The following is a 72,089-nucleotide window of genomic DNA, read 5'->3' as shown; positions in this document are numbered from 1 at the left end:
TAATGGATGGTTAATCTTCTTCCAGGGAAGCCTGTTGGAGCTAGCCAGCCTCTCTAGTAGGATAATACATATAAAATACATAGCAGTACAGGAAATGATTCAATAAAACAGGCAACAAAAGAACATCAAATAGCAAGTGACAATTATGCAATGCCTGGGAACGCTTCTCTGAACAGGATGGTCTTCAACTCCATTTTGAAGCTGGTTAAAGAAGTGATGGCTCTTGCTCGCGGGGGAAGAAGGTTCCAGGAGTGAGGGGCAGCGAGTGAAAAGGGGCGAATCCGAGATGGGGCAGAGGAAATCCTGGGCTAGGACAGCAGACCTTGACTACCAGAACGGAGGGCCCTGGTGGGAAGGTGGGGAGAAAGAAGGTCTGATAAGTAAGGAGGGGCCAGTTCATGGAGGGCTTTAAATGAGACAGCTGTGAGACAAGACGAAACTTGCTGTTCAAGCCTTGGAGAAAGGTCAGGGGTGGAAAGATACAACTGGGTGTCATTGGCGTACAGATGGTAGGAAAAACCAAAAGAGCTAATGAGTTTACCTAAGGACAGTGTGTAGAGAGAAAACAGAAGGGGACCCAGAACAGAGCCCTGGGGAACTCCAACAGATAAGGGAACAGAGGACGAAGTCTGACCGCCTGCAACCATGAAGGGTACGTACTCATATGATAACTTCTTTTGCACTTGCACTACTTTGACTTTGGGCTGGGCACTGTGTTCTTCTGTGTGTTTGACAACCATTTGCGTAATAGCATCCATTTTTGAATTGGCCCTACTTTCTTTTTTCCCGAAATTGGGAGACATTCCTCCCGTGTGATATCGTCCGTAGTGGCTTTAGCATTTGTGAAGGTATGTCTCTGAACCTAGAAACATGTGGAGGTTCTGTAGGTCCCCCGCCACTCCTGCTGAGCTGGAAGGGACCTCTTGAGACCACCTTATTATCTAAAATAAACCTTGCTGCTACCACCCAAGGAATTACCCTCTCTCACCTTAGCAACCCATCGGGGGTTTACTGGGGGAATTCACAGATACTTTCTCTTGCCAACTTAGGAAAGAACTAGCCAAGCCAAGGCATGTGAAAAAGGAGTGCAAGGAGGCTTTAATCTAACTAAAGGAGATCTAGAGCAAAAGGTTGTCACTACATGAAGGACCAACTTGCCTTCTAGGCAGGAACAGAAAGTGGTAGTTGCAGAATTGCAATCATTTCAGCCAAGCCTGTAATTCTAATGCCACTGACTAGTACATGGTCCAGCTCAGATGGGATTTGTAGTCCTTGATGTTTCTGGATAGCTGGAAGCCTGAAGTCCATTGTCCAGCTCAACCAGCTTCCTTATGGTTTGCTTCACGAGAGTCAGAGACCACCAACGAACAGGCAGGCAAGCAGACCCACACAGACAGGCCCCAGACAGACAAGTGAAAGCCTCGTGTTGCACCCACGCTTTTTAAAGCCTCTCTCTCAGAACCATCTCGAACGTTTTCGCTTCTCCCCAACTCCTGATCCCATTGGACAGTTGTCATCTCATTAGCTGTGATCTAATCCCTCATTAAAATGTCCCCCCCCCAATATTTAACCTTTTGTTATCTGGGAAGAAGGCTCTGACAAATGGAAGGGGGGGGAATTCCCATTTATCACAGCATTTTATTACAACTGTGGAGACCCTGCTCAGCTGTTGAAACTCTCCAGGTGACCTTGGGCAAATCACATTATTTCAACCTCAGAGGAAGGAAAAGGCAAGCCCCCGTCCCCGGAATACGCTTGCCAAGAAAACCCCATTGTGGTTTTGCATTAGGGTCACCATAAGTCCGAGACTATTTGAAGGCACACTTCATCAATAACAACTAAAAATGAAACCTAATGGCCAGTAGCAGAAAGACAAAGCTCTGGAAACAAATAATTTTACTGCTGTGCTTGTTATAATTAATGTTGATTCATTAAACTGCCAACATTTAGCATATCTTCTGATTAAAGCAAGTTTAAATCACTGTCATCGTTATCATTGTTATAATCATCTATAAAAGGAAGGTTGTTTTTGTTAAGTTATGACTCATGAACAACTGAGTAACCTGGAAAGTGTCACCCAGCCTCACTCACCAACCTAGGAGCAGAACATGGAATTTTTTTTTTGAAAACATATCTTCATGAAAAGAGCAACTCTAGCTGTAGAATGCTACAGAAGCTTAGATTAAACTCTTGTACACACTGACTGAAAAACTGTATTAACACCCATGTAACCAGCATATAATAGCTCTGACCTGTACATTTTACCTAGAAGTAAATCTCAATGTTTAACAGGATTTATTATCAGAAAACAGTACATAATAGTTGTGGTTTCAAATTGCTATTCAGTGTTTTCCATGCATGCTTCTTTGGGAATAAGTCTTCTGGGTCACACACAGTTAAATTTCTTCAAAGTAGTTTGGATCCAAGGAAATTCTGAATTGGGAAAAGCAAAAATGGATTCAGAGTCATCTTCTTGAAAATAAAGAGGTAGCTTCCTACTCTGTACCACCTCAGTTTGAGCACTGGATCTTAGGGCTTTACCATGCAAGGCTAAAAAGAGGACTTTTAACAGAATAAAAGTATCTTCGGTTGGTGGTTAACACGTGGCGTGTCTATTCTGCTGCCTTCCTGCATTCCATTTGTTACTGTAGTGTACCTTTTCATTGATGGGCAATGTTTGTAAATGTCGTTATTATAGCACAGCTACACAGGTGCAAAAAGCCTTTTCACTTCAATTCCAGCATTACAGCAACCACTGAGTCTGATTCTTTTCCTCTCTCCTTGTCTCACTCACTATTCCAAAGTAGGCTAACTGTGGACGTTATCAGACAAAGGAAATTGGAAGTATAATCCAATGGCAATCCGAACGCAATCATGGGGTTTCACGTTATTGCGTGAGAGGTGATCACACACAATTTTGGGCAATGGCAAACTATTTTCAGGCAATGGGAAGTCAGTTCAAATGCAACTCGAATTCACGTAAATTCGCTGAACTAGCGAATTCATGTGAATGTGGTCTGGCCCCACTTTCTTTTCATTCAAAATTAAGAGAAATTCCTCCTGTGTGATAAACTCCTGTGCCTGTCAGGGTTTTTGGTGTTGTTTTTTTAAAATCCTTGCTGTGTTTGTATACTTACAGTAAAACAATAAAATAAAATAAAAATACAGTCTGCTTTCCTTATCCACAGATTCTTTTATTCAACCAAACATGGGTTGAAGATATTTAAAAAAAAAGATAAATTCCAAAAAGGCAATCTTGATTTTGCCATTTTAGTACACCACTGTATATAATGGGACTTGAGCATCCATAAATTTTGGTATCCATGCTGGGTCCCAGAACCAAACTTTAGTGGGTACCAAGGTTGCATTCTCATTTTTAATTGTTTTTGCTGCAATCATGCAAAAACAACAAAAATTAAAAAATAAATAGCCAAGCCTGCTTAATAATAATGCTTAATAAACAAGCATTAGCCTGGTTTTGAATAGTGTATTGCAGGGGGATAGAGGGGGAATATCAGGCCTCCTCAAGGCACTGACTGCTATAATGCAGGAACTGCAGCAAAGAGATTTATCACATGGAGGGCAGGCGGGGTTGAAGCATTTCAGTCATATTTAAGAAGGAAGGGTGTGATAAGAAACATTTTCAAAGCTGTATGTTCCTGTTTCTTTTCATAACACAATTGCCAGGAGACCTGAGGCTGGTGTAATAATGTTTTCAGAGGCCAGAATGCACAAGATGAACAAACTCTGTGTAAAGTTTATCATACTGCAAAAAGAGCAACAAGCGGGCAACTTTTTAGACAGTGACAAAAATACTTTCAAGGTTTTCTCTCTGCTGCCTCAAACACAATACAAATGACTAAAAAATGCAATAAATTTCCTATCATTTTATTTCCCATATAAGCTTCTCTGACCGTAAATCTTGAAATACCATCAGAATTTTTTTTAAAACTTCATTTCCTTTTCAACTGGAATTTTAGAAGATTAAACTTTTTGTAACAGAGATAGATTATCCTGGTATTAATAATAGTGCAGGCGAGCAGAATAAATGATTTTCAGCAGTTTGTTACAAGTTTTAAAAGTTTTATAGTTAATGAACAGCAATAGTGGAAACTGAAACTTGATTTAGTATTTTCCTCTAGATAGGCATCAGTCTATTATTTGAAGCACAGATAACATGCCTTATACAGCTCCTATTTTCCCACTGCCTTTTCTTCTTCTTCAAAGTAGCTGCTTAGTATAAAATGAGTTTTGGACATACAATTCAGTATTCAACATTTAGAGAGTGTAGATCACAGTAATCAAGGTGAACATTTAATAAATGTTTTTGGGTCTCAAGAAATGCCTTTCAATATCCTCTCCTGATCTATCTCCCAAGTTCTCTTATCAGTAAGCTAGGAAAGAAATACATATATCATTGCAATTGAAGAAGGAAAAACAAAGGCTGAGGTGGAGTCTGGAAAACAATTCACAGCCCTGCACTTTTAGTACTGCTGTAAATCTTCTGCTGGAAGAATACAAAGGCAATTGCAAAACTATTGAGGGCAATATGTTTGGATTGTGTCATTATAATATAACAGGGTATAATGAGGTCTTATTACATTATTAGTATTTCTGGTGTAGCAGCAGGTGATGCAGATAAAGCAGAGAGCCCAACTCTTTCTGCCCCCTCACTGTTTGCTGGCTCAATGGTGAGAGACTAGTAAACGTGGAAAGTGAAGCCTCTGGCTGGCCATACTGTTTCCTAATCCCAGATGTGTGTCTATTTGGTGATGATTTTAAAAATGTTCCATACACTCCAACCATATTAATTTGGCAGGGACAGCCATAATTAATCCTCTGTCCTCCCACTGCTTTTAAAATGTCCCAGTTGCTCTCTCCTCCTCCCACTTTTAATAAAAATAATAATAATAAAAGTTTATTTCTATCCCGCTTTTCCAATTCAGATCAAAGCGGCGTACAAATCCAGATAAAATTACAATAAGACAATTTGTCCTTTGTCTTCAGATTACTTCCATTGGTGCAAACTGAGTTCAAAGTGCAAAAGTAGTTTGCACTCTGTTAATTTAGCCAGTGAGAGGGAAGGGGAGTGGGAGGAAGGTTATCCTTCCTCATAGAATGGATGTCTGAACAATCATACCCCCTTCTCTGATACTTAGTGTAATGCAGTTCCTGGAGGTAACATAAACCTGCTGTACCCTCTTTCAGTTTGTCTGTACTTTCTCATTAATACCTTTGGTCATCTCAGCCACACTCTGCTCCTTGTCATACAACAGTTTTTGAAACTCCAATCTGAAGCCATTCTGGGCCCAACCATGCGAATTCACGTTATTACGTGATAGATTATCACACACGATTGCTTTCTATGGGGAGTCATTCCGAGCCTGATCTTAAGTCAATCCAAAGTCACTCCTGATGTAGGTGAATAATAATAATAGGGATGGAAAGAACTGAAGCTGCATTCTGATGTGGCTGGGAGGAATGACAGGAATGATTCATGTGAGGTTAGCATTCACGTGAAACAGGAAACAGAAAGTAGCCCCCTTCTTCACTCCGGAAGCGTAAAAGTTCTTGATGCATTCAGAGCCCCACTGAGCATGCGCAATGGTGCCAAGTCGAATTGTTGAATCCGCATGGTATGTATCAGTGTGATCATTTATTTTGCACTCGCTCCACTTTGCCTCAGGAATGAACACAATTTCACTATTCACGTATGATAATTAATCACATGAATTGCTTTGGATTCAAATTGACTCTGCTTCCCCTTCCCTTCGGAATGGCTTTGGATTGGAGTTCCAATTTCACGTGTGATAAGGGCCTCTGATATTACCTGTCCACCTATGTTCTAGGCTTCATCAGTGAAAAGTTGGAAGGTTCTGCACCATTCAGTGCTGCATTTGAAGAAGTAGGCCTATATCCACAAAAGCGCATGCAAAAATGAAAGCCACTTAGTTTTAAAGGTGCTGCCACATTTCTTCCTCCCTCTCTCCCTCCCTTTCTTCCTTTTTTATGATGCAAGAGACTAGCACAGCTACTTCTGTGACATTTATTAATTGATTATTATTTTATTTTTACTGATAGAAATGGGAAGAGGTGCTTGGGAGTCTTACTGCTTCAGAAGCTACTATCTTGATGGCTTAAGTATTGGAGTTTATCAGAGAAGGGAAATTGGAAGTATAATCCAATGGCAATCCGAACGCAATCATGGGGTTTAACAGTTCTCAAAAATCGCCCCTCTGGAATGGATGGGGAATGGAGCGAATGAGGGACTTTGCATGAAGTAAACTGCGTCCCGCACTTGTTCCACACTCGCTCCTGGCCCCTTCTGTTCCGTTCTTGTCCTGTGCCAGCAGCCTGTGGTGTGATAAAGTCCAAAGTGTCCTGGGCCAGTGTGGCTTATGAAATTTACTTCTGCACCTCCTCTCACTATATCAAAGAAGGCAGATGAACAAGTAGGAGCACCTGCAGAATGAGACCATGGACTCAAAATGGTCATAGATTCCCTCTTGGCATTTGATTCTTGGCAGATGTTTTGTACTGTTGACTTCTGATACCAGCTGGTAATAGCTTCTGCTAGAGTTAACCTTTGGTTAGCATCTTTACAGTGCCAGGAGTAAAGAGATCCAGTCCTCTCTGTATTTGATCCAGAGCTTGAAAAAACTGCCTTTTATGAGCTATATCTCCCATAATCCTCCTGCCAGTAAAGTAACTTTCCTTCACTTTGATCTAATATTTTGCTAAGAAAAGCTGTGGCTGTCTGGAGTACAGCTTTACATGGAAAGGGATATTGGAAGAACATTTGCCAGCATTAATTATATTTTACTCATCCACATACCTCGGTATGTCATATAATAGAGTGACTGTGCTCGATTCTAATTTTGGTTGGAAGACATTTTGACAAGGCACACACAGCTGTGGTGAATCAGATTCATGATCTATTGTGCTATTGGTTGGAAGATTTAAAGAATAATCTTAATTTTTACAGGTTTGTACATTATTTTTCAAAAGCAGTCTAAGCCAGCTAAACAGAAATGAGAATTTATATGGTAATTTTTCCATGTACTTTCATTACAGTATTATAACCTTATTATCTACAGTTTACATTTTGTATCATTAGCCCATATTGAACTATTATTTTTGTCTAGCCTGTTACTGTATTCTTGTAACTTGTTGGTTCTTATTGTGTATTGAGAGTTATTGGGCTGATCTGAAGCCTATTGTCAGCCCCAACTAGAGCAGAGACACTAAACAGCACTTTGAAGGAAAAGGTAAGTTATAAATAAAGATAATGATCACCATGACTGTCACCACCATCATCATTAATGGTATTTTCTTAGATCGTTGACTCATCATGAAACAAGGGATTGAATGTTCTGAGGGTACATGTGCACTGTAGAAGTAATGTAGTTTATCACCACTTTAACGACCATAGCACCATCCTACAGAATCCTGGGACTTGTAGTTTAGTGATGCACTAGCACTCTTAGAGAAAAGACCTTGTAAAACTACAATTCTCAGGATTCCACAGGATTGGAGCTACAGTACTTAAAGTGTTGTCAAACTGCATTATTTCTACAGTGTAGATGCACACCCACCCACTCTAGTTAAGACTAACCAATAGGATTCTGGCCTTAGTATGGTTCAAACATTTCTATTCTTAATTGTAGAAAGTCATTGCTTTTGTCATTGTTTTCAAGAATTAATGCAGTGAAAAGTCTACTATACATTTACTTTATAATTAATATAGGAAAAAAGACGAGCAATGCTGAATCAGACTGATAGGCTGCTTAATTCAGATTTCTATTCCCACAGTGGTGAATCAGTTGCTTCTGTCCACAAGAAGGATCTCAGCTGGTATATATAGTCATTCTGATTAGTAGCCAATACCATCCATTAATTTGTCTAATTTTTTGTTTGTTTTTGAAGCCATCTAAGATAGCAGCCATAGAAGGAGAGGAAGACCCTATGCTTAGGGAGGTGACAGGTATGAATTTATAAGACCTGATCAGAGCAATGGAGGATAGGGGGCTTGGATCATTTGCTGTGAATTTGTCTCATCCACAGGGATGCCATGAATTGGGGTTGACTTGAGGGCAGTTAACAACAACAACAAGGTGAATCTATCATGGGATTTTCTAAGTAAGATTTGTTCAGGGAGTTGCCTTTGCATTCCTCTGAGGTTGAGAGAATGCATCTTTCCCTAAGTCAGCCAGTGGGTTTACCTGGCTGAGTGGGAATTTGAATCCTGGGCCGGTTACAGACTGGCACTTGGGACGTCCGCAGGACGTCCCATTTTAAGAAAGGGGCGTCTCTTCTAGACGCCTCTGGGTCTAATACGGACTCTGTCCGTACAATATGGCGCCGGCCGTTCCACATGGCCGGCGCCATCTTTACGTATCGGACGCATAGCGTCTGAACGTGTCGTGGGGCCTATGACGTCGCGAATGCGCCAGCGGCGCCTTGCGACGTCATAGAGGCGCCGCAAGAAGGAGCTCCATTTTGAAGCTCCTTTTTTGCTCCGCGCGGGAGCCGCGCGGTGTGGCTGCTGCAGCTCCCGCACGGAGCAAGCGGCGGTGGCGGCAGACCGCCTCAAAGTGGCGGTCTATAACCCGCCCCGGTTTCCTTATGTCCTAGACAACATTCAAACCACTGCACCATGTAGAGACTTCCTGACTCTACATGGGTAGACAATAGCAAAGTCAGCAATAGCATAGTCAGCAGTAACATGATATCTGTTGCTTGCCCAAAACAACTGAAGCAGTGGAGACAGGTGGCTTCCATCCCAGCAAGGTAATGATCCTTTCAGAGTTTTAGTTTGAACTTTAAACAGAGCTATCTAAGATGCTGAGCCTCTTTTGGAGGTTGGGTTTGGCAAGTTGGGTAGCTCCCTTTGAGTCTGGACTAAAACCCAGAATAAATTCACTTTCCCACTGACATGGAAGTTGCCAACTACCACTGGTCTGAAATAAAATGCAAGCTGGTATAACCTCACCATTCAGTGTAAAGAAACTGACCGGATGGGCAGCTAACTCTTATTGCAGTTCTGTTGGCAGGACAACATCCTTCGCCATGCCTGAAGATGAGATGCCAGCTTGGGAGGTGCTCAACAGGCTGAAAGGCACTCACCTCTGTTCATAAACACCTCAATCTTTTGTGATGAATTACTCCTACAATCCTGTTAGTTAAAGAAATAATAGCATCCTAGATGTGGGATAAAGATGGGATATAAATGAAATTCATAAATAATTTACAAGTAGCTTATACATTACTGTACTGTACTTGTATTGAGGGGGTTGACTGTGGTCTTGGGGGGGGGGGACACAGAAAAAGTCTTTTCCATGTGTGAAACCCAGGCAGGGTGTATTCTAAGAAATACTGCATGCATGACCATTTCAGGACCTAGTTACTGAGTCTTTTGTCTCCAGGCTTAATCTCTCACATCCCATACTCTCCCCTTTTCTTGTTGATGTGTGCTTTCAAGTCATTTCTGACTTATGGAGACCCAAAGGTGACCCTTTCATGGGGTTTTCTTGGCAAGATTTTTTCAGAGGAGAACAAACTGTAAATCAACTCCCAAGCACCTGCCAGACATGAATACCAGGTAAGATTTTCAACAGGATGTTAATGGTATTCCAGGGAAGATCCAGAGCCCTCTCTTCCTGAGCTGTGGTGGCTGTCTGCATGGGCTTCCTGCTGGGATGCCCGGCATGTCTGCTGCCACTGCAGGTCACTCGCTTCTGAAGTCAGAAAGAGCCACTCAGCAATGGTCACATGGCCAGCTGCCTTGTTTCAACCTCAGTATGAATGACCTGTGGTGTGTCAGGTCAGGTGGCAGAAGTGTCAGGTGGCCCAGTGGGATGCCTGTGCAGATAGCCATCACAATGTGGGAATGGATGCTGAGGTAATAAGGACAGGTCGGGGCAGCTGAGGAGGTGACAGAATGCCCTGGGTTGACCCCCCAGAATATCCTGGCCAGTGCAAACAAAGCCAAAGACAGCCTCCATTTGTCTTGATTTTCAGGAACAAAAATGCTAAGGCCCAAGTACCATTAAACCATTCCAAAATTCAAAGCCTGTGGCCTGAGAAATTGGTCAAGTCCCCTCTGGTGTGAAATCAAGGGCAACCCCTCCCCATTCTTCTCCAGGGGACTCCCCCCCCCATCTCCTTTCCCCACTTTATTGCTGCTGGCCTTGATTTTCTTTGCTAGCTAAATCTTCCAAACTCTACAGAGATTCCTGCTCTCTTTTTCACAATTGCACTTCTTGGGTCTATCTATCTACCCACCAATGCCCCATTTTTAGACAACCTAGAATTTTTCACTGACTATTAGCTTGTGTGGCTGTTTTTAACCCTGTTAATTTGCTAATGTTTGATGTCTATTATCATTTAACATTGTTTGATAAGCCATTCAGTTAAAAACAATTATGTTTATAGTGAGTGAGAATGAACACAAACCTATTAGCAGTTGGCTTGAACATTGGCTCTCATTCTATAAGAGAAAGTATCAATATTTCAGTGAAGGGGACATAAGATTATTAAACCACTGAGATAATAAAACCCAACAGTAATTTGCTGTGTTTACTGTGCTCTTTCTGCTTTACAGTATCTTTTTCTCCCTTTCCCTCCCTTCATCTAAACTAGGCCTTCTCATGTACAAATTTTAAAAGCAATCTTTGATTATCCCATAATTCCAGGGTAAAAGTATTAACACCAGTCCAAGGATGCCACCCTAACTCAAGATGGTAGTCAGCCAAATGAACCAACAGTAGGGCAGCTGAAGCTGTGTTGAATCAAAATCCTTCTCAGCTTTGAAAAAAGGATGAGCATCCATTCTAGATTGCTCAGAATTTGTTAGGACTACCCTAATCCAATCCCCTCCAACTGCCCCAATTTGTCATGGACAATCCTGATTAATCCTCTGTTGTCCCATTTTTCCAGCTGCTTTTAAAGTATCCAAGCTTTTCTCCACCTCCCACTTCCTCATTAAATTAAATTTGATTTAATTGCCACCTTTCTCCCACTACAGGATCCAGGGTGGTGTACAATGTTTTAGAAGCACAATACAATTACAGCAATCTCTTAGTACAAAATTTAAAACACAGTTACACTAAATCTCTACTGTAGAAACACAAAAACAGACACTTAAAAGATAATAAAATAAAATGCCACCCCATTAAAGGCACTAACTGCTGCAACAGACTAAAAAAGCCTCCTTAAATAAAAATAATAAAATAATAAAATAAAAAAATGATGACAAAAAGACAGCAGGAAGGCTAACCAGACCTGCTGGGGAGGGAGTTCCACAATTTGGGAGCAGCCACTGAGAATGCTCTCTCCTCACTAAACATGCCTGGGATGGTGGTGGGACTAGAAGAAAGTCTTCTCCCACAGATCTTAAATGTGGGCAGATTCATATAGGGAGATAGAGTTTTTCAGATAGGCTGAACTCAAGCCATGTAGGGTTTTAAGGGTCATACCCCACACTTTGAATTCTGTCCAGAAACAGATGGGCACCCCTGGAGCTGTTTCAACAAGGGGGTAGGGTGGTTTCTGTGCTCTCTATAACCTGTCCCAGTCAGCAACCTGGCTGCAACATTTTTGACTGCTGAAGTTTCTGAACTGTTTCCAAAGCCCAATGTAGAGTGTGTTACATTAATCCAAAGAAGATGTATTCAAGACATGTGACACTGTAGAGAAATATACCAGGGAACTGGTGCACCAGTCTTAGCTGTACAAACACATTCTTGGCCATTGCCAGGGCACCCAGTGGTGTCACTAAGGGAGTGCAGGGGGTGCAGAATGCACCAGGTGACACCACAGAGTGGGGCATACTACTAGTGGAGTAATAAAACCTGTGTGGGGCTAGTGTGGCAACTGGATGAGTGGGAAGGGACATTACAACCCTTTCTCATTTGCCCACACAAGACCTGAAACAGCCATTGGAGGCCCAGGATGCCCTTCCCAAGCAGCATCCATTGCTCAGGGGGCAAGCAGTGCCTTTCATCTGGGGTCTGGTGTGGCTGCTCTCAGGAGCAGCTGGGCCAGATCTCAAATGGCTGTCAGAGGCCTAGTTTGATCCTCCTGAACCGTGATCAGCAGCACAAGCACTGGGTGACACCAAGCACAGGAACACCACTGAAGTCACTCTAGCTCAGCTCAAGCTGTGAACCTGAGATTTCAGGAGGAATGTGTCCCCATACAGCACAGGCTGAATCCCTGTCCTTTTTCCCCACCTTACTATTGCTGCAACCTGAGTTTAAAGTATAAAAGTAGTTTGTACACAACTCAGTAGGGGGGAGAGGACAGAAGGGATGGAGTCTTGACCTTCCCATTAGGCTCAGGCGAAAAACAAACTGCTGCAGCTTCTCTTAGCTTGTTTGTTCTTCCCCTTTAATAACCTTTGCTATCTTGACCAAACTCTGATGTTGCTTGACAACATGTGTCTCTTTTCCTCTGTGAAATATTTGAGGCTGTGTGACCCTGGCCTAATATTTTGTGCCAGTATTGTGTTTCTGCCCTGGCTGACAGAGGTGGCATAACTAAGCTCCTCCTTCACTCTATCCCTTTTCATACTTTTCTGGGTTCTTCTGCTGGCTGACCACAACTAGCAGAGCAATTGTACTGACACATCCTTGGGATGGCTGATCTCTGAGAGGATTATGCTGTCAGAAAGGCTGTTCATCCAGCAGAAGGGTCATTCAGCTTTTGCAAGAGTCTTCTACCTATTTCCAACCCAGTACAGCCAGCAATTCTGTGATCCAGAACAGCATTGTAAGCCGGACTCATTGCCTAGCTGTTGCTGATATTGTGTCTCCAGTATTTCTACATGGCTTCGTCATGCACTGTTATTTACCTACAGAAGGAACCACCTGGTTTTAGAAACTGGTGCAGTCTCAGAAACTGAGAAAAACTCTCTTTGCAGTTTTTCCTTTTTTTACTGATGTATACAGATATGCCTTGGAGAAGAACATTGGGTTTGCCTCTCTGGAACTTTTTTCCCCCAGAGCACAGTTTATGACACAATCTGTTCAATCACTATGGAAGAACATATAATTGGATCATTTAAAAATATACTAAAGTGTCTATATCAGAGTCAGTATGGTGTAGTAATTTGAATGTTGGACTAGGATACTGGAAGACCAGGGCTTGAATCCCCACTTGGCCATGTAAATCCCTTGGTTGACCTTAGGCAAGTCATGCTCTCTCATCCTCAGAAGAAAGCAAAGGCAACCCCCCACCCCCAAATAAATTCTGCCAAGGAAATCCCATGATAGAGTTGCCATAAGTCAGAAGGCAAACAACGTAAGATGTCTGTTATTTAAAAGAAAGAAAAAGTATCTGTTGGTAATGACTCCTTTTTTCTTTGGTAATTTTGCTTTCAGCCAATGGACTGCTCAACAGCACTTTGGAGAATGTGATTCAGTTTTAAAACAAGCGTTTTACATGCCTTGTTTTACATCCCAAATATACTCCCCCCCCCCCACTGCTTCTGGAGGTGCAAAAACAAATGGGAGGGATCTGGTTTGCCCCCATCAGTTGAAATGGAAAGAATAAAATTCCCTGGAACAATTATCAGCTTTAGCTCTGTATCTTTCAGTTTCCAGAAAAGAATCTGGTGAAACGGATTGTAGTTGGATGACCTGTTCCATTGCACAAATAATGAATAGGTGAGAAATTTATTAGAAGAAACTGGTAAACCCCTCCAGTACATGTTTATTATGCTTTTACTCCTTGGAGTGTGGTGAAGTCTCCTCCTTTTGCGGTTTTTAAACAGAGGCTGGATGGCCATCTGAAGGGAGTGCTTTGATTGTGTCTTCCTGCATGGCAGGGGTTTGGAATGGTCTCTTCCAGTGCTATGATTCTCTGATTCTATGAAATCATTGGTAAACGGATGGGTGACCATCAAGGAATACCAAGTGCTGTAGGTTATATTTCAGAAAAGGGCAGTGCCAAGACACCTCTGAATATTCCTTACCTAAGAAAATTCAGTAAAATTCATGACATAGCTATAACCTGGCAGGCAATCTTAAGTCCTACACACACACACACACACACACACACACACACTTTTGCCTATGTTGACTTCCTGGCTCATTCCCCTGGGGTCATTATTAGTAGCTGGCATTATTACTGATGTACCGAGGTCATTTTTGGAGATCTCTTCCATCACAGACTTACCGAGAGGTGACCAGAGAAGGGCCTTATTGGTAGAGGCACTCCAGTTGTAGCATGTTCTCTTCAGAAAGGTTTGCCTAGTGTTGGTTTGGTTTCTGACAAATACCGTTTGATTCTCTCAGGTATTTTAACTGTGACTTCTGTCTCTAGTGGTTAGTTTTTGTGTTGTTCTGCCATCTGCTGTTTAGATATTATAGCTATTTAGTTTTCATAAAATAATATTTTATTTTGTGGTTGTGTGCCTTCAGGTTGTTTCCAGTTTATGACAAGTTCAACCCTAAGGCAAACCTATCATGGGGTTTTCTTGGCAAGATTTGTTCAGAGGAGGTTGGCCATTGCCTTTCCCTGAGGCTGAGAGCATGTGACTTGCCCAAAGTCACCCAGTGGGTTTCATAGCTGAGCTGGGAATGAGCCCTGGTCTCCAGAGTTGTGGTCCAACATTCAAATACTGAACTTTTATTTTTACCTGGGGAAAGTTTATTTGAAGCATCAAATAAAGAATTAAAAAGATCTTCCAAACAGATGTGAAATAAGATGATTAGAAATGTAAATAAATAAATAAAATCATTTTTCATCCCTCATTTTTTCCAAGGAGACCAGGTGATATATGTTGGAATTACTGTATTTTACTGTATTTTACTCTCCCAAGACCCCTTTAAAATAGGTTTTGGTAGGAGGCAGTGAGTGCCTGAAGGTCACCTGTTAAATGACATATTAAAACAGGTTTTCTTGTGAACTCCAAAATCAAAACATCATCAAAACTTTCTTTATTCTTTATTCTTTAAACTTTTGCTGTCCTACATCACAAGAAGATCAGCAACCAGTCTTCCTACCAGAGCAGCCCATTATTTCATCTCATTCTGACCAAGTGTACTGAGGATTAGAGGCTCAGTCTGACTAAATCTGGAAGTTCATAAATGAAAAATGGCAGATCATGCAATCATAGCTGGTGTTTTATGTAAAACCCTTCAATAAACCTGTTGCAGTATATGTTTAAATAAGAATCTTTTGCTCATATGCAAATATTCATTAATTCTAGTCAAAAGAATATATTTTCATGCGCAAAGGAATATGCATTTTGATCTTTTTCCTGACTTGGAATGAATGGGGAATCAGTGTGAATTGAAAAAAAAATTCCCTGCATACATTAGTGCTCCCAGACTTAAAATATATTTATGAGTCAAGTGACTGTCTTATAAGTATGAATGTGCATTACAATTTGAATAATTTATCTTACATTGTAAGAATGTTAATGCATGGAATCTATCACTATTTCACACTATATTGGAACTAGACAGAAATTTCTACTCAGTAGGCTCTTGCTTTATACTTTATAATAGCCTGTGGTCATTTAAAAAAGAATAGAGCAGTCAAAGGTTGTATGTAATATTTACAATATGGAAAACATGAAGTGTTTTAAACCATCACTATGTACAGTTTTAACATGTTCACCAGATGGAGTCTGGCTGTTGCTCTCTGCTCCTTGGTTTCTCCATGCAGTGAACTGTTGTTCTTTGCTTTATGATTCAGTCCCAGTCTGGTGTGTCATAAGTTGCCACCATTATTCTTTTTAGTAACATGGATATAAATAGATGCTAAGAACATTTCTCCTTCTCTGGATTAGACATTATATATGTTTGCTATGGGTAGCCAGATTCCAGGGTGCTGGCTGAAATTTCAGGGAATTGCTATTTCCAAGGGTGCGTCTACATGGTAAAAATAATGCTGTTAGCCCCATCCTGTGGCCTAGTGCTATAGCTCCATCCTATGGCATCTACAGGTTTGTAGTTTTCAAGGCCTTTAGCCTTCCCTGTCAAACGGTCTTGGTGCCTCACCAAACTACAAATCCCAAGATTCTGTAGGATGGAGCCATGGCAGTTAATGGTGTCAAACTGCATTATTTCTACAGTGTAGATTCATCCCTAGTGTCCAGGAGGGCAGACAAATATTAGGTAAGCAAATGTTAGAGAAGGGGGAAAATGTATTTACTATATGTATTCAAGGTGGCTTTAAAGCTCAGGTATGTTTCCACTCATTCTCAGCTGCACCTATGACATCACTAGAACACATCATGGTTTCAGGTTTGGCCCTGAAATCTCAGGGAATAGTAGTACTGTTGACTAGGGTTTAATCTGTACTGCAGAAATAATACAGTTTGACACCACTTTAACTGTCCTGGCTCAATGCTACAGAATTCTGGGATTTGTATTTTTATGAGATATTTAGTCTTCTCTGTCAAAAAATTCTGGTGCCACTACAAACTACAAATTCCAGGATTCCATAGCATTAAGCCATGATAGTTGAAGCAGTGTCAAACTGCATTATTTCTGCAATGCAGATTAGACCTAGGCAAGCCTAACATACCCAAGGCCTATAAATTCAAGCTCTGTATCAATTGGCATATGATTCTAAAATGAAGATAAAAGGACAAGAAAGCATACTGGGCAATACTGACTCTTTGCCTTTGTAAACATTCAGCTGGTTATATATTGTTAGGTCATGCTTGCCTTTATACCAGAAGCATCATTGCTGAGTAATACAAAGGAAAGTGTAGCATTTTGACATCATTTGACATTCACATCTGTGATCCTACCTCCATTTGCAAATTTTTATTATGACTTAGTGCCAGCTTGAGTGAAAATCTTAATGATGATAATTTAACTTTTTGTCTGTCAAATAATTATTCTAATTACCTAACCTAAGATAGATTTGGCATAATAAGATGCTAAGTATTCATTAGAATACTCTGTGTAGATTGTTTCCTATCATAACAGATTATCACTAATGTGAAATATATTGTGATGCCTATTCTTTTAATAAGTTAATATCGTCTTAAAACTAAAGTCTATTGTACAGGATGTTAATTATGTGTCTGCTTATTGAAGTTGATTTACTTCATTTCTAATTTGCCCAAAACAGAAAGAAAGAAAAAATCAGGAAAGGCTGGGCATATAGAAAAGAAAAGAAAAGAAAGAAGATGAATTGCATATTAACTGTTTCTTACTGATGCTGATGAGACTTTTTAGCCAAACCCCAAGAGAACTGTATTCCAGAAAAAGTGTCTTGCAAATATAGGCACCAAGGGATGTGTTCTCTGAAGATGCCAGCCACAGATGCAGGTGAAACGTCAGGAATAACACTTCTTAAAAAAAAACACTGAGGGAAGCAATTTATTGTTCTTGTATGTCTTCTTCCAATGTATAGTGATCCTAGGGCAAACATGTGGTGTTTCTTGGCAAGATTTGCTGTGGAGGGTTTTTTTCCTTTGCCTTCCTGAGAAAGAGTGGCGTGCCCTAGATTACCCAGTGGTTTTGAACAGCAAGTAGGGATTCGAACTGCAGTGGTTGGTGTCACCCAGTGTGGTAACTCATGCTGACACTCCCACATTGACCTCCTCCCATTTCACACCATACAGAATCCTCAGTAATGCTTTTTTGCACTGATGTTACTCATAAATCATAATTCCTATATACCACTGAATGTAATGCTAATAGTTGTGACATAAACAACTAGCAAAATTTAAAATTATACCTTCAAATTACAATATCATACACACAACCTAAATGTATTTACATATAGATAGTGAAGATTTGGTTAAAATGTGGTTTTTTTTAAAAAGGAAATGTAAAAAGAATAAAAATTAATAATTTCAAAAAAAATATTTTTTTAAATGTAAACATTTTGAAATTTGAAATTTTTTGGGAGCCTCTCCTTTCTCCTCCCACTGACCTTCACCCCACTCCCACCATTTCTCACAGCATTTTAAAGGGAAGCAGGTGAATGCCACAGCCCATTTTCTGCTAAAAGATAGGTGTTTGAGGAGCAGTTGGTGTCACCTACCCTTAGGGTGTCACCTGGTGTGGTCCGCACCCCCTGCACCTCCCTAATGATGCCACTGGTCTACTGGAGTCTTACTCCAACACTCAAACTACTACACCAAGTGAAAAATAATACCAAGTAATTATTAGCTCAGATTCTACATTGTGCTTGTGTAGTATAGATCTATATTTTCACAGATATGTGATAGTTGCAGGGCAGCATAGTGTAATGGTTTGAGCATTGGAGTAGAACACTGGGGGACTGGGGCTTAAATCCCTGCCTGGTCTTGGAAACCCACTGGGTGACTTTGGGCAAGTTACATTTCCTAAGCATCAGAGGATGGCAATGGCAAACCCCCTCTCAAGAGACTTGCCAAGAAAACCCTAGTTGCCATAAGTCAAAAATGACTTGAAGCCACACAGCGTACTAAGCCACCTTTTTGCTGAATATCAACACTACACAACCAGTGATTTGATTGCAAATCTGCTTCCTTTTTCTGTAATCCCAGTGACTCAAGTGGTACCTAGAAGGCCCTAATGAGTAGATAACACACTATCTAAGAATGAACAACTGCCTGTATAAATATTAACACATGTGGAACTCTTCTCATACAAATATGAACTGAATATACAAATTATACAATAGCAAAATAATAATAATAATCACGTGTATAAAGACACCTACATGTGTGTCAAACACAAATGGGATGGATGCCAGACATTGACTTCCCCACCATTATCTCATCTTCATCAGTGGTGCTGGGGGGACTCAAAGTGGTCTGATATAATATAAAAATTTCAGTGAAAAGTCTTTGTTCATGAATATGCTTCAACAGCAGGAGATTGAGAAGCAGATTCTTCAGGGAAAAGTTTCTTCACTCTCACATCCCAGCACTGCTTCCCACCCACCCTCCATTGTTGCTTGCCTTCTTTCCTCTCTGCATCCTTTAGCTCCTAGCTCACATCGGATCCTCCCTCTACAGAAAAGGTCTGCTCCCAAAGAGTAGAAAATAAGGACTTTATCGCACCCGTTTTTGTCTGTGTTACAGTTATGGAAAGAGGATGCTCATGTGCGTGCACGACCTCAAAAAACTGATTTTATCGCACGCCAAAGCATCCTCCAAAAGGCCCCATTCTGTCCCCTGGCACCAAGCCATCCCCGTTCAGTGCTGAGGCGCATGAAATGTTCTGGTTGGAAGTCTTCCGACCAAGCAAAATGGCACCCATCAACACTGAACGGGTGCATCTGCATTGGAGAAATAATGTAGTCTGACAATACTTTAAGTGCTCTAGCTCCATCCTATAGAATCCTGGGATTTGTAGTTTTACAAGGTGTTTAGTCTTCTCTGCCAAAGAGTCATGGTGCCTCACTATACTGGGTTCTGTAAGCGGGAAACCATGCCAGTTAAAGTGGTATCAAACTGTCTTATTTCCATAGTGTGGATGCACCCTTAGTAGCAGAAACCAGCTAGAACCACTCATTTGCATGGTACAATTTATATTCTTCATGATATACACTGACAAAATCCATGGAAAAGCTTCTTTTTTGATAACTGTAACTGTCACAATCTCCAGGCAGCAGACATGCTAGCTGTAACATTCTAGGAGTTGTAGTCCAAAAACAGAGAAACTTTTCAAGCACTGGATCAGGAATGGGAATCAATTTGCTTTCCAGATGTCCTTGAACTGCAGCTGCCATTATCACACCACATCAACAGCATCTAGAGCCCATGGGTTTTAAAAAAAAAAATTAAACAAAAACAAAATAAAACTGGAAGTGAGCACCACTTCTGTGTTTAATCTTTTGGTTCTAGCTTTTCCAGCTTTCAGTCCCACAGCTGCCACCATAAGGAGGCTTTTAGTACTGGGAGCTTCAGGGGGTAGCCACCCACTGACCCAACTTCACTCATCCTTGATCTAGAGCAGGGGTTCCCAATCTTTCTGACTCACGGAGCCCTTATTTTTATGGTGGAGTCCCTAAGAGGCCTACTCTATGTCTTACATGTTAATGGTGTTTGGGAATATATGTAAGAATATATTCTTATTCATTAATTTCATTCCATTTTTATTTCTTTCATTTTCCTGTAGTGGCCGTAGAGCACCTGGGAAGTACCCATGGAGCCCTAAGGGCTCCTTGGACCACAGTTTGGGAACCCCTGATCTAGAGAGTCATTCATTACCCTTCCATGACCCATATTACATAGTTTGTAGGCAACTTGGTAGTGTGGACATGCACTCGTGTATTCCAGGAGATATTTTCAGTACTGGAAATGAATGTTCAAATGTCCTGGGGACTTCAGAGAGTCCAGGATGTTATTTCTATTTGCATGCATGTTTTATGTTTGTACATTGTGGGGGGAAATGTAAAAATAATGAAGAGAAATTAGTTCACTCATACATGCTTTATTTAATGTTATTTTTTTTAAAAAAAACACCCATAAATTCAGTTTGTTCATGAATATTTCTGTTGAGGTACGCAAACCACACAGTTTGGGTTAGGAGGTATATGATCATTTAAAAACAAACAATAAGGAATTTCCTTTACCAAATAATCAAACATTTATTTAAACAAATGAAATATTTTCTGTGACTTATCTGATAATTTGTATCATCTAATGGGGAAAATAGTAACTTTTCACCTGGCCTGTGTAAGAATTACATACTGTACTTTGCTTTCAGTCTTCAACAGTCTTGTAGAACAGAATGATTCTACTAGGAAGTAAGATACATTACAGAGCAAAGGACAGAAAAAGTGGGGAAAGAAGCCTGCTTAAAGGGATTCCAGTTAAGAGAATTAACATAAACATGTGGGATCCCCATTCTACATTATATGCACAAATGCAAAGAGCCACAAGTCTTTTCTTAAGAAAAATCCACTTCAGGAGGAAGAGTGGAGAAGCAGCATGTTTATTCTTAACCCCTTTCAACCCTTCACTCATGAGCACAGACTGACTCAGGGCCAGTACAGACAGCCCTAAAGGGGCAGCTTTATGCCACCCCCTTTGATTGCCAGATTGGGGGTGTGGCAACCACACACTGTGGCCCCAATCTGGCATTTTTCTGGCCCAAAGAGAAGTGGCAAAATGGCGCTCTTTCTTTGGCTGGAAAAAAGCCATCCTTTCCACTGCCACTTTTCGGTGCTCCTGCTGCGTGTAGTGTCTAAACACAATGCCACCTGAGCGCCAAACAGCTGCCCCCCATGTGGGCAGCAGGGTGGCATAATGCCAGCTTCAGGACGGCATGTGGGTGAGCGTCATCTGTACACCATGCCTCCACACCACTGGGAAGCTGGCATATTTTGCTGGTCTGTACTGGCCCTCAGTTTGGAGACCTGATGTGTCAGATGAAGAAAGTCCTAGGTAGCATTCCCCATTTGCTTTTCCAGTCCAGATAATTCAACTCCAACAACCAAAGATAGTTTTTCCTAGAAAAAAACATTGCCTGTGTGATTTAATTACAGAAATTTGTGTTTTACAAAATAGGTATGATAAATTGTTTTATGGTAAATTCATGTTAAAGCTAGTTTCCAGTAGTCATGCACTGTTATGCTCCTCATTCTCTTGTCATGGTAGAAATGCAAATGGGAAGTACTGGCACTCTAGTCTATATATTGAAAGAGGAGGCTCTATAGCCCTAGCTAGGACACAAAGATGGATCTTTGCTGCTATGCTCTATGTTATTTTCTCAGGCCTCATCCAGATAGACCAAATGTGTCATTCCAATAGTGGGTTGTTGTGCTGTACTTACTGCTAACCCTCCCCCCCCGCCCCCGGTGCATGTCCAAATGATGCTCTGCTAATTAAAGGCGATTTCACTTAATTTCTCACTTTTTTCTCATTTAATTTCCCACTTTGTGTTCCTGTTGAACACTGACCTTTTTCAAAAAAACTGATATTGCATGAGTGCAGTTCAATTAGTGTGGTTCATGAAGGCAATTCATTTCAGTTCATTAGTGGGTAGCTGTCGGTAATGTGGGTTGGGATGTTAGCTGTGCCCCTTCTGACTGCTTCTCATCTCCAGTTGTACTTCTGATTTGGAATTTTTACCTTCTCCTTCTCCTCCCAAGGTCTCTGTCCTTGATGTTGTTGTTCCTGTTGTTCCTTAAACTTTCTGTAGTGTTAGCATTAAGGTGGCAAGATGAAATTCCCTTGGACATCAATGCAGAAATTACTCAAGGTGACCAGATGTCATAACCACAAAGGAGGACAAGGCATTGTAAGGTATAGGACATTCAAGAAAAATGTTGGATATTACAAAATCAAAATTAAAAACACGAATATAAATATAAATTCATTTCATATGACTTGTTTATAGCTATAATATATATATTCTGTATTTTATTATGTACTCAACTGTATTTTTCTGATGAACATATCTTTATTAAAATGTCTTACTGGCTTGTAATATACTGTAGAATGCTGAGTAAGACAAATATTTACAATTGTACTTTACTAGCAACAACCCCTTGACTGAATCTACATTTAAGTTATTCCTTCATTTGTCCAAAGGGGTGGCATAAGAAAAAAACCCTTTTCAACATTTGCACTGTGTTCTCAAGCAGCCCATTGCCTAACATGTTTGCTGTTCTTTTCCCCTCCAAGAAACAAATGCATCCCAAATTATGGGGACAAGTCTTGTCTTCTGCTGTTCCTAGGAAAAAAGAATTTTAGAAGAATCCATCCCATCCCCCTATTTGCAGTAGGGGCAGGCTGCTAAGAACAAATTTCTTGAAAGGGAACAACAAATGTGGTGTTAAGTCAATGGGTTTTTTAGTCATGGTGAAAACTGAGGATATTTTTTAATTACTCCTGGACAGAAAGCACAAATGTAGAACATGTTCTACAAAAGGAGGACATCTGATTACAAGTATAATGCCTCCACTTCAGGCTGAACACACCATCCCCATCTATCCCGCTCCCATGGAGCCTCTTCTTAAAACAAGAAAGTATCTTAGCATTATATTATCATTATTAGCATTATATCATCAGACATAAAATGTAAAATGGTGAAACTGAAATGGGAGGGTAGTTGAGATTGATTGGCCTGGTAGTCACACACTGATATGGAGTGAGGGAAGAGAAGAGAAGGTCATAAGGGAATTTTGTAGTAACAGCATGAATGTACAGAAGGGCAGGCTGAAGCAGTGGTCCCTCATGCCTGACTTCACAGGGGGTTGCTGCCACACTGTAGAAATAAAGCAATTTGACACCACTTTAACTGATATGACTCAAAGCTATGGAATTCTGGGATTTGTGGTTTTATGAAGAGGCAGAATTACTCAACACCTTTTTTGCCTCAGTCTTCTCAGAAAATGAAAAGGGTGCTCAACCTGAGAAAAAGGACACAATAGGGGAAATGCAGCACAGAATAAGTAAAGAGGTAGTACAGGAATACCTGGTTAATCTAAATGAATTTAAATCTCCAAGGCCAGAGGAACTACATCCAAGGATATTAAAAGAGCTGACAAATGTAATCTCAGAGCCTTTGGCAATAATCTATGAGAACTCCTGGACAACAGGAGAAGTCCCAACAGACAGGAGGAGGGCTAGCATTGTCCCCATCTTTAAAAAGGGAAAAAAGGAGGATCCCAACAATTATCATCCAATTAGTCTGACATCAATACAAGGAAAGATTCTAGAGCAGATAATTAAACAGAGAGTCTGTGAACATTTAGAACAGGAATGCCATAATCACAAAAAGTCAACATGGATTTCAGACAAGTCATGCATACTAATATAATCTCTCTCTCTCTCTCTCTCTCGCTCTCGCTCTTTTTATAAAATGACCAGTTTGGTATATGAAGGGAATGCTGTCGCTATAGCATATGATTTCAGAAAGGCCTTTGACAAGGTTCCCTATGACATTTCTGCAAACAAGCTTATAAACTGTGGGCTAGACAAGGCAACTGTTACATGGGTTTGTAATTGATTGACTGGCTGAACCCAAAGGGTGCTCAACAATGGCTCCTTTTCATTCTGGAGATAAGTGACCAGTGGGGTGCTACAGGGTTCTGTCCAGGGGCCCAGTGCTATTCAACATCTTTATCAACGACTTGGATGAAATAATAAGGAGCATGCTTATCAAATTTTCAGATACCACCAAATTAGGAGGGGTAGCTAATACCCCAGAGGATGGGATCAAAATTAAAAATGACCTTTATAGATTAGAAAGCTGGGCCAAAGCTAACAAAATGGATTTCAATATGGAGAAATGTAAAGTACTGAACTTTGGGGTGAAAATGAAATGCATAGATGTAGGATGGGACACATCTGGCTTAACAAGACTATGTGTGAAATGGATCTAGGAATCCTAGTAGACCATGAGTCAACAGTATGAGGCTGCAGCTAAAAAGGCCAATGCGATTCTAGGCTGTATCAATAGAAGTATAGTGTCTAGATCAAGGGACGTAATAGTGCCACTGTATTCTGCTTTGGTTAGGCGTCACCTGGAATACTGTGTCCAGTTCTGGGCACCACAGTTCAGAAAGGATGTTGACAATCTGGAGCATGTCTTAAGGAGGATGACTAAAATGGTGAAAGGTCTGGAAACCATGCCCTATGAGGAACGACCTTGGGAGCTGGGGATGTTTAGCCTTGAAAAGAGATGGTTAAGAGGTGACATTATAGCCCTGTTTAAATATTTGAAGGGTTGTTGAGGATGGAGCAAGCTTGTTTTCTACTGCTCCAGAAAATAGAATCTGCAACAATGGATGCAATCTACAGGAATAAAGATTCCACCTCAACATTAGGAGGAACTTCCTGACAGTAAGGGCTGTTTGACAGTGGAACAAACTCCCTCGGAGTGTAGTGGAGTCTCCTTCCTTAGAGGTCTTTAAACAGAGGCTGGATGGCCATCTGTTGGGGATGCGTTGACTGAGAGTTCCTGCATGGCAGAGGGGTTGGACTGGACGGCCCTTGTGGTCTCTTCCAACTCTATGATTCTATGATTCTATTCTATGCTTCTATGAGATATTTAGCCTTCCCTGTCAGAGAGCTCTGGTACCCTACCAAACTACAAATCCTCAAATCACAAAGCATTAAGCCATGGAAGTTAAAGTAGGGTCAAACTACTTTATTTCTGCAGTGTTGCAGCAGCCTTAGTGATCTAACAGTAATATGGAGAGTGTTTTTTTTAAAGGAAGAGCAGTGGGTGTGGGGGTGCAACTCTGTGATTTGCTGAAGTTTTAAAAAAAAATTAAGAGGAAATGGGAAATGTAGTAGCATTTGGAGGAAAAAGCAACATTAAGTGTCAGAGAAGGAGCAGAAGATATTTGAACAGCACATATTGCTCAGAATGACCCCACCTGGATGAGCCCACAGTTCAATAGGTGAGAGGCAAAGCCATATCATTATACAAAAGGGATGGATCTATACTGTTCAATGTCGGTCTTTCTGGACTTGTTTTGCCAAAATATTTGCTAGCACTGCTGTATGATATATCACAAGAGCTTTAAATAATTTTCCATTGTGAATGTAAAACTGACAATTAAAGCATCTGCATGCATATATGAATATCTTGGATCAGATTTAGTCAGTGTTAGTCATGTTTTAGTCCCACTGAAATCAATCAAATATGTTTGCTATTAGCATCTTGTTCTGTTGATTTCAATGGAGCCAAACCATGACAAAACATCCTCTAGCTGGGATGCTGTAACTCAGTCCCAACTAGAGAGACTTGTTGAATCCATTGTTGAATGGTGAATCAACACACAGGTAAATCCCAATGATTCAATAGTTATACTCTTGTCAGGTGCAACATTTAGTCCACTGAGTCCAGCTCCCCTTTGCATTTTATTTTACTTACTTTTCAGTTTTACTGAGCCACATGTCAAGAGGCTTCAGTGTAGTCACTATACCTTTATCCAAATGCTTTCAAGAGACCTTTTATTGAACAAACAAGACCAGCTACACTACAAATGATACCCAGGATAAACATAGAAATGTCTGCACACTTCTCCACGAACATTAACTTTTCCCATTTAAGCTTTAAGTGGAAAAGAGAAGGAAGCAGGAAGGTCACTGCAGCACCTGTTACACTACCAGTTAAACCCATCAGAAGGGCAAAATGTGGTACAAACAGAGCCATCAGCAGTGTTAACAAGAGGAGGGAACTTTTTAAAATGATAGCAAGCCAATGGGATTTATAACTGGATTTGTGACTTGGCCATATGTAAGCATGCAAGAGCTCTGTAACTGCAAAGAAGGGCAAAGGGTAAGACAGAAGTGCCTTAGTCAAGAGGCACAAATTCACCAAGGTCTGTAATGATGAGGGAAGGTTGTCAGTAATAACCTCCTTTGTCTCTTCACCCCATGTCAGAAATGCAGTGAGTGCAAAGGCTGTCTTGAAGACACAAGCCAAGAAGTGAGTCCAGTTCAACATAGATCTGCATTCTCTAGGGTTTTTCATATTCCCTTCAAGGGTAGGAAGAAAAATTTGGGATGTGTAGCTGAAAATGATGACCCCTACTGAAACCAGGAAACTCTCAAATTGTACAGAGAGGCTAAATCTTGCCCAGGACCACCGGTGTATTTGGGTCAGACAATATGTTATCACTACAAAGATAATAACAAAGTGGACCAAAGAGCAGAGCAAGCTCAGCTTGGATACAATTTTGAGGGTTTTGATACATACACAAGGCAGCAGGCCTACGAATGCAATTACCGACCACGTTTTCTCCGTCACTGGTAGAGCTGGAAAGCTATGTGACAGCAAGTTTCCACTAACAACCAAATACAAAATGCATGTCATGATCAGTTCCGTCACCTGGGTCACATTGACAACTCTGCCACCAAGTTTCGGAAATAGCTTTCTGCAGCAGGCATTGGCGATGTCTTCATATGTGTCTCTCACTCTTATGAGCTGCCCGTCTTCATTTTCTTCATACAGGCAAGCGATTAGAATTTTGCCAGTGTAGCAGCAGAAAACGGCAGCCAGGATAATAAGAAGCAGTCCACTGTATCCACTATGGAGTAGAGCATATGGCAAACCTAGAACAAAAATCCCCTAGGGACAAAAATAGAGAGGACAAAAACCCTGATGAAATATGTTTACTAGAAACAACCCATTCAAACCTGCAGCTGTCAATGGCTACCTTTTAGTAATTGCACAGAAAGATCACTGTTACATTAACCTGTCTCAGTAAATAAGAGCTGCCAAAAATGTGTATATTCATGATGAATGAAGTTAGGAGGAAAAATAATTGCTGGCAAGAGCAAAGACACCCAGAAAAGACAGGAAATAGAAGATAAGCAAATGATAAAGACAAGCTCCTATTAAATATTAAGTGCCAATGTGATTGCAAACATAATTTTGAAAGGCTTTAAAGCAGTTATTTAATCAATGTGTGTACTAATGTTCAATAGTGATTCAGTAATGATAAAATCAAAGAGCTTTAGCTGCCCTCATACATTTCCCGCAAGTAGGGAAATGGCATTTTTGGGAGCAATGCTAGATGAATAAAGCTGAGGATCCATGCATGTGTCCTCTCATATTTTTAACCCTGTAATACTTTGTTTTCTTTCTGTATTTGCATAGATAACTGAAAGGAGAAACTCTTCTTTTGGCCTTTGTCAAGCAGCAATAGGCATATCCTGGTGCTCCTCATTGGGAAGGCAGCCACTCCATTAAATACAAATGGAGCAACAATATTAGTTCATTGCTGTGTGGGGTGCGGTGCGGTAGGGGAAGCCCATTTCACTCCAAATTTCTAGCTTCCCAAAATCTGCTATGGTCCTGCTTTGTTCAGTAGAGCAAAAATAACAGAGAACAAAGGAAGTTCCACAGTATTTACTTGGAATATTTGTGCTGGTATGCATTGTTCAAAAGAATCATTGAAATGTTTATAATAAATTTAAATAAACAACTTCTCTCTGTCTCTTATCATCAGGGTTAAATACCTATAACAAAGCAGGATGGGTCAAGAGGTGCCATGCACACTCTTATTCTTATTGACAATTAATTCACATTAATACAAAAACTGGTGAACAATAGCAGTGGTGTCATTGTGGGGTGCGGGGGTTATGGTCCACACTGGGTGACACCCCAGAAAAGGGGTGACACCTGGTTGGGCTCTCCCCCATGCCATCCTTTCCTTTTCCTCCTGAGAAAAAGGATGGGGTAGCCCTGAGGAAGACCGAGCATGCCACCCCTGGGAGCGCCCTTTGCAGCCCCTCCATTGGGCGGCACCAGGGGCAAAGACACCACTGAAGAATAGACATAAATTTAAAAAAGATTTAATTACAAATAAACAATTTTTATTGACGCTTCCCATTTATGTATTTAACCAAGTTTGACAATATGCATCAACAGCAATCAGATTCTTGCCAGTGTTTCTAATTTCATGAAAGATAACTGAAAGAAAGAAAAAGACAATGAAATTATTTATGTAACTAGTTGTTCATATTAGATCGTTCTTGCTGTAATAGAACAATTGCAAGAGACAACTATTATTCTCTAGACCTAGCCCACCCCTTTTTCAAGCACTGCTCCCTCTAGATTGGAAGAGGTCTACCAGCCACACGTGTTTGACCACTTGACATAACTGTTCCTGCCAGGTGGGATCTGCTCCTGTTATGCCTTTTTCCATTGCAAGATTGGGAAAGATTGCCATTCTCCCTACTGCTGAACCCAGCAATGCTGCTGTTGCTCCTCCTTGTCATTTAGTCCCCCCTTCTCTCTCTCTCTCTCTCTCTTTCTCTTTTCCCCAACTATCTGCGCGACATGAAAGAGTGACAGACAAGAGGCCATGGGCTGGATGTGCCAGATTCCTTTCTCCCCTAACTGTGAGGCTCTGGAAACAGACGTGTGTGCCCCCGTCCTTCTCTTCTTCTCTGGGAGACCCTTTTCCAAGATCCAAGGGGAGAGAGGAGGCTGCTGGGCCACAGCTATTATTACTGCTGCTGTATGTGGCTTTTAATTATTATAATTCCCATTTTGATCTTGTGTCTTGATCCTGTGCCTAGTCATATACATTGTGGGTGCATTTATTATGCTTTTAATATTATATATTCCATACTTGGGCCTCTCAGACTGTGCTCTGCTGGGCCTATGCCTAATCTGGCCATTATGTAAACTTGAAAGGTATGCCCATTGGAACTGAATTAGCTCCTGATTTAGGAGGTGTATGCCTCTCAGTCCAGATACTGAAGCACAGAAATGTGTCGCTCAAGGAGAACAACTGGATCAAGAATGCGAGTAAGCCAGGATAGCCCCAAGACAACCTCAAGTGTAGATTAGGCTAAAATTGGTATAATGTGTCAAGATATTGGCCCTGTGACAAGCCTGTCCAGTATGAACATAGGTGAAAGTGAAAGAAAGATGATTGGGAAGCTGTGTTGGGTAACAAGAAAGTCATTATTTTGGAGGTATCTTTTTCGTGATTATGAAGCAGAAGACATAAGGAATGATATGGGATAAAGTGAATTTTATAAATTAAGGGATCGTTTATTTGTTCAGGACTTAAATTGTATGGATTTGGCACCTTCCATTCTTCCTGTCTCAATTTTGCTGCTGCTGAACAATCACTATCCAGTGCAATCATCATGCAGTCTTTATTAGATGTATTTTTTATTGTGAATGATTCTGGTGGTGAAAAAGTTCATAATTGTTAGAGGATCATTGCTGCTTTTATATGTTGACAATTTATACAATTTTTGAATTGTAATAAAATAAAATCAATTTTTAAAACAGTTTAATTGTTAAGGTAGGCTGCTATGTGCTTCTTAAACCTTCATGAACTATACAGGTTTTATAGATTGTCCAGATTGTCTCTGCTGGGTGCTCAATTAAAGGATAGATCCTGAGAATGTGGCTGCAGATCTACACCATGATTGATGTCACACACATACACACCTCATGCACACACCCAGTACAACTCTATTCTAACATTTATATGTACTTTGTATTTGGATATAAGGACAGGTTAAGTCAGTTAAAGAACGAGTTCAGATATTTTTGGAGTACCTGTCCCATGACTCCTAATGGTTCAATATTCATACGTTAACACTAACATTGCCAAACTTGTATTCATGCATTTCAGGCAAGAGGTAGAACACAAGAAGCCTCCAAGCTAAGCTTTGACAATCCCTCACTCTCTCCTCTACTACCAAGCCTCCCTAGAATGTTGTGTAAATGAAAAGAAATAAGAAAAATAAGAAAAGGTGGGAGGAGAATAGAATTAGGCTGGCAAAGGGGTCCTCTGTATCATTAATAAGATAAAATTTAATTCTGTTTCAAATATATCAGTGTAATTCACTCTAGTGGCTGAGTTGGCTCTTTGTTGACAATATTTCTGTCTTTCTTCCTTTACACTCTTATTTGATTCCTTTCCCCACTCAAAAGTAAGAGCCAAATAGCTTACTTACATTGGAACACTATTATTTCTCTTTTTATATTATGTCATCTCAGGATGGCTGTGATACTTTTAATGGTATACATTGGCATAGCATCATAAATAATAATAATAATAATAATAATAATAATAATAATAATAATAATATTAAAATTTATTTATATCTCGCCTCTCTACAAAATGCAATCGGGGCGGCTTACAAGATTAAAATATACAGTCCGAACCCTCAACCCACCCCCCCTTAAAATAAAATTAAACAATATAGAATTTAAAACATAAAACATACTTTAAAACAATACATTGTTTGTTGCTGTTACTGTTCATTGCAGAGAGAGGAATTCACCATCTTCCTTGCACAACTATTCCAACTTGCTTGACATTCACCTGTTCCCTGTATCCTGCCCTGCCTTACATTGCCACTTAGTAGCTGGTAGAGAACAAGGGTCATCAAAGAAGCACCAAGTGATATCCCTATATATACAGTGACAAGTCATCCTCTTAAACCATCTTTTGGAACCTCCAGATGGTCCTGGAAGGTGCCTTTGATGTTGTGTGTATAGCTCTATGTGCGTATATGGGGGGGGGGGGGTTAGAGCTGCAGAAGACAGAGTAGAGTTTCCCCTAGGCATACATTTTGCCTTCTCATGCATGACATCAACCAACATTTTTTTCTGGAAGCAAACTGCAAACAAGGAGTGTGAGCGAAGGAGAATTGACCTGTCGTGTTGCTATGGAATGGATTAAAGGCATTCTAAAATAATGGTCCATTATGTTGTTGGTTGAGTAATCAGAACAGTGGTAGCTGTCTTGCATTGCTACAAGTGCGATAGATATTCAGTGCAAGAGAAACGGGGGAGAGAAAAGCTGTTCTGCTTACATCTTTAAAGTCTTTCAGTTCTTCTTTGTATTCTTTTTCTTTTCTTTGCCAGTGTAAGCCTGTCTTACTGTCTTGTGCTGAGAGAGAGCACAAGTCTCCTGTCCTACCTAAAATCCCCAGAACTGGGAATCAAAATAGCTTACAGAAATTAAATTAGATACAAGTGAAGACACAGAGAGGTAAAAACATACAAAGAAGTTTTTGTGGTTTTTTGGGGCTATGTGGCCCTGGGTGATGTTCATTTGTATGTGCTGAATCTTGATTTTGGTGTTTTTCAGGACTGGTAGCCAAAGGTTGTTTACTTTGTTTACCAGGGTCAGGGGGTTTCCTAACAGACAACAGTTCACTAATTAAAGCCTTCTCGCATATTCCTCCCACCCTGAGGTTTGGCCATTCACCAACAGACCAACACATATTAATATGTAAATCTCTTCACCCCAACCAAGGCTCACACAATATATATACTCCACACACCTCCATGTCATCATTCTCTGATACAGCTGAAACATCAGGAATATATAAACGTCACTATAACCAACCCTGATCAACATTTGGGCTGCAGCTCTCTGTACCAGCTCAAGTATTCCAGCATTTTGTAAAGCAGCTCCATTTAGAGCACATTATAATAATCCAAATGGGATACAAGTATGGCATGTTTCATCATGGCTAGAACTAATATCTCCATGCCAAGCCAGGTGAGCCTTTGTATCTGTATCTGGACTGGGAGAATGATTCCCAATCTGCTAGTTTACAGCCTCAATAGAACTGTGAAATAAAAGACTGAGTGCACAATGCAACTAATGGGAACAAAAATTCAGTGAGTTAAAAACAATATATTTACCAAACACAATGATGCAAGGTTAGCTCCATTAACCTCTCCAGCTTTCTGCAGCTGTTACACTGAGGCAATGTATTTTGGTAATCCTAAATGTGTCACTGCAGTTCCACATTTGAGTACCTCTGTAGACCAGAGTGAGATGAAAAGAAAAAAAGAATAAAAACTCCCAGGAGCCTCTACAGAAGGTCATTTCATGTGGGGAAATACGCTGTCACAAAACATTACTCTGATCCTATGTCCCATCACACACAGAATTGTTATGCATTTATAGAAAATGTATTCTCCTGGTGCTAGCAGGAACACATAAGCCTGAAGTTAGTTTGAAATACTGTATCCCCCCCCCCCCCCCCCCTGTCCCAAACCTGGATCGATTTTTCAGAACCCCAGATTATTGGGGAGGAGTTAAAATCATGTCCAAATTGAGCACACCAGCTATTACAAAATATTACTGGATTTTAACAACAACAACAACAACAAGCAACCCCCAACTCCCTTCTTTCTCTGTGTTTAGGGTTTCTTTTTATAGCAGACATTTGTATTACAGAGTTCTACTGGAAATTAATGACCCCATTCATTTGTTTATTTTTAACGGGGAGAAAGCTGTCTAATAATCATGGATCTTGAAATGGTGACTTTGAAGAGAAATTCAGAATTGTGATAATTCTAAATTTATTTTCCCTTCCTTCACTTAATTGTACAGTGTTGGGGCTTATTTTCTCAACAATAATACTTTTATCCAATGTTATTTTTTTCTGTTTAATGGCTTGGTCTTGGAGAACAACTGCAAAATTATTCCTTCAGATTCAGGGACCTATGGCCAGAATCTTGTATCACCCACTTAATTAAGTATGCTTAAGTAAGCAACTTTTCCTGGCCTCAATCCCACCCCAGATCTGATGGAAACATTGTTCACCTATGCTACATACATAACTGGCAAAATGGATCTCATTCTCCCCATGCAGCTGATGCTTGGTAAAGTGAGTTTGGGGGGAGTTATCATCATGGCCATAGTGCCACAATCATGACTAAGTAGTGATCATGAATACAAAACAGATACAACTTTATCACATTGCCCCCAGAACGGCCCCGTCGCGTTCCCAAAAGGGTGTGTAATCAGAACGGGATGGGGCTAAGGACGGATGTTATCGCGCAGAGGAACGCCATTGCATCCTACATCCATTCCAGAGGGTGCAATTTTTGAGAACGCTTTTGAACAGTTGTCAAAAATTGCGTCCTCTGGCATAGATGTAGGATGCAATGGGAACGTCCGGCGGCAGCGGCGGCATTCCTCTGTGCGATAACATCCGTTCTTAGTCCCATCCCGTTCTGGTCACACCCTCTTTTGGGAACATGATGGGGCCATTCTGGGGGCAATGCAATAAGTATCTAGATTACTCATCCATAACTGTTTCATATTCACAATGTTACTTAGTCATAATTTTGATGCTATTGCCACAATCTCACTGCCTTCCTGTTTAGGCAGGAATTTCCCTCTTGAATAAGATAATCATAGAAATGATTATATTTGATCTTTTGGGTGATGTACAGAGCGCCAAAAAAAGGCGCTGGGGAGGTGCTTCTCCTTGCTCCGCAGCTGCACCTCAGCAACCAAATTGTGTGACGCTGCTGCGCAGCAAGAAAGGAACGCGTGGAAGAGGTTCCTTTTTGAGGTGCAGTTGTGCCGCCACAAACCACCAAAGATGATGTGATGACATCACAGCTGTGCATCATTGTTTGGACACTGCGCTGCTGCGACGTCATAGCTGTGCACGCCATGTGGGTGGCGCTGCACAGCTGTGATGTCCTCATCACATGCTAGGGTTGTGGGGCGTGTGCATGCACCACCCCGACACAACCCTAGCATGTCGCCATGATGCCGCAAAGGGCTGGTATGTACTGGGTCTTGGTCATCAAGTCCAAACCCCAGCTCAATGCAGAATCTCCACCTAAAGCATCCCCACAGGCAGTTGTCCAGCCTTTTGTGGAAAATGCACAATTACCTCTCTGGGCAATTGGTTCCATTTCCAAACCATTTTTACTGTCAAGAATTTCCTTCCATAATTTTATGCCCAGTGGGCCCTTAGTATCTGCTGGGGTTTGGTTCCAGGACCCCCATGGGTACCAAATTCCATGGATTTTCAAGTCTCATTAAATATAATGAATAGTAAAATCGTGTCTTTTATAAAAATGGCAAAATTAAGGTTTGCTTTTTGGAATATATATATATATATATATATATATATGAATATTTTCAAGCCATGGATGCCATTTAAAGAATCTGTGGATATAGAGGACCGACTGTATTTATCTTTTATGTATTCATCTTTTAAACATATTTCATAATTTTAAACCTTCATTGCTTTTAATTGCTATTAACTGCTCTGAGTGGTGTGCAAGCATACAGGATATTAGTATTTGTATAAATAAATAAAATAAATAGTAGATATTAGACTGTAAGGTACCATAAATTATGTTTGTTTGTATTTACTCTAAAAGATGTTGGGTTAAATGGTTCTCTAGAATTCTTGCTAGGAGGCAGGTCCATTATCTGTTTACATAACTCATGTATATGATAATTGTGGCACTGGCATATGACAGTTATGTTCCTAAGAGCTTTCTAAAATAGAAAATAGAATACATATTTAGTGCCAGTAATCTGGTATGTAGTACCAGCAATCATGCCAGGATAGGTTGACAAAATACTACACATTTGCAGTCATGGCATATGAATGTTTCCTCTTGTCACTAATATTTACAGGAGGGTATAAGGACTATATAGAAACTGCATTGAGCAAATATAGAGGAGGAAGTGATATTATGTCTGTTGTCTTCATGACAATCCAAATTATGCACATTCCACATAAAGTCTGAAAGAGGCAAAGTAGGCCGCGTTCCCACTATGTTTTAAATGGGTTTGCAAATCAATTGGAAATGTTTTAAATGACCCTGGTTTGCACTTGAACCGAATCGCTGAAGCGATTCAGAGGGGGAGGGGCATGTGCTAGACCCATTTAACCCGTGTCTTTTGGACGCTGATTTTTTCCACTTCTTTTTGGATAAATCGATTCCATGCAAGTGTGAACCGATGCAGATCAGAATTGATTTCAAAAATCGATTTGAAGAATTGAATTCACAAATCAATTCAGTGTCAGTGTGAATGAGATGAGGATTATTATTGATTTACTATGATGTGATAATGGATCGCCAGGTGGGGAAGCGGAAAGTATGTAAATGTGATTGCATTGATGGACAGAGAGGGAAAACATCCTGCTGAAAACACTTCAAATTGAACCAATTGATTTGCCAATGTGAACTACAGGTGGGTTATTTTGAGAGATTCCCACAGGAAATGGTTTAAATTGAATCGATTCACTTGTCAGTGTGAACCACAAGTGGGTTATTTTATTTTACAGCAAGAAAATATGATTGGGGCAAATACAGTGTGAGCCATGGTCTGCTGCCGAACTGATGCATCAATTTGGATCGCAAAGCAATTTATTTGTAAGTGGGAATGAGGCCATAGATATGCACCTATATGTATAGGTTCTGCCTTCAGGCCATTTCACACTACTTCCCTGTAGTACTATACTTCCAATTTACAGTGGTACCCCGGGATACGAATTACCCAGCTTACGAATTTTTCGGGATACGAAAAAATCCCATAGGGATTTATTGTTTCGGCTTACGAAGGTTTTTTCGGGTTACGAAAAAACCTCGGCGCTATTTCGCCACCGGAGGGCAGCAGAGAGCTATTTTTTTCCATTAGCGCCTATGGCAATTCAGGTTACGAAGGTTTTTCGGGTTACGAAATTAGCCGCGGAACGAATTAATTTCGTAACCCGAGGTACCACTGTAACTGTCATGGCAACAGCCTATAGAATCTTGGGATTTACAGTTTAGGGAGTACTTAGAACAGTACTTAAAATTTTCTGCCACACCAATCTCATTCCTCCAAAACTGTAAACTCCAGGATGCCACAGAATTTTCTCTTGACAGATAAAGTAGAATGAAGTGGAATAAAATGGAATTCCATAATGTGAATGGGCCTTATGTGGGTTGAAACTCTAGCAAAGAGAGGATCCCTGAAAATGCGTAGGAGCCTTCACAGTGAGGAATTTGCCCAGTATCTGACTCCCGACTCTATATGCATTGTTTATAATATGTATAGATCTCTCTAGCTGCTATCTAAAGTCCAAAAAAGGAGCAAATGAAAATGACTTCACAGCAGTGGGGGTGGGGCGCTTATACAAATATGAAATCATGCATTTCTGACTCACTGTCACTTTTGTATTACTTATGACATCCATATTGAAAATATGTATGGTATATTCATTTTTGAAGAAGAGAAGCAAATCTAGATTTCTACCACACACCTCTGCTGACAATTTACAGCTTATCATTTGTGAGAATTAAAATGGATCACTGATTATAACTGGAGTGAGGCAGGCTCAACCTATTTTGAACCTCCACTGATTTCAGTGAATTAAGCAAGGGCAAGGCTTGCTTAGTTTTCATGTGTTAAAATTAATGAAACTTTAACTAAATATTTTTGTTACAATCTTACCTTTTATGAGCCTCTGAATAAAAATGAGGCCATTTGGGACAGTGGGTTTGCCCCTCCCTTTTTCATTTGTCATAATAGAAAGAAACTGTAGTAGGAAAAAAGGGTTATTTCCTCCATTTAGCTCCAGGGGCAAGCATTCCATCCAGCTCACTACCTCTGAGGCTTAGGGTGTGATTTGTCATCTTCAATACACTGTGAAATCAGTGTTTAGGGCATTTGAGTTTCTGGAATAGGTCTATTTATCCATTCAAGCAAAGCACTGTGATTTTTCCAAGAGAGAATTTATGGTATTGTTGGATTTATGCACCTAGTGACGCATGATAGATTATCCATGGATGTATGGTGAGCAAGAGCACTGCCTTTTAGATACCCATGTGCTGTAAAGACCAATCATGTGCAATGTGATAACTAATGTGTGTGGCTTTCAGTACTAAAAGCATTAAAACATTGCTAGAAAGTAGGGCTGGATTTCTGAATCTATATTTGTAAACACTAGGGGTCACTCTTCTTTGGCTTAATGTTTTGGCCACTTCTGGGTACCCACTGACATCTTAGAAAAAAGTTTTCTATGTAAAGAAAAATAAATTGTTGGCTATACAAAATTTTATCCTTTGACTGACAATCGTAGTGGACCAACATCTACCCTCTTTTTTTGCATTATTTCCCTTGAAACCTTGCTTTGAGTGTCCTAAAGGCTGTTTGTTAAAAGAAACAATTCATATGAAAGGGAAAGAGTAAAAGTAAATTGAAATATTAAAGCATTAGTCTCAGGCAACTGGATGCCAAATATATTTCAGATGTGTTGGAACATATTGGCTAGGGATCTGTCCTCATTGCAGAAACAACCCAGTTTAACACTACTTTAACTGCCACAGCTCAATGCTATGAAATTCTGGGAATTGTAATTTGTTGTGGCATGAGAGCTCTCCGACAGAGAAGGCTAACTGTCTCACAAAACTACAATTCCCAGAATTCCACTGCATTGAACTATGGCAATTAAAATGGTGTCAAACTGGATTATTTCTGCAGTTCAGATGCAGCATAGGTGAAGTTACTCCTTCCTCCCTTAATAGAACCACTTGGAGTTTCCATGTGAGGAACAAGAACCTTTCAGAAATGGCTTTTGTTTAAACACTATGTGAACATTCAATCTTAAAAAGAGAAACCAACCACCACCTTGTTCATGAGGACATTAAACAGACACATTACATGTAAACTATACAGCTAGCATGCCTGGGAAATAACAGAAAGAAAAGGCATTGATCCATCTATCAATGCTTATTTCTACATTTGTTTGGAGCTATCAAAATATGAGACCAAATTATGATTGCAGAATGTCATTATTCAAAACACAGCTTGCTGGATGTTGGAAATGTCTGAGGGTGGGTGAGGGAGTGGCAAGGTGGGATTGGGTCCCTGGAATGGTCACTTTGTGTCCTTTGCTCAGCAAGATTGACTGGTGGACATGCTTCTTCTGTGGAAAGAGAAGAAGTTGTGCATATGGCTGCCCCACTATGGCTCCATCCAACTCAACTGTCAACCGCAGTTCAGCATTTTTGTGAGGAACTTTTGTGTTTCTAGCCCCGCTCCCAGCTCTTCCATCATACACTCTGATTCTGTCTCTCATTTTTGCAACAGAGAGAAACCAGTTTACTCTTACATACTAAACCAATGAAATTGTCATTTGCTGTTACCAGCACTGACCCACCAAAACACTGAGTAGTCCTGCATTTTTTCAGCTGAAGGAAGAAAATCACCCATAAAGATTGCCAAAACCACTTTTATTTCATTAAATAATGCTGTTTCTCTTTTTTTTGGGGGGTGGGAGACTTTGAAACAGAAAACAATGGCTTAAAATGCCCCCCCCCCCAAAGTGGCTAGGGGTGACACCACCTAACATCTGGTTGCCCATGCTGGTGCCCACAATGGGCCCTTGTGACTTTTTAGATTTCTGAAGTCCAAAATACTGCAGTATTGCCATCTGGTCTCTGGAAAGTGTCTAACCCAATTTAAAGTCTGTTAAAGATAGCGAGATATTATTTGAAAGAAATGTTTTCATTTAAAAATAAGATTAAACAAAACTGATTATATTTCCGGTTAGGAATGGCTGCTCGCCAGACGCATCCGAGAGAGGCTCTCGAGGACGTCTTCCAACTCAGCGTTTTCCCTATCCGCAAAACCATCGCGGTGTGGGAAAAACCCCAGCTACAGCACTAGCTGGGCGAAGGAACCCCACCAGAGGTTAGTCCTGTCTTGGCACGACTGGCCCTGGCAGGAGGCTGTGAGGGTCCCCCCCTCACAGACCCCCACCGGGAGCGGCAACACGACAGTGAGACCTCGGAGGTAACCGGAGCTTGGTTGGGAAGCCGAAAAAGGCACTAGAGCAGCCACCAACTTTTTAAAAGAAGAGAGGAGGCAAGAAATAAACAGAAAGTAAGCAGGATTGCCTGGAAACTAGTGGACTAACACATCTTGAGAAAAAACTTTACAACAGACCAGAAACAGCACCGTGGGAAATGAGACAAACTGTGAGTAAGGAGTAAAGAGAGAAGGTAAAAAAAGAATACTTAGGGGCTCTATCTCCTAAAAGGGGAAATACTGTACCACAAAGAGAAGAGACTGTATGTGTATATATATATATATATATATATATATATATATATATATATATACACACACACATATATATATATTCTTTTTCTTTCAATTAATGGAAGAAAGCTCTTCTTGGAGTTATTTAAAATAAATTAAAGAAGAAAATAAGAAGACACTAAAGAGCAAGCAGAGAAACCCAGGTGTCACTAAGCAAATTTCAATTAAAGCTTTGACCATAAACAGCTGTGATGAGAAAGATCCAAGACGCGTAAGCAAGAGAGAGAAGGGTCTGGATCAGAGAATAGGAGTGAAGAAGAAGAAACAGATAATGAAGAAGAGAAAGAAAACAATAACAGGCCAGAAGAACCAGTAGAACCAAAAGAGGGAGCAGAAACAGACTAAAAGATCAAAAGAACAATGTCTAAAATCAAATTTTTGTCTTGGAACGTAAAAGGCCTAAACTCACCACAGAAACGGAAAAAAAAAAAAGGATGGCACTGGGGAACAAACAAAAGCAGATAATATGTTACAAGACACACATCAATGAGAAAGACGAGAGACTATGAAAATAGAAAAATGGGAAATGAATTTATATCACAGATCAAAGAGAAAAAGGGGAATAGTAATCTACGTTAACAATAAATACGACACCAAAACTTTTTTTAAAGATAGCGAAGGGAGACTCTTGGTCTCGAAATTACATTTTTAGATGGCAAAATCTTTTGGTAGGGATATTGCACCATCAGAAAAACAAGAAAATTTTTACAGAATCTATCAGAAACGTTGGCAAATATAACTATGAAAAAACACTTATAATGGGAGATTGGAATGGGTAATCTCCCCAGAGCTGGATAGAAATCAACAAAGAAATAAAGAGATCCAGGGAAAACTCCGAGAGCCTTTTTTGACCTAGTGAGAACAAGCCCTAATAGATGTTGTGGAGAGCAAAATACAAAAATGCAAAGGAATACACATTTTATTCGGAAAGCCACAACTCACTCTCCAGAATTGACATGTTTTCTCGAATAGAGCTTTTTAAAGATGTGACAAGAAGACTGTGGGTAAGATCAATATCAGATCACAACCCAATAACCTTAATAAAGAAAACGGATACAGTGAATATTCTTGGAAATTATGCATCATCTGTTACAAAAAGAAGATATAATCAAACAGGAAAGAAACAATACATCTTTTTAAAGAAAACTTAAAGAGGATATAGGCATTACAACCGTCTGGGAAGCCGAAAGCGGGTTGTGCGGGGCTTTTCATTCAACAAAAATTCAAATTCAAAAAGAGAAAAAATCAAAATGAACACAATTCACAACAATTTAAGAGATAAAGAAAAATAACTAGGAAAGATACCACAAACAAGAATCTAAATGAAATAAAAATACTTAAAAGCAGATGATTAAGTGAGAAAACAGCCGAAATGCAAAGGAAATTGAAATCCCTCAAACAAGATACTTTGAACAGGGAAATAAGCCAGGCAGATGGTTGTCATATACATTAAGAAACAAAGAGAAAGGAACTACATAACAGAATAAAAGATAGAGATTTGAAGGTGACTAACAACCAGACACCATCAAAAATTTGTTCCATAATCTTTGCTAAGCTATACAAAGGAACTACATACTAAACAGAAAATTACAGAATTATTAACAAAGCGAGAAACACCATGTTTGAAGGAACAACGAGAGAAATTAACGGGCCAATCACGCAGAAATATCAGAGCCAAAAGGAAATGTGGGAATGAAGCACCAGGTCGATGGCTTCACTGCTGAATACTTTAAAGTTTTGAAGAGCAACTTTGTTACCTTTGAAACAAACATTTATGCCATAAAAGGAACAACTTTCCAGAAACATGGAGACATGCCAATCTTTGATATTGAGGAAACAAAGAAGCTGTAGATATGAAGAACTATAGACCAATCTCATTACTCATGTGGACTACAAACTGTTTTAGTGCAATTTGGCAGAAAGGCTTAAAAAGGTACTTAGAGAATGGATCACGAAGATCAAGCAGGCTTTCTGCCAAAGAGACAACTTCGAGACAACATAAGAGTAGTCATTAACACAATTGAGTATTTTGAAAAACATAATGAAGAAAAAATGGCATTGATTTCATGGACTTGGAAAGGCTTTTGACAACTTAAGTTGGTACTTTATTTGGGTGTTAGAAAAGGTAGATGTTAGGTCCAAACTTTTTGGAGTGGATAAAAGCAATTTTACTGAGCAAAAGCAGGGTGATTGTAAAGGGAGCAAAACAAAGGAATTTTCAATAACAAAAGGGACAAGACAAGGTTGTCCGCTGTCCTCATTACTTTTCATTTTAGTGTTAGAGGTATTAATAATAGGGTGAGATTGGAAACTAAAATACAAGGTATTAAGATTAAAGTGGGAATTCAAACTTAGAGCCTTTGCGGACGATATTGTGTTCAGTTTAAGAAATCCAAATAATAGTATCCCTCCCTTAATAGAAATACTAAAAGAATGTGAAGAAGCCACTGGCTTGAAATTAACAGAGATAGACTACAATATTAACTAAAATATGGACAAAAGGAGCAATACAAATAGAACAAATAGTGGCTTTAAGATTGCTAATAAAGTAAGATATCTGGGTATCACTCTTACAAACAAAACTCACCTATTCCATAATAATTATGAACCCCTATGGAAAGAGATAAGATGGTCTAGAACGTTGGAATTAAAACTAAACTCTCTTTCCTGGGCAAGATTGCAGTCATCAAATGGCAGTGCTCCCCAAAGTTAGTTTCTTTTTCAATCCCTACCAATTTTACACAACTTAAAGCCACTACAAGTGTGGCAAAAGAAATACTCAAATTTGTGTGGGATAAAAAAGGGCAAGGTAATATGAAAATTCTGTGTGACAATAAACAGGGGGGGATGAATTTACCAATATGACTTTGTTTTACTGTGCATGTGTATTGGTATGGCTATGGAATGGATTACACTGAATAATGATAAAACTGTTAAGTCTTGAAGGAGATAACTCCGATTTGGATGGCATGCATATCTGTTATATGGTAAAGAGAAATTCATAAGGACTGTAGAATCATTATATCAGAAATGCACTAATGAAAGTATGGGAGAAATATAAAACTAGGTTAGCTCCAAAATACCACAATGGTTCTCCCCGCATGAGGCATTATTCAGTGAAGAGGCTATACACCAGGAATATGGTTGAGATACTCGGATATAAATAAAGGAAAATAATCAAGGAAATTAGAGAATTAAAACACAGGAAGAACTTAAAGAGAAGGTAAGAATGCCACTGGTACTTATATAGACAAAGTGAAGATTCCAAATACACTGCTCCCTCGAGTTACGAAATTAATTCGTTCGCGGCCGCTTTCGTAACCCGAAAGCCTTCGTAGCGAAATGCCATAGGCGCTAATGGGGAAAAGCCGCGATTTTGTGCGAAAAGCCGAAAAAGCACCAAATTTTTTCGTAACCCGAAAAAACATTCGTAACCCGGAACAATTATTTCCTATGGGATTTTTTCGTTCCCGGAAATTTCGTAACCTGGGTATTTCGTATGCCCGAGGTACCACGTAGTAGAAACTAGAGGGTATACAGAAGGAAAAGATGAATGGGATGAGTAATGAAAAAAAGGGAAGGATAACTGATTTCGAAATGTTACAAATTGCTACTGAAATGGTACGGAGAAGAAGGGTATAAAAGATGCATGGTATGGGCCCAGCTGTTGGACATAGTATAGTACGAAAAGTGGGAGGAGCTTTGGGGAAGAAATATGAAATATACAATAAATCAAGTTTAAAAGAGATCATATAAATGATTCAGATGGCATCTCTCACCTCAGAAACTATCTTTGATGTTAAAAAGTCCCAACCTAAACTGTTGGAATGTGCCCACAATCCAGGAACATTTTACATTAGTGGGAATGCAAAGTAACCAAAATTTTTGGATCGAAATATATAATATAAACAAAAGAACTAGACTAACCTTTAAACTTCCAACCAGAACAATATTGTTAGGTGATTATAGTCAGTTAAGAAGGAATCATGCAAATACTATTTCATTTATTAGCTTGTGCTATAGAATTTTTTTGCTAAACACTGGAAATCAATACAGTCCCAAATATTGATGAATGGCTGTGTAAGTATATATAACAGCGAATTTGATGTGAGTCAAAGGGGGGAAAGTGGAAATCGGAAGAGTGTAAGAAAGGAATGGAACCATATATGCCTTTCTAAAGACGAGATGGCAAGGACTACTAGTGATAAGAAAAGAAGAAAACTTGACCTGGAGATGAAAAAGGAGATACGACAAGGTCTTCAATGAACAATAAAATGCGGCAAATAGAATGCTGTAATTTAAGGTTTAAGAGAATTATAGCAAGAGAAATAATACCAAACAAAACAAGAGGAGAAGGCAAGACTTTACTCACACAATCTTAGCCAAAAGAGTATAGATATGTTTAAAACAAAGCTAAAGTGATTTATCAAAATAGACATGGAAAATATTTGAGGTATGTATAGCAATTACATTGTGTGTTATTTATTTGAATAAGAACAATATAAGTGTAAAGTTACATTAAGTTATGAAAATGATGAAACCTTACTTCTTGACAAGAACAAGAAATTCAGGCAATGGAAGTGTTCGTTATATGTTATATGTGTTTTAGGATAGGAAAGTTGTTGCATGGTATGGGAATTTGGTATTTGTTGTTGTTGATATTATGTTTGTTGCTTTTTTTGTTTGTTCTGTGGTTTTGATGTTTGTTGGTATGATGTGCTCCATAAAAATATAATAATATATTTCAAAACAATAAATATTATGTGCAAACAGCAATTTATAAGGTATTTAAAAAAGGCCCTGCTTTTCCAATGAGCATAAGGCACCTACCAACTTATAAGAAATATCAGAAGTCAGATTTTGGTGCCATGCCATTATGTACCGCAGTGACTTAGCTACTGTTGCTAAGAATAACTACATAAAAGATAGCTACATGGACACTATGTGAAATTTGAGGTCTGTCTTGAAAGCTTTTTAGTTCTGTTGAACAGAAGGAAAAAATCTGGGTGCATAACCTTTAAAATCTGGAGGGGGTTATAAAAAAGGATTAAAATGTACTTCCCAAAGAATAGCACTTATAGCATGCTCAATGCTGTCCGGATACTGATTTAGTTTTCTAATGCGTACAGCTTAAACTAGAGAGGAGGGGGAAATCTGAGGCTGGATTCTTACATCCATATTGTGCTGACTTTGTACTTCCAGGCTCCCCTGATAGGTGTCACCACACAACTTTAAAGTCAAACCATTGAGCCGCTGGAGCACTTGCTGCCACTTTACGCCCTTAGGTTGGTAAAACTGATGGAAAGGAGGTTTGAGATAGCAGCAAATAAGTCTGAATAGGATGAAGCCAATTAGGAAAGGGGTGAGGATAGGGGGTAGTGACGGGAAATCCCAAATTCTATGTGTGATAAGCTTTTAGTGCAAACAGATTACAGTTGGAATGCTTCATAGGGTGGAAAAGGAAAGAGAGCAGTCCTGGTAGCATATCATTTGTAGAATAACACTTTTTTAGAGGGAAAAGAGCCTCATGTCACAAAGTCCTATGTATAACCAAAGCAATAAATGCCAATTGTTTTTTTTTTAATTCCTGCCCACATGGGCATGTATTTTCCTCCATCTGATTTTTTTTCTTTCTCACACAAAGTATATTTCTACTTTGACTGGGGAATCCCCTGGCTCTCTTTTCATGGATCTTTCCCAGGGGATTCTACACCAGCCTGCCACAGCTGAGTGCTTACAAGGAAGTGGCAGAAAGTGGATAGCTTAAGCAATTCCTCTCTCAGTTAATCCCCAATCCCACTTCAACCCCAGTTTAATTGCCATGAATGCATCCTGTGGAATCCTCAGATTTGTCTCATGTGAGACACTGGGTGTCTGGTAGAGATTCTAATTAATATATAAAATTACTAATCCCAGAATTGACCCATGGCAGTAAATGGGATCAAAGTGCGTAATAGAGTAATATTAAAACATGAGATTTGTGCATTTTCTGTCAAAGCAAGTTACTGTGTGAAAATTTCTGTGTAGAAAAATGCCATTTTCTGCACAGGAAAGCACATTGCATGCATATATGTGTGTTTGCAAAGAATAAGACCAGAATATGACTAGTCCTTGAAAACTACATCCACTGGGGACATGGCACTTTCTGAAGTTCCACAGAAGCCTACAAGGTTGTGTTTTGTGGTCATTTTCATCCCAATAAACATCACTTCTATCTTATTTAATTAAGTTATGAAACTACTCTGTATGAGTCATCAAGAAGCTCTTTCCATGGATATTAGAGATTTGGTGATATAATCTGACAATTGCTGTGATTTTCCATACCAATGGCAGGCAATTTGTGTTGCCTAGATTATAGGTGGTGGTGAGTGATAATAAGACAGAGTCCTCTAGTGTACGTCTGTCTATCACATTTGTTAATTCCACCCTCCCCCACCCAAATATGTAACTATCAGTAACAAAATGTCATAAATTATGCTGATATCAATATTACATCCAATCGATTGAAGGGAAAAAGTGTTTCTGGAAATATTTGTTCTCAATGCGAATATAATTGGAATACATCTTTATTTCATATGGACTCAAAAGTGGTACAGCCTTTCTCATTTTTCTTCCCAAACAATACCGATTATAAACTTTTCCAATTTAATGTTTTTTATAGCAGCTTTTTTGGTGGGTGATTTCATATGTAACTTGGAACTGCTACCTCTAATTGCCATGCAAAACACTGTTGCCCTTCCTCCGGGTAGGGCAAAACAACTGTGACATTCTCTTTGTAACACTCAGTTCCCACAGTAAAGGGAGTCTGATTGCTTTAATCATTCTTCTGAGGTCTGCAAAGACTCCCCCCACGTTCCAATTCATTATTATTCATAGGGCTTTCTATCATCACCCCATATTTGTCACTGCTTTCAAAAGAAAAACATGTTTCCATAAATGAGTCCTAGGGGAATGATTTCTGTCCTTAGAAAAAAACTATAAAATGCAAAGACAACGAGATTGTAACCTAATAGAAGGGAGGAGTAGCCTATAAGCATATGCTTATGTGTGTCAGCGTGCACACAAAGATTATAGTCACAACTGCTTTATTTCCTCCTTTTGTCACAAAAATTAGATTAAATTTCAGATTTTGGTGGCAGTGGTTGTTTGTGTGTTCCTTGATAGCAAGAGTACATGTTACTAAGTAGAATTGTGTTTTAAAAAAAGAGGTGTTTTATCACACACTGTGCTCCGAAAAAAAAGGGAAGATAGGGAAGCCGCTTCTGTTGGGTTTCCAAAGTACACACCAGCTCACATTCTGGAATGGAGAAAGGCATTCATGACCTACAGTTTCATTTCATGACGTATTGTCATACTCGCTTCTTATTGCTTCATAGAACAGATATAAACATTGGAAGTGACATGAAGCCAGCAGGGGGAAAAAAAAGAAAGGCATCAGCTTTAATTTGCTGCCTGTCATCTCTGACCCTAGGTCTATTGTTCGAGTAGAGAGGAGGGACAGTCTGCTGTGCATGGGCTTTCACTATTCTTCTTTGATGGCACAAGTTAGCAGAAAGAATCCTATTTTTATACTGTTAAGTATTGCTACCAGATTTAATATGGACAGACTTCATCAGGATATAACTTTCAAACATATACCCCATATACAAAGGATTTAACACACTATTCTTCTCCGCTAAATAATTTTATTTTTAATGCTTTACAATGGGATTGCTGTCCTTACTGTACTTTTCTGGGTTTGCAACCTTCATTGCACTAAAGCTTTTGACAGACAGCATTTGGGACTGCACACCCCTCCTTTTCCCTTTCCTCGTTTGGCAACAAGCAAACACACAAAAGACTCCCCTCCCCAAAATATATGAAAGCAGTTAAACCGTTTAAAAATCTTCCTTGCAAGGTGTGTGTGTGTGGTGGGGGGGGGGAATCTCAATGATCAGGTTAGATCAGACTTCTCACTTCAAATTAACTATTTGTTAGCCAGTAGCTAATGATGTATCTGTCTGATCTTAACCTGATCCTGGTTTTCATTTGCCATGGACCAGTTAAGTGAAACTAGAAGTAACAAGAAGACCAAAGACAAGTCCGGTTGCCATTGATTTTTTTCTATAGAGAAAAAGAATAATGTTTTTGTTACATTGCCAATTGAAAGGAAACCAATTGAAATTTTCAACCCTTCTCTCTGCTCACTAGGGCACCTAAGTCATACCCAAAGCATGCCCACTACTACCCTGCGACCTCACTATAGGGTAAAAACATGATTCCCATTCCCAGGACCTGTCCTCAATCTCGGATTTGGTCCCTCTCCCCAAACATCAGGATAAAGGAGGGATCTCAGGGTAAGAATGCAATGCCCTGCGTATTAATGGGCTACCCACCTTCAGATGGTAGAGCAAACATGCAGCCATCCAATGTGAATGTGTGCACATCACCCCTATGGGATTGGTTCCCATGTTTTTTTTCCATTCATGCAATGGGGGGGGGGCAGAACCAAATCCCCATGATGAAGACACCAGTTACTTTTTGAAAAGAAAGACATTCCTATGTGTTGTTGGCTGCTTCTTCTGCAGGCAGAAGGACAGATGCTGTAGATGCTCTGCTGGCCAACTGCTCTCCTCCTTCCTCTATTCCATTGTTTCTCTATCCATGGCCAGCTCCAAGGCACAGTGGAAAAGGAGCGTTGATGTGTAGAATTACCAGATGTCTCAATATTTGCTGCACAGCAGCTGTTGTTGGTACTTCAAATACAGTACTGATACCACAGGTATAGTATTACAGATACTAAAGAAAACTTATGGCTTTTTTCCCTTATTTTTACTTTCCCATTTCTAATGGTTGAAGACACAGTATGATTCTTTTCATGCTTGAAGTGGACATGCATTTATTATTTTTAGTAAAAAAACAAACAACCCCAATGCTCTTTTTCCAGCTCTGTTTAGGACTTTATTCCTTTCTCTTTATTCTATTCACTTCCCTCTCTCTCTGTTTCTCATTCTGCTCCACACAATCTTCTTCATCCTCTTACTCTTCATCACTAATCCTTCTCTGTCCCGCTTTTGTCTCCTTTCACTTTTTCTCCATTTCTGGCTAAATGTCTTTTCCTTCCCCATTTCTTTCTTCTTCTTCTGTCCATGGCTAATTCTTCCGATATTTTCTCTCCATCCCACACCTTTGCCCTCATAAAAACTTCTAGCTCCGTTTGTTTTCTTCCTCATTCCTTAGTTCCATTCCATCCTTTGTTCCTTTCTTCTTTCCCCCTCACAATTTCCTCATACTTTTGTCTTCCCTTTATTTCTCTCATCTTCTGCCTCTTTTTACCCCTACTTCTTCTACCTATACTCTTATCATCTATTTTTTCCTTTCCTCTCTCAAATGCTCCCCCCCCCCACACACACACTACAAAGAAAACCTTGGTACCATAACTGGGATATACAGTGGCCTTTGGTATCCACTGGGCTTTCTTTTAGGTCCCCTGTGGAACCAACTTCTGTGGATGCTCAGTCCCATAAAAAAACAGCAATATAAATGGCAAATCAAGATTTGCTTTTCAGAATGTATATATTTTTCAATATTTTCAAGTTACAGTACTTGAATCCAGAGATAAAAAATCTGTGGATATGGAGGGCTGACTGTATGAGTTCTCAAGTTTAAACTGTAGGAGTTATCGCACTGCGTTCTGAGAACGTTCCATCTCATCACGTGATGATAACGTTCCTGGAACGGATTTTACCGCATTGAAATCAAAACGTGATCAGACGGGATCAGAACGGCGTTTACCGCACTGGGATTCCTTTTTCTTGAACGTTCTGAGAAGGTTTGCTATAGCGCATGCGTTAGATCTTGTGGGGGGGTTTACCAATGACGTCGCCACTCTGTGGTTGTTTTGACCGGAAGTCGTCCGATGACTTCCTTGTGGGGTGTAAAGATGGCGTCGGAGAAAGCATTTTTTGATCTTGTGGCATGGGAGAAAGAAGAAGAGCAAGAAGGAGAAGAATGAGTCGCATTGCCAAATCGTTGTCCTCATTTCGCGCGCGGAGGGCGCTTTGAGTAAGTATGCAGTTATGGCTGCCAGCGGCATCTAGATATATCCGTGTCTGGCATGATGGCGACTGGCCTCGCATCCCACGTTGGTGCAACAACCCGGGAGGGACCAATGGTGGATGACGAAGTCCTCCAGCGATGGGATAACGACATGTGGGTTTCTAACTTCCGCATGTCTAAAGAAACCCTTTTGATCTGGCTAACATCTTAAGACCAAGCTGGAGCGTGGGGGTCTAGATTCCGGAGTCCCATCCCGGTGGAGAAGGAGTGGCCCTAACTATTTGGTGGCTCTCAAGCCCTCCTGATGTATAGGAAGGCGGCTTCCCGTTTTGAGGTTGGAATATCCACGCTGCAGAAATTGCCATCGAGGTGTGCCTTGCTATGGAGAAGTGCTGCTGGGAAAACTATCCAGCTGGAACTACCACCGGTGTGTATCATATTACTTTTAAACCTAAACTTCTGTGTGCAAATGCTAATTTCTCACGATATATAGATTTTGTTTATGTATACCATAAAGATATGTTTACATCCTGCCTTTTTCTTGTGTGGGAAAAAAAGAAGGCTTTCAATCACCTTTGCAATTATTGGGGTGGGTTAATGGTCCTGGGCTTGGGGCATGGATTTCAAGTGTATCTCTGCTGCTGGCCTCTCTCTTATCCAGATGTGCTGGGGGGGTGGGGTCCTAGGCTTGCAGCATGCACTTTGGAGGTGCATCTCTGCTGCTGGCCTCTCTCTTATCCAGCTGGCTGTTGTGGTTTGCAAATCTGGAAAAATGTATCTTGATATGTTTGTAAGAGTTGATATGTGAACAAGTAACATCTGGATTCCCTTCAGTGTGTTCTAGGTATATAAAACATATAATTTCTATTGTCCTTGTTATGCTTTTGTCTCTGTGATCCCAGTTTCATATCCAATACATAATAATAATATAATGATAATAATAATGCATTATCTGATATGAAAATATTTTCCCCCTTTTTCTGATATCCCAAATTTATATACCTTTGCCTTTTTTCAGATTATGGATGGATTTCAGAGACTTGGATTCCCACACTGCATAGGAGCTATTGATGGCACTCATATCTCTGTTTGCCCACCGCTGGGACGCAGGAGGAATACATCAAACCGCAAGCAGGGTTTTCAATTGTTCTGCAAGCAACTACAGACCACAGTGGAAGGCTAATCGACATAGAAGTAGGGAATGTGGGGTCGCACGATAGCCACATCTTAAAAATTCCGCTATCTGTGAAGTGATGGATGAAGGCTGTTTTGTGGCCGGAAATCCCACCCTGCATGTCCACGATGTAGCCATTCCACCACTGATTATAGGGGATGTGGCCTACCCAATCAGGAAATGGCTAATGACACCATATCAGTGGAGAATTAACCCTGACAAACTTGCTTATAACACTGCCCATTGTAAGGCAAGGTGCGTGGTGGAGAGATGTTTTTGCGCAATTAAAATCTAGGTGGGGTTGTCTTTCTGGTAGACAACTGGTGAAAGAGGAAAATTTTATCTCTGTGGTTACAGCATGTGCCTCCTGCACAATATTGTGAGACAAGGGGAGAAGTCCTTGATCCCGATGTTGAACCACCTGCGAAAATTGTCCTCCCTGCTTTCGCAAATAACACCAGAGGACACTCTACCGATCACAAAAAAGAGGGTCAAGCTGTAAGATCTGCAGTAACTAGCATTATTTTGGGTCGTAACACAGCAAACTGACTTATTGATGTTTTGTTACATCACCTCGGTTAGGCCAACAGCATTGATCTGTTCAAAAAGTTTTTTCTTGGTTACCTTTGTATCAATCTATTAATGTTGAAATACATGCGTTTGACAAGTGTCCTTGTACAACTGTGAATAACTTTACAAGACGGCAATGAATGTTGAATCACGGTACTTTAGAATCTTTTTTCTTTTACCTTTTTTTTTCCATCGGGTTCTGCTACTGGTGTAATATTATTGGGGTTATAAATACCCGACGTTTATAGATTAGTGTCATTTTTACCCAAATTTTGGAAATCATTTTGTAGTGTTAAACAATGCTATATTGATGTTTCAAATATCATTTTGGGAATATAGGAAAACAATGGTGTAACAATGGATTGTATATATTACATTTCTAATAATACATCATGGTCCCTACCATTGCAATGTTATACTGTGAAGACCTTAAGGATAATACCAAACTTTAAAATCAAAAGGAAGGCTGTTCTAGAAACCATTGCTGTATAATATTGCTATTGCTGTGGAAATGTTTAAGTATATTAAGGATGGCAGACCAATTGCAGATAACAAAGCTGTATTTGTCAACATTATAACTTCACATTTTAAACACGAATAAATATCTTTCTATTTACAAAAAAAAACGTCTGTGACTTCTTTCCATTATGTAAGGAAAGCAGGCATTGATATGAACTGTACAGATATACATATGTGGAACATATCCATATGCACATGGTGACATACAAACGTTTTCCTTAACAGGGAAGTAAATTTAATGTGGTTCAAGGAGAAATGGTTAAAGTCCCTCTTTATCGGGCACTAACAGGGTAAACATAGATTCAGAACATTTGTGAGGTTTCCAAACAGAACCTTTTCCCTATAAATATTTTCCCTTATGGGGAAAATTTTTTTTTTTCTTGATTATCCTCCCATACGAGAACTGCATGGTTTATTTTGTTTTTGTTGAGGTGCACCGCGCATTGCAAGGAAGATGTTCCAGCATTGCTCACACATGCCCGGTTTCCAATGCAGCCTTCATTCTGAGGGGGATCAGTGACTTCCACAACATTCTGACATCCCTGTTGATGTTCTCTACTGTGTTGTCATCATCTAGAATGTTACTAGTAGGAGTGACAGGACAACCATCAGGAGCATAAGCAGAGGAAGTTCATCAAGAGTTCAGGGGAAATGTTCCCTTGAATTGCCCACCAACATACGATTGGATGTTGTCCTGAAAATCTGTACATACAGCTGGGCCTGGTGTGAGGGAGGAATATCACCCGGAGATGCCCTGAATGATGTGTGCATAGTTCCTTGGGCGACAGAAACATGTTGTCCCGTTGGAAGTGAACTTCATGATCAACTTTCCTCCGGTACAGTTCAGTCATGGTCTCCATGTACTGCAACATTCTCTGTCTGTCCTGTGCACTTCTCCTACACTCTTCCTTCATAATTTTACAAGTTCCATTTCTGTCCTCCTACAGTCTTTCATGCTGTCGGTGAACAATGTCCATGAACCGTTCCTGTGTTCTCCGGGTAAGCTGGGCCTCTCGACTAGCACTCTGCATTATGTGCGCGCAATATGTTTCTCTCTGGTCGCGACGATTCCTGTTCCTGTTTGATCGCAGTCTTGTTCCAGGAGACAGCAATACATTGGGTTGTTCTGTTCCTCATCGGGATCGTTACGTACTGAAATTAAAAAATTTGAGAAAATAGATTAAGCCCACAGTAAGGAAATGTATTTCTTATGTTAGCATCATGTTATGGGTTTTAGACAAGGAATTTTCTTAGAGAAGCAGATACTACCTACCCATCGGTTCCACCGCTGGTACATCTGCACGTCTTTCCAAGTGTCCCAATTGTTCTCCAGTCGCACCTTCAAAGTGTACCATGAAACACAAACGTTATTTAGTTTGAACACTTATACAGGTTCACTATATTTATTACCACAACATAGATCCAGAAATTGCATAATTTATATACTATACCTGCTATTGCGTAGGTCCACTTTCCAAAAGAATGTGTGAAAGGAATATTAATGATTGGTCATCGAGACAAGTGTCATCAGAATCTGAAAATTCAAGGGGAAAAAAGAGTAAAGCATTTGTTATTTTAAAAAAATAATAATGTGTCACGCACATAGCAGAAATGATCGGGCATTACAGATGGGCTACTTGCCTTCATCACTGTTTGTCTGGTAGGTTGTTTCCTGGGTGCCTCCATCGCCTGTGTTGCCATGGAGGTGGTGCGGTTTCCTCAGTCACATTTGTGGTTTTCACCCTCCCTTAAAATCAAGACTTCGGGATAACCTATGAGGGGTGATGCTAACATCCCCATGAAGATTTCCTCTAGTTCCCTGTAAAAGGGGACATGTAATAGGGTTGCTTCCACTTCTCTGATTATGTTTCACAACCTTTCTATACTCAAATCTCATTTTTTTGGATTTGCTTTCTGCATTCCTCTGCAGATCTGACATGGTTTTTCTTTTGCCATTTCATCAGCTACATCCTTAAAAATATCCAAATTTCTATAATTCTTTTTTAATTTGTTCTGCAATTTTTGTTCTTTCCATATTTGAATAAGGCAAAACTTCATTGGACTCCCACACCCCCCCCTTGCTTGTGTGGAGGCACCACTTTCGGTCACTGCATGGCTATCCATGGCTTCCTAATGACAGCAATATAAAATAATGCTGTCTGCAATCTATTATAGAGGTTGTGAATCAAACGTCTGCGGTATCACTTAGCTGCTGCTGCTGGCTCTCTCCACTCCCAAACTCCCTGCACTGCAGTAAAGCCTAGGGGGCGCAAGTCTATATTTTCGCGCCAAGATCCCTGCACAGTGATGACGTAGCAAATCCATCTTCCCGCTGGACCTTTGCAGAGTGGCCGAAGTTCTTGGGAAGCAGTGATGGCGCGTAGGAAGGGTTCCACGTGGGCAAATAAGGAGATAGAACTGCTCCTGAGAAGTGTTAGGGGGAGCGGAAATTAAAGATGCTCATGAGGTCCCGTTCTATGCCCATTCTTCCTGTGCTAGAGAGGTGCAGCGCATTTAAAAATGCATGGCTACAACCGCACCGTCGAGGGTATTCATGAAGTTCAAAAAAACGCGTGTACCTTTTTGGACAGGTGTGATTAATTTAGGGCCATCACCCCCCAAAGAAAAACAACCACCCTTCTTCAACCAAATGAAAGAGCTGTGGCTTATGGCCGGGAACCATGCCTCACAGGAAAAAAATCCCTCGGGTAAGTTTGTAGCTTTACAAGTAAAGGCTCATTGTTGCATGGTATGGCCATGGAATTCTCCCAGTGTTGTAGCCATAAGGAACAGTTGCTAAGACAGTCACTATAATGTCATGTTATGCTATTTCCCTTATAAGTTTCCAAAGAAAACAATACAGAAATGGACTACCATCCCTGAGGTCGCCATGCCTTTCCAAGATAGGAAGGATAGATGGGTGTAGATATGGAGGATTAAAATATTAGACAACAGCATTGCCACTGTGTATTCTTATGTTTCTATCTGCAAAAAGATGGAGAAATTTAATGTCCTACATTTTTAGTTGTATTATCGACCTACACTTTTTCTAGAGTATTCTTACTAGGGTCAATGCACAATTTCTGATTTAGTTATCTCTTCTTTTTTATATGGATCAAAATGCAGATGTTACTGATGAACCTGGCACAAGTGCAAACCAATTGGGACCACCAGGATCCTTGCAGCAAGTGACATCTTGCAAGAAACCCAAACTCTGGCAGAACTTCAACAATCAGGTGAATTTAAATAAATATGCATTGTCTATTTCAAAAAAGAGTGGTGATCATATAAGCATTAAGTTTCTATTATAACATATATCTATTACCAAAAACCTTAATATAACGAAAACGTAACTTAAAAGACAGTAAATAGCAAGAATATAAGAAATATTGTGTTAAACAGAGAATACATTGCAATAAACTGTCTTATTAAAAGCTATTCGTATATTTCTTTTTTCTGTACAGTGCAATCTTCCTTGAAAACACAGCTGAACTTAAACAGGAAAATAGTGAGAGTCCTCCAGAAAATGGATAGACGAATGAAGAAATTAGAGAACATTGTTAAAGTGAAGCTGGAAAACACATCCACCACTTAATTTTTATTGAAATGTTATTGTTCTATATTGTTTTTTTTTATTAAACCTTTGTTTGACTTGCATCCAAATTTGGAAATGGTAAACAATATTGTTCCAAGGGAACCGAGTTATTTTTACCAATTTTTATTCCCAAGTTCTGGGTAATCTTTTGTTTGTTATGACGTTTTGAGAAGATTGTTTTGTTTATTACGTTGCAGTGTAATAAATGCTATTTATATTTATAACTCGCATCTGTTGCCATGCTTAACAGTAGTGTCCTGTACTTCTATATAAAATACCTGTTCAGACTGGCAATTGATAATTTCTTGAATATCATGCCACAAAGTACAGGAAATACACACTGCCAAGAGCATGAAAGGTATATAGTTTCATAAAGATAGAGTTAACGAACAAACATTTTTCCATATTGCAATTCGCTTAGCTCTGAAAAGCTATCATTCCAAACATTCAAGGTAGAAGGTGGTATGAACATATTACCAGTAGGCCCCTGTAAAGTTAGCCCACATCATACTGCTTCTGTTTCACAGCCTTTACATGTACTTGTGACCAAGAAGTGTTTTCATGAAACAACAAAAATGAATGGTGAGTGGCCATACATGTTATCTATTCATGCAAGTAGAAATGTTCTACAAATAAAAAATTATCCCAATTAAAAACAATGGAAATACAGCGTTGTACACTGAAGCACTTGGCAAATAAAGCTTCACAGTTATAAAATAATAATAATAATATCCAGGCAGAGAGTGTTGATATACAGGTTGCTTGATGATCCATCAGCAATGGAAGTTTTGAGTGGCAAACTGTGCAGTACTCTAAACAAATAGTAAAATTAGTTAAATTCAGATTATGAAAAAACTGTAATACATTACAGATTACTGATTGAAAAGAACATAATTCCTGAAATCCAGAAATGATCCCTTTTTAACATGCTGGGAGGGAGAACAGTTCTTTGAAAATAATTGTACCAGCCAGCAATGAAAACCATGGTCAACATTACACATAAACCCACTTCCTCAGAGTAATTTTGGCTTAGGTAACACTCTTCTTTAGGCTGCTCAGCTTTTCAAAGAACAAGATCTTTTTGCATATTAGCCAGCATGCTGCCAATCCCCAGCACACCCTCCATGGATGTCTATACTGTGTGTGGGAAACTCCGCCTTGCATGCATTTCTACATGGCCCCCTCCCTTTCTCCCACAAATGGAAGAGACCTTCAGGGGACACTGGGAGGGAAGGGGTTTTTTTTTCTATTTCTTTTCTTTCACCAGAATGTGAGGCGGGGAAGTTCCCCGCCCCTTTTTGTGCAGGCCGAAATATACTGTCATCCTTGTAGGTCACACAGTATGGAACAGAGTCATGACCAGCGGTCTTCTGACAGCCAGTAGAGCATCTCATGAGAGGCTTTACTGGTGCTCCAGAATACTGTCCGCTGAAAGGAACTCCTTTCATGTCTGTGTGTTACCTACAAGGATAACAGCATACAGCGGCATGTCGAGCTCCATCACAGGAGCCACGACTGAGCAATTTGCATCAAGAGCACCCTAGACCCCACACATTTCCACTGTCTTTCGTGTCATGGCGAGAATCGCGTTCCTTCTCTATGACATCTCTTTCTATGGTCGATCCTATACCGTTTGTCCTGGTGCCAGCAACCCGCTCCTTTGTTGTTATGAGTCGTTTTGTCCAAAATTTAAAGCTAATTTGCATATTTCCCAGCATTCCAGCACCCCTCATCCATTATGGCCTCCATGGCTTCAGTACCCAAAACCCGGCCATCCAATAGTCTCCTTGTCCCCGTACATGTGACCCCGTAAAACCAATCCCCAGTCTAAATTCGCCCCTAAATGCCTCCCTTTCTGTCAATATCTGCAGGGGGAGGAGAACCCCAAAGCTGAGATGGAAAAAGCCCCATCTGTCATAAGCACGCAGGGAGCCCAGCCGAAATCCGAGCCCAAAAGAGGTTTAAAAAGACAAAAAACACGTAAACCTTCAGGTCTCCCCCCCGCTCAGAAAATTTCCCCCCTTTTCCTTGTGCAGCCCTCGGGGTCACTGCATCCGCGGACCCCAGAGTCCTTAAACACCAGCCCCCTGATATCATGGTGTATTGTGCCAACACACAACGAGATGGGTCACTTACACAACTCCAGAGATAAATATGTCTAGACACATTGCAATATGCTGGCGACATAAGTCACTCTGTGACATTCCGGAGACACTTGTTCCTCTGCTTTTGCGACTCGGTAACGTTTGCAACATGCAACCTGTGATACTTACTGCTATGCATTATGTCATTTAATGTCTCCATTTCTGCTTTTTTCTGCCCGTGCACAGAAAAAAAACCTCACACACTGTGTGTGCAGAGAATAGGATAAAATCCTTTTCTCTAAGACGGGGGCACGTCATACATGGGAGAGCAAATAAAAAAATTAGTACGCTCTAGGACTTTGGAGGATAAAAAGAGAAGGGCATTCTTTCAGCCAATCAGGAGAGGAGGAAGGACGGAACGGATTGGGAACGGATAAGAATACCGCACACACTCTTCTTGGAATGTTTTCATCACGTTTCAGCTCTCTGGGAACACATTCAGAACACATTCAATCCGTTCTCTCCTGGAACACATTTGGAACACATTTAGCGTTCTGAGAACCCGTTGGAACACATACGTGCGGTATACTCAAATGCGTTCCGTTCTATCACGTGATCAGAACGTTTCCAGAACCCAGTGCGATAATCTCCTAAGTGGTTAAGCTAATGGCAATGATTTCTGAATAGACATGCATAGTAGTATTGTCTGTTAATTTTATTAACTATTGATCCATTGCTATATCTCCCAGATATATTCATTGATTATTAGTAACATTATTATGGTTTGGTTATTATTTTGGGGCTGGGAAAGAATTCTACACCTGTTAAAAATAATTTTAAAATGAAAAGAAAAGGTGGCCATTGAAAGCCGAAGAGAAGCAGTGTTTGGGAAAAAACAACCTTTCTTTTAGTTGAAAAGATCTGTAAATTGAACGACAGTTTCTCTTGTGTTAAATCAGTGCTTACAAAAGTGTCAAAAGCAGAGTGGAAAAAGTTTGTTGTTTTCTATTCAAAGCAGAGTTTGGGAAACTTTATTTCCTTGTACTATAGTTTCATGGGTTGTTTTAAAGAAGAAGACAGCTATTTTTTTTTTTTTTTTTTGCCTGTTTTCTTCAGGAAATTTCTACATGGCCAAATGAAACCAGTCCCTCCACCACACTCACCACCACTTGTCTTCACTTTGCAGGGCAAAAGCCCTTCTTTCACTGTGGACTGATATGTGAAGCCAGTTTTGATTCAAATCTGGGTCTCCCTGCCTTTCATCTATTTAAAAGACTTATCTTTTTCTCCATATTTTTTGGACAATCCAGAGCACTCTGGAGCAACACCAGCGCTATTTACGCCGGCTTCCTACTGTGTTGCCTGGTACCACTGCCACTGGAACAAATTGCTCCCTCTGAGAACACAAGGCTATGTGATTGACACTGGGCTCCTCATTTTTGACCTCAGAGGGACAAACTGTGCCACGACTGTGTAACAATTGCCCAGGGTCACTCTAGAATGCAGATGTAATCAGGAATTCAGGACAGCATTGAGGCCAAAATATTCTGGGAGCGACTGGCAGGTGCAGACCCACCCCTAGACTGTGACTGAATATTCTGTCTACATTGTAATAACTCTGTGTATATTAGCTATATAGAAGAGGTGCTCAGGAACCTTCCTTGTGAATTCAGAAGATGTGTATCAGGGCACCATCAAGAGTGTCCTGGTACACATTGGGCTCTATTAGCTTACTTGCTGTTCACCGCTATGATCTTTGGAATAGCGGTATATAAATAAAACAAATTAAATTATTATTATTATTACCAGTACACATTAGTGCTCCTAGCTGGTGTCCCAATGTGCATAGGTCATGCTGTGCATCAGTCACTTTCCTGGCTCCTCTACACAGTAACATCACAGCAGCCCCTTGCTGAATATCAACACTGCAAAACTACTCAATTCTATTTCCTGCAGACAGAAGTCTTTTAATGAATTCTGACTGTCATTTCCAACCAAATAAATATTTTCTCACTTATTAGATTTCTTATTTATTTTTTTCATCTGAATGACATCTTCTGATGTTAGCTGGTGCCTAAGGTGCCATGCTTAATTACCTCACCAGAGTCCACCTCTGGGGGATATTCTTACTTCTCAGGTTTTGGCCCTAAAATTTCAGGGCCTGGAGTGCTCCTGAACTGGCAGTGCTACAGCTCATCATGAATCAACCTGGAAGGTATGAAATATTTGGACTCAGTTCATAAAGAATACCATGGTGAGATAACTCTTGAGATGACTGTTTTGAATTTTCCTCCTCATTTCAACTCTCAGTGCAAACTCTTGGGTTTCAAGCACCCAGTGTTTCTCATTTTAGAAGTAATCTACCCAGTTTGTTGTTGTGGTGTGCTTTCAAGTTGTTTCCGACTTACGGTGACCCTAAGGCGAACCTATCACAGGGTTTTCTTGGCAAGTTTCTTCAGATGGGTTTCCCATTGCCATCCTCTGAGGCTAAAAGAATGTGACTTGCTTTAGGTCACCCAGTGGGTTACATGGCTGAGCTGGGATTCGAACTCTGATCTCCAGAGTCCAATGCTCAAAGCACTACACTGCACTGACTCTCAATCTAGCTAATACCACTACACATTTTTAGTGGTAATAAGTATGTCTGTTGTGCAAAAAATTGTCTACACTACTCTTGAAGACATACATAGGTGTAACCCTTGGTTCCTTTTCTGTACTCTTATGGCTATTGTGGAAGGTGTTATCCATTCTAGCTGCCCACAGCTGTGTCCTAAGAAGAAGGATATACAGTACACTGCTCCCTCGGGTTACGAAATTAATTCGTTCCGCGGCCGCTTTCGTAACCCGAAAAGCCTTCGTAAGCCGAAATGCCATAGGCGCTAATGGGGAAAAGCCGCGTTTCGTGCGAAAAAGCGCCGAAAAGCACCAAAAATTTTTTTCGTAACCCGAAAAAACATTCGTAACCCGGAACAATTATTTCCAATGGGATTTTTTCGTATCCCGGAAATTTCGTAACCTGGGTATTTCGTATCCCGAGGTACCACTGTACTCATCCTTTCTGAAGAAAACAAAGGAAGCTTGAATGTACCTGCAACAGACAGACCTACACCTCTGACTTCCCAGCTAAATTGCACACCTGAGGGATTGTGGGGAGGAGAGACCAGTTTCTGCTTACCTGGCAACAGAACAAGTATGCTCATGGGGATTTGACCTGTGCCAATGTTCTTACTGGCTAATATTCCTAATCTTATTTTGGTACAGAAGATCATGGTAAAATCTTATCAGATCTCCAGCATTGTTTGTAGTATAGACTGACATATATTTCCGCCATAATTGGTGGGCAGTTTAGTCTTGTCCATGATTACTCAGTTCTGATTACTGAAATACCAATGCTATTCTCTCAGTATTGCTTAGCTATGCTGTCTTGTAAAATTCATTAATTAATATTTGGCATTTTAGCTCCAAAATAGTCAGTCCATTACATTTATACCTACATTTTAATTTGATTGAATATTAGTAAATAATACTCTCAAACATGAATGCACTAAATCAAAGTATCATAGTAGGAGTTAAAACTTTTTACTTGTAACTGTTCAGACCATTAAGAAACTTCCTCCATACTGAGCCAAACTGATGAAGCAGATGTAGAAGTAAACTGATATTCTTCGATTACAACCACAAGTTTTTGTAGTTTCAGAACATGTTTTATTAAAAACAACTCTTTTGTCCTTTTGGACATGCTTTTAACAAAATATACAATTGTGAGTTTTTTCCCCCAGCTTAAATTAAATATAAAAAGAAATATGAACTGTTTTTGCTTTCAAAGACTATGAAGATTAAAAGTAAGGTATTATGGAAGTTCTTAATTAGCTTTATGTTTTCTTTCCATGTTTAGATTTTTTTTTAAAAAAAAAACTGCAAGTGGTGTATTCTCCTAAATGCAAATGTTGCCAGGACACTTCTGCTTTCCTTCTGTCAGTTATCTAGCTATGTCAGCATTACAAACATATACAATTTACAGTGCTTCATAAATAAAGGTTAATAATAATAATAATAATAATAATGTACGAACATGTTCTGTTCCTGAACAAATTCAGTATAATGAATGTCAATTATCATGAATGTATGAGTCAATGGTCAAATTTTCCTTTCCTGATTCTCTTCTTAAATACAACAGGAAAACTAATAAAACCATTGCATTTGCACCATTAACAAAGGCTGCCACAGATCAACATTTTTGCACATATAACTACACAATATATCAGTAAATGGTTTTCCATGGAAATAGTTACTACAAAGTATGGTTTTCCTAAGTCATTACATCTGGTTGGTTGGATCCATACTTGATTACTCGTAAGCTTGACCCAGTGAAATCAATGGCTCTTCAGCTAATAATAACTAACTTGAGTACGATTACATTTTCTGGTCTAGTCTAACTGTTATGAAATCTGTATCCAACCAATTTAATTATTTAGGCAGAGTGATCACTTCACATGATACATTATAAACGAACAAAAGTAAATGAGACAGAGACTCATCTCAGTTTCAAGAATGGCAGAAAGAGATCGCTGTGGGAGTTAAGGTATGAAAGAAAATATTAACAAGGAATATCCAAATACATGTGCATACAAAAATACAATATATCAGCAGTTTAAGAATTGCCTGTTTATTCAGTCATAGCTTACCGTTTTATACTTTTGAGTACAATCTGGAGATATTCAGAAAGCTGTGAAATGAAGACAGTTTAAGAAAAGGAGAAGAAAAGATTATGGATGCCATAAATTACTAAGCACTGAATTACCTGAATAGCATTGGTTACATTCCAACCAGCTTCCCAGGTGGAAATCAATGTACTCTGAGCATTTTGCGTGTGGACCTGGTTGTGATAGTCTGGGTCTTGGCTATGTACAGCATATCCCATGGAAGCTGTCCTAATAGTTTCCTCTCCTTCTTCATCGTGAGCCTTGTTGAGTTCATCCTCTTTGGCAAAATGGACATTTTCTTCATTGGTATAAAGGCAGCCTTTCCATTTTGTCATTTTCACAAACAGGGAGCTCCCAAAGTGGTTCAGAAGAGATGAAAACATGGAAGCTATATGTCTATCAGATAGTTGTACCAGTGCTACTTTTTCCTTACCAAAGTTAATTCTGCAGAATTGATTAGTATTATTAGTATCTTCCCCCCACAATTGTTCCTAAGTGCATTGATAGAATAGCTATGCTGCGTGAGGATCAACACTTTGCAGTCTTTTATTTGTGGCCAAAATGGCAATCTAAAAGATTGTCTGCTCTGGTCCTCTCTATGCTGCCCTGAAACAACTGTTGTGAGTACCTTGCACACTAATACCTCCATCTCAAAACCTCCCAGTTATGGCCATCATTATGGAGATCAGTCAATCATGAAGCTATTCTGAATGATTGTCAGCATATACTGTTCAAAATTATGTAAGTATCCCTTTCAATAGAAGCAGCTCGGTCTCCATAAAATAATTGCTGCCCTTCACACTCAGAGCTGACTGAAGCTGCCAAAATGAACTCTAAAATGCATTTACTAGCAAGCTAATAGCTAAAGTTTCTACTAAGGCAAATCATGGTAAACTTTTAAAAAGCAAAGTTTTTCAAATCTCAGGTGTAGATTTGCAAACTGGTAAAAACTACCCTCCTCTGAAGAAATCTTGCCAAGAAAAATCTATGATAGGGTTGCCTTAGAGTTGCCATAAGTCAGAAATGACTTGAAGGTACACAACAAAAACCTAATAGCTTGCTCAAACTTAGAAACAGAAAATAAAAATGTATACAGGAATTCCTTTCTCCAAGGAATTCCTGTTGTTGCTGTTGTGTGCCTTCAAGTCGTTTCTGACATATGACGATCCTAAGGCAAATCTACTATGGGATTTTCTTGGCAAGGAGGGAGTTACGCATTGCCATCCTCTGAGGCTGAAAGACTGTGACTTACCCAGGGTCACCCAGTGGCATTTACACGGCTAATCCAGGATTCAAACCTTGGTCTCCATAGTCATAGTCCAACACTCAAACCACTACACCACACTAGAGTGTAGTGTTATTTTAGATATATTTATGAAATTCTGATTAAACGTTAGGAATAATTTCTCAGTTTGAAGAGATTTTCAAACATGGATTGGACTAACTCAGGAATATGTGGACTTTCCTCCACTGGGGGTTCTTAAAAAGAAGTGGAATGGCTATCTGTCAGCAATACTTTAGCTATGGATTCTTGCATCACCAGGGTGTGGACTCAATAACCCTTGGGATCTGTTCAAACTGTATATTTTGATTGTTATATGGCATTTGGCTTTGTCATAGAAACTCCAGGGAGTTTGTGAAAGGTGCAAAATGGCCTTCCAAAATTTGATATAATTTTCTGTTTATTTTAGTCCATGATATAGGGGCTCTTAAAAAAATCAATAACTTCCATTACTCATTTCATGGGATGTTAAAACTACCTTCTGTACAAAAGAGAAATTGTGAGAGCTGTGTGCATGCTGAAAATAATCTAAAATTCACACAATTAGGATGTTTCAAAAGTAACCAAAAGCCCAACAATGCTTCTCTAAAGAATGGAGCAGCAATGGAATTTGTTGGCTCCAATATCTTGGATAGCTTCTTTAAAATTCATACTAAAACTCAGAGCAGGTTCACTATCCCACTGGTATAATCCTGTACAGTACTATAAAAGTCTGAGTGTCAGAATTAGTTACCTATGAAGCTGAAGTGGGGAATTTGTTAATCTGGGTTCTTGCTCCATCCTCTTTGCTCTTTGAACTCTGCCCATCAAACTTGGCTCTGTCCCGCATGGGCTTTCCCTATAATACAATGGCCCTTCTTGGTGGGGATAAAGCCACCCCCTTTGCTTTAAAAGAAAGATCACAGTCATTCTGCCTTTACCTTCTAATTTCACACATAGTGCCTCTGTTATAAAAACTTTATGAAACCAACAGTTAACCCATGGTCTGGAGTGCAGATGTCCCAAAACTGGGGGTTAAGGCTCCCCCCCCTGCTTGGAGAACAGGGTGCCAGTACTGTTTCCCCTTTATACACAAAGAGCAATTCCCTTTATTGTAATAAATGGGGGTGCCCCCAAGAGTTCTGCATTATAACACAGACATCTGGATCTAGTCTCAACATATGATGTCTAAAAAGGCATTTCTGTGTTTTTGAGACTATTCCTTCCCACAATTGTTTTCAGTTATCTCCTGCCAGAAGACTTACTTCCCCTATATTTCATTTCATTTTAAGTATTTATAAATTGCATTGGTGTCCAGGCTGGCAGATATGATGGGAATCTTTAAGAACCATAAAGCAGCATAAAACAGCAGTGCAAAGTTCATAAAACATGAGGACTAAAAAACTGCCCTAAATGAAACTACTGATTGGCTAAAAGCATTATAAAGTGCTCACATCAACTATAAGGAAATGGCTTTAAAAACTGAAATGTTCTCACATTAGGTAGCAAAATGACAGTATAGAGGAAAGACAAATGAGGAGGACTCTGGCTGCTGGTATGCCACAAATTGCTTTGTGCCTCTTTTGCATGGAGTTATGAACAGGTAAATCCTATGTGGGTTAAATTCCTGCTGCTTGCCTTTTGGTTGACTTGAATGCATCATGTGTTAAGTCGCTCAAAGTACAGAAATATAAAATATGATTATTTTACTATTGCTAATGGAACATGGTCATGATGGCTGATGTTGTAAGGAAAAGGAAAAAAACAGTGGGTTGCGTTAGCTCTGGGTGTAAGGTGTGATCTGGTCGCAAATGTAATTAACATTTTTTTTTAAAGTGTTCTTATTGGATTGGAATGCAGATATGAATTATTCAAACATCCTTAACAGAGAAACTAAGTTACACCAGAAACAAAACTTTTATTTTTCCATTTTGTGTTTCATTTATTACATAGAAAAATATGAGATTGTTTGTCTTTTTCTTACCAAGGGATTACAGTGTTGCTTTTGAAAAAATTAAATGAAGCAGCAATATTTTTTCAAAAAAATAAAATAAAAAGGAAAGTAACTGCCCCCTCCCCATGACCACAGCCTCACAGAGTGAAATGGTGCTTATTCTCCAGCAAGTGTTTATAGGAATTAAGCCTTTATGTTAACTAAAGCTGAAATTCTACAAGTTCACTTATCAGGGAGTTCCTTTAACTCCCTGTGTGAGTAGATACATACAGGCTCCAGAAGGATAAAAATACCTGTCTAACCATGGAAAGATGACTCTATTCTCATAAGTCACTCTATCTAACCTCACAGCCAATCAATGCTCAGAAGTACTTTGTCTTCTAATGTACAGCACCAGTGGGACAAAAATTGATGGTGTCAGGGTGGGCTGAGGATGTGGCTTCACTCAGAAGTAACCAAAGCAGCTGGGAAAAAGAAGTGCCTCCTGGCCAGCAGTGGCCCCATGGCTGGGCTGTGGTTCATTGGCTACAGAAAGAAGAGACACTTTTTGAGCAAGACCTCATCTGTGGTTCTGAGGTCAGCCACAGTATCTACCTCAAATGCAGTAGAGAGAGAGGCATGGTACTCAATGGGAATTCTCTCTAGCAAGAGGTCCTCTTTCAAGTACTCTCTGATTTGTTTCTTGTGTGTCCTTTTGTGGTCCCTTCCTTAATATTCAGAGCCAGGTGGCAGTACTTCTCACATGGTATTATACCTAACATGCCAACCCACATCTCATATCATTGAGGATTCTGGCCCTGTGCTTAAGAGTGACATTTGTCCCTCATACACACATGCAATAGGCCACACTCTGAATATGCCAACTTTCCCTTAACATACCTCATCTAGCTTTACTCCTCCTAAGGGGCAATGAATTTTTGCTAGGACACCCTTTCAGGTTCTGTCTTCCTCACTTCCATTTCTTTGGCTTTATATTCTTTATTTTCAGTGGATTTTTTTAAATTAACATAGTTCCACAGAGGTTACTAGAGCTTGCTTGCATCCATCAGTATCTACTTCTTCGAAATGTGGTGGTCAGTTCTCTTAAATGTACACTAAACACTGTTGAAACACTCATTTGTCTGTTTGTTTTTAACTCATGTAAAAACAGTTGAAAGATGAATTGCAGCTGTTATTTGGCATATTTTCTCTCAGCTTGTGTATGTTTGTCTGCCAGTTCAGGCATGGATATCCTGCATGGGATGTGGAATGTGCTCTCTGATATAGCCTGTATTAATTCACGTGGTTCTTCTGGAGTTGGAAACATCCCTGCCTAAAACATCCTGGATCATCTACAGGATTATCATATTCCAGCTCTTCAAATCTGTGCATTAATCTGCATATTATGCAAATTGGTCTACCCATAGATATTATTAATTTGCATTCCAGTTATGCAAATTTAACACTTTAAGACATTTATTTCAACCACTATGTTTCAGCTTTAGCACTATTTTCATAGTGAGTAGTCTTCTGAGAGAACTAATAAAGTAATACTTCAGTTCAGGAATTAGAATAGAGTCACAAGCTCTCATTCTTGTGAAACTTACCAAATCACACCTCCTTCCCTTCTGCTATGTCTTACTTTGTACCTATTTCCATTTGCAAATTTCCACTGCATTCCTCTCCCCTCTTGTCACTTGCCTCACTTCATGACTTGGGAATGCCTCACTCCAGGGGCATCAATAGGGGGGAGTGGGTGCAGGGGTACTGGCCACACCAGGTGACACCCTAAGAGGAGGTGACACCACTACTCCCCAAATATCTGCCTTTTGGCAGAAATGGACTGTGGCCTTTGCCTGCATCATTTAAAACACTGGAGAGATGAAGAGAGTGGGGCAAGACTCAGTGGGAAGAGAAATGAAAGGTCCAAGGATTTATAAACAATTTTTTTAATTTTAAATTTTTAAACAATATATAAATGTTTTATTTTATTATTTTGCTACCAAATTTTTACTTTGATTACATGGACCTATGTACATTTAGAATGTGCATTTGATATTGTAATTTAAAGGCATAATTTTAATTTTGCTAGTTTATATCACAACTGTTGTCATTACATTCAGTGATATACAGAAATTAGGATTCATGAGAATCATTACAATAAAAAAAACCTTGCTAAGGATTTTGTATGGTGTGATATGGGAAGAAGTCAATGTGGGGTGGGGGGGGGGGGTTTGACACCATGAGTTACCACACTGGGTGACTCCAACACAAGTAATGCCACTGCCTCACTCTGTTACTCCATGGCTTCACTTCCTTACCTCACTTTGCACCTTCAACATGTTCTTCTCCCATCTTGCATTTCACTACTTACATTCCCAACCCTCTCTTTTCTCCTTGCCTAATCTTGTGCCACCACCTTCCTTTGTTTGCCCCTTCCATCACTTTGTGCTTTCCTTTCTGGCTCCATGTACTCTCCTATCACACTCCTTTCTTCCCTCATTTTCCTCCCTTATCTCATCTCACACCTTTGCCATAACATCATCTCTTGCATCCTGTGCTTTGCCCTCTGCAAGTCTTCTCTTCCCTCACGGTACCACACCTGCTTTCTCTTGAACCTTGTATCTGCCTGCTGTCCCTCCTATTCCCTCTCCTTTCCCCCAGCTTTGCAATGCTGCCCTCCCTTGCAGCCACAACTGCACCTCCAATATTTTCTCCCTTCTTCCTGTCTTTGTTTTATTTTATGCTACTGTCTGTCTACACTCTAAAGAAGTGGAGACTGCAGAAAGCTGCATGTGCTGTTTTAAACAGGGGGAAGAAAAGCAGGCAGTGCCATTATCACAGCAAGAAAGGAAATGGGAACCGAGGGAAAATAAAGCACGTTGGGGGATAAGGTGGGGCTGGGGGGCTGGGAGTAAAAACAGATATGAAGGGGAAGGCAAGGTAAGGTGGAGAGAGTGTAGTAACACTGGAGATGGCTCTGCAACATGTTTCCCTGGAAAGCTGGTATTCTGGGCCATTTTCCAGAACATAGATTTAGAGAAAAGGCTGGAATGGATAAAAGAAAGTAATTTCATTGCAATTTTTATTACTTTTTAAATAAAAAAATTACTCCTATTTAGTTTTATGCAACCGGTGAGTTTGGTGGTCTGGCTGTCTCAAATGTTGCAAGAGAAATTGGGGAGCCTATCTCAGGATGCTCAGAAGATGGTTCTTTTATTGGTTAAAAAAAAACAAAAACAAAAAAAAAACAATGCTTTTCGCCTATGTATGTTCTTAAGGCCCTCGACCGGGGCTCTTTCAAATCTGACTTCAAAAATTCTTTGGACAAGGAGAATGCAAACTGTCACCAGCTTCTCCTACAGATTTTATTAGGTGCAAGTAGTTCCCATTGAATTTTTGTGATCTAATGCATCCTTTCCACCTCATCCTAGGCAAATGGTAAATTTGGTGGGCATGGCCTATTAGAAAGTTGATATTCTGGGTCATTTTATTCTGTTCCTGATTACTACTAGGCTAAGGGATAATAAAAGCAATGTACTTTAAATGTTTCTGCTTTAAAATATTGTTCACAAACATGCCTAACACATCCCAGTGCTTTTGGTCCAGCATTTCTCAAAACCTACCATTTCAGTCCCTGCCCATACAGTTCAGGCTTTCATTCACATGCAGTGGGAAACCATAAATGCCCCTCATAAACTTGAACATGATTGTTTTCTGGACCTCTAATAAGAATGCTTAATATTGCTACATAAAAAGACTCCATGAAACCTTAAATATTAATAATACTAAATATATTCTCTGAAGATGCCAGCCACAGATGCTGGCGAAACGTCAGGAAGAAAAATTTCTAGAACATGGCCACATAGCCTGAAAAACCCACAAAAAACCATGGAGGCTGGCCATGAAAGCTTTTGACTTCACACTAAATACTGTCATTTATATTCTGGGATTTCCCTGCTCTATTGCATCCTGCTTCCAATGGCTTCATTGCTTTCTGTGCTATTTTTGCAAGGAGTCTTGCAAAACAGACTTCAACTGGCCTTTCCTTTAACATGCTAGACTTTCTTGTAGCTTTGTATCACTGGCCCAAGAAAATCCAGGACCCTATTGAAAGTCAACCAGTGGTCTTGACAAATACTATTTTTCTGATACGTATGAGACCACACTCACTGGCTTAAACATGCTGAAAGTTGGGGCAGGTTTGTTTTTCCAAAGGTACTGGACAGAAGAGCAGCTATACATCTTTCTCTATAAGTTTACGCATTTAATGATTTCCTTTTTTAAAAAAAATGAAAGCTTAGAATTCAAGTCAGATAATGGGCTAAACAGGCACTGAGCAGTATACCTAAAAACCAGGTGAAATCCAGAAAAAATTGTGTTGGTGTGTTTGGAAACCCTAGTCATTTGAGATCAGCATTCAGCTCTTTTGCTGCTTACTAACACTGGGGCCTGCCAGTACCATTACAGGAAGGTCCCCTTCCTTTTTATTTTCACAGTGTGTATGTACAGTCAGCCTTCCATATCAATGAAGACAACCATCCATTGCTTGAAAATATATATATTTAAAAAAAAACAACCCAAAAGCAAATGCTGATTTTGTCATTTTATGCAAGAGACACCATTTTACTGTATGATTGTATATAATGGGACTTGAGCATCCACAGATTTTGGTATCCATGGAGGGTCCTGGAATGAAACCCTAGTGGATAACAAGGGCTCATTGTATGCTACTTGATGAATGTACAGATTTATTTTTAATTTGATTAATTAACTTGGAGGAGGGGCTTGTGTGGAATGGGCAGGGCATATATGCTGAGCAGTTCCTGGATTTTCACTCCCTTGGCCACTGATCACTGTTGTTGAGATCCTGGGAATCCTTGAAATGTTTTGATACCTGTTACAGCTCAGCTTATCTACGATGCAAATGGGAGATTTGGTTAGCATGTTAGTAACATATAATACATTGGATATTGAAAGCAAGGGGAATGACTTTTGAACAAGAATTCCCAGAATTCACTGATCCCACAAATGACAAATGGTACCTTGTCCATGGTCCGGGATATTTTCTATATTCCCAAAGTGGAAATTACCCACTTCAGAATTAAACATATCCTTACATTATCTCTTGGCTAGCAAAGAAACACAACAGTATATTTATATATCACAAATATATAACGTTGGTTTGATTTGATAAATGATTTTAACCAAATTATTTATTGCAATAAACCAGCAGTACCTCCATAACTACAGTGTCTTAGCATAGCAAAGTAGCTGACATTAAAACTAGTGTGCTGAAGTAAAGCTAAGTGAAATATTTATCACTTTGCATTTTCACCTTAAAATTTGCCCTTTCAATAAAATAGAGCTTCTTAATACAAAAGTAGACAAACTGTGAAATGCCAAGGGGAGAGGTTTCCACCTCATAGGAAATGATATTCCCAGATAAGCTATCAAGGAACATTCTAGAAGACCCTGTCAAACCTTTGAAGAAGAGCTGTGAAGCCCTTGAGGCACAGCAAACTAGTTCTAATAGATCCAGCCATTACAGACTTTTGTGCCTGTCTTCCCTTTAACCAGGCAACAGTGGGTAGGCCAGTGGGTGTAATATCATTTGGTGCTTGCTTACCCTCCAATAATGCATAGAGGAAAATCTAGACATACGTGGCTGAGCAACATCAGAGTGTAGTTAAAAGCATGCTGCCAGGCAATAACAGAACAAGTTATTAATGAGAAACATGTGAAACTACTATTTTAAATAGAGAAACCCTGGAATTTATGGTTTGAGTTTGGTAAAGCCTGAAAAAAGGAAAAAAAAACAAAACAAATGTCGAAGGCTTTAATGGTCGACATCCATAGTTTTTTTGTGGGTTTTTCAGGCTATATGGCCATGTTCTAGGAAGAAACTCTTCTAGAATATAGCTTTAAAAACCCACAAAAAAACCCTACAAAACAAATAAGCTTACCAGGAAGGCCAAGACTTTGACTCATCTTCTCCCTCTGGCTAAGTTAACTGAATGGAAACTACTTTTCCACTTTGAACTCATTTTGCATGTTTTGAAAAAAGATGAGGAGAAAAGTGAGAGGAGGAAAGAGAAACTGGAACATTACATAACCAGCTGACAAGTGGGACAGCAGAGGATTAATTGGGACTGACCCTGCTAAACAGTTGGTGGGTAGGTGCTGGCTTGGTATTTTGGTTCCATTAACCCCAGTCATCATGACCAATGCTTATGGATGATGGCAGTATCAGGCTATGTAGACCTGCACTATAAAAAAGGATTACCATATACTCGACTATAAGTTGACCTCATGTATGAGTCAAGGACAGGTTTGGGGGCCAAAATTATAGGTTTTGATATGACCTATGGATAAGTCGAGGGTAAAACTTAGGGGCATGTAACAAAGCATCTAAAGGATAAAGAAAGGAAGACAATGGCAAAGAACTTAGAAAATTTGAGCAGGCATAACTGCTCATACTAAAGACTGGACTGATGAGAGACTGGAGGGGATATCAGTGATTCCATGATAGATTATGCTTGTGCCTTTCACAAGGGAATGGTTCCTTTAAAAAAAAAAAGAAAGAATTAAAGTACAGTACTTACACTGACCCATGGATAAGACAACCCAGTTTTTTTACCAAAATTTCTAGACTTATACATGGGTATATGCAGTAATATTAAAATAATTGGTGGGATTTTGGTTAGTTAAGCAAGGGAGCTTTCATTTGTTGGATACTTTAGGAGCACATTTCTTGCATACTTTAGGAATGTTTTAATATGCACACTTATTTAAGAATTGTTTGAAAGCATGAAATTACTAAAAGGATGCTATAAAAAAACTGAAGTAACACTTATTCTCACTAAATATCAACATTTTGTGAAACGTTTTGGCGGAGCCTAACATAAGATAAGAGTGGCAAACTGAAAACTCTGACAT

The 72,089-nt window shown here is 39.8% G+C and overlaps 1 protein-coding gene across 1 annotated transcript; it reads right to left on the bottom strand.

The window, feature by feature from the left end:
* Positions 1-25,850: 25,850 nt before the first annotated feature.
* LOC121925152 (vesicular inhibitory amino acid transporter-like) lies at positions 25,851-62,339 on the bottom strand. Its single transcript, XM_042456977.1, has 2 exons — positions 62,055-62,339; positions 25,851-26,996 (listed from the first exon to the last, which is right to left on the bottom strand). The coding sequence occupies exons 1-2, from the start codon at positions 62,337-62,339 to the stop codon at positions 25,851-25,853; spliced, it is 1,431 nt and encodes a 476-aa protein (XP_042312911.1).
* Between the last annotated feature and the right edge of the window lie 9,750 nt (positions 62,340-72,089).

Source organism: Sceloporus undulatus, chromosome 1 (genome assembly GCF_019175285.1).
Source record: "Sceloporus undulatus isolate JIND9_A2432 ecotype Alabama chromosome 1, SceUnd_v1.1, whole genome shotgun sequence".
In the NCBI taxonomy this organism is placed as follows: domain Eukaryota; kingdom Metazoa; phylum Chordata; class Lepidosauria; order Squamata; family Phrynosomatidae; genus Sceloporus; species Sceloporus undulatus.
This window is presented reverse-complemented; position numbering and strand designations above follow the sequence as displayed.

Excerpts from the sequence above, each read along its gene's own strand:
- LOC121925152 (XM_042456977.1), bottom strand. The coding sequence starts at position 62,339 with ATGTTTTCATCTCTTCTGAACCACTTTGGGAGCTCCCTGTTTGTGAAA. Across the intron at positions 26,997-62,054 it reads ATGTAACCAATGCTATTCAG|GGGATTTTTGTTCTAGGTTT; the intron begins GTAATTCAGTGC and ends TTTTGTCCCTAG.